Here is a 72,089-nt window from a genome sequence, read left to right as displayed (position 1 = left end):
GGGGGTTAGGGATTTAAAGGAGTTAATGATCCATTCTTTCCTGGTATATACTTTCTCTGCGGGTACAAAGCTTATTATAGATTGCCAGATCACTGGTATGGGTCCTGTTATATAAGCCTGGCCTTTCCTAAAATTTTCCATGTAGATAGCGGAACTAATGGAATTCATGAGATAGGTAAACCTTTAAGTCGTAGAAGAATAGAAAGTGTGATAGAAATATTAGGTGATATTTTTGGAGCATTGATACCAGCAGTGGGTATATCCTTTAATGCAAACAGAATTCGTAAATTGTCAACAATAGTAGATTGTTTGTCAACAGATACAGCAGGAGGTTTTCTAATGGTAAATACTGAAATGGTTGTGATAAGAGCTATGGTGATGCAAAATCGACTTGCTCTTGACATAATTCTGGCAAAAGAAGGAGGAGTCTGTGGAATTTTAAAGGTACAACACTGTTGTACATACATTCCAGATAAAAGTCAAAACATTGAAAGATATATTACAAATCCTACAGAGTTGCATAAGGAGAATAAACCACTGGAGGTTGATGGTGTTCTTGAGAAACTTGGTAGAAGTTTTTCAGCAGTTAGAAATTGGTTTCATGAAATAGGTAGATCCATAATAGGGAAGATACTAATTCCAGTAATATTAATAATAGTAGTGTTTTTGATTGTAAGATTAGGTTGTAAATTTAGAAAAAGAAGAAATCTTAAAAAGTCTATAAAAAAAGAATTAGAAGAAAGGCAAGAAAGAGAACGTGAAAAAGGTGACATTGAAATGGAGGAGTTCAAAGAAAAACTTTATCAAGATAGAAAGAAACTAGAAGAAAGTAGAGTATAACTCATACTAATTAAAAGAATTTGAAACATGTTGAGATAAAATTTACAAAATGTTGGGTGTTATTTGGTGATAAATCACCAAAGGTGGGAGTTGATGGAGCGAGGGTGAAAACAAAAATGTTTGTGTACCCCTCGTGAAATTTCTTCCCCATAACAGTAATAATTATTAATTGTGTGGTTTTGAAATTAATAAACATAGAATAGAATGCACACACAAGTACACGTGGGATACTAATTTGCTTGTGTTGCGAATTTTAATCTACTAATAAAGTGAAATTGTTGTTTTAATCTGGTACGCAAATGTCATAATCTAACGAAATTCTGTGTATATGCTTTTTGTATGTCTTATTGTGGCAGAAATTATGGAAAATGGTAAGTAAACCATGCTTATATGTGGCTAAAAACGCTAGGTAATAACTAACAGGGTTACCTTAGAATGGGGGAAGGTAAACAGAAGGGCTATACTTCAAAATCTAACATTTAATTGTGTTTGTTTCTGTAATAGTTCCCATAAAGGCCCATGAGGCCTAATGCAAAATGGACGTTTGCGAGACTCCGAGACTGTGATGATCTACACATGCACGACTGTGCATGGGAAACCAGTCTGAAATAACAATTTAAAGGACACAAATGAAAAAAAACTCTTTAAGAACAATCAAGACCGTATTTTTTTACTATAACAATGATTTGGTGGAAATATGGACAATGAGGAGATGAGGTTATGCTTATCCACCCCTTACTTCCACCAATGAGGATAAACGAGGACCCTAAAAGTTTTAAATCTTAGATAGATAAGTCAGGGTAAAAGGGTATAAAATACGACATTTGGAAGTAAGAAAAAAGCTTGCTTTCGATTTTATTTTCGCACCACGATATGCTGTCTGACTGATGAACTTTTCAATGGTGCAAAGACTTTGACATTTTCTTGACTTTAACTTTTGATGGATGTGGAGTCCGGATGGGAGGTGAACATCGAGAAAGAATAGAGAGGTGTTTTTTGGAACTATGCTGTCCTTGTTCTGATGTCCGTGTCCTAAAATCTTGGTAATATTACTTTAACCTATTTCCCCAAACTGTTATGCAAATAAATATAAATGTTTGAATTTAACTTCTCTTTCTCTCTAGGTTATTGAATGTTTAAATGTTTATTCAAATAGAGCAAATAAAGTAAGGTCATGCTAGTAGATTTAATCTCTAAATAAAAATTAATTAAATGGAGAATTAAGCTGGTCTTGTTGTCCATTAGTTAACTCTTACTAGCAGATCCATTGCAAAATAGTGGGGTGTTTTAATGTTTTCTTAGAAATAAAACCATGGTAATATTGACAAACTGCAGATGTATATAGTGTATAAAGTTTAGAATGAAATAAGACACTCCGCTAGAATCCAGCAGTTCTCCTCTGGCCGTCACTAATCTTGGGAGCAGGGTGAATGTGTGTGAAATGACTTGCGGTGTTAAGGGCCCCACTGACGAGTAATGAGTGAATAAGCTCATAGGAAGTATAATGATGGTTTGCAGGTTTTGTTTGAAGCAGCGCTGGATCAGTGGCAAACCCACCGACATCATAATGAGGCCTTTAGTTTTCTTTGTCTGGTAGCAGGAGGAAGTTGTAACAGTTAGCTACTTCTGTGACTGGTACATACACTGTGGCTATTAACTTTTTCCATAGTTAATTGTGCATTTATTGGATTTTCTACACTAGGGCCCTCATTGCAAGTTTCTCAGAGTGGGTGAGGTATTTACCACAGGTGGAAAATCCCACTTATTCTGAGTTTTGAGCAACAAAAGAAAGCATACCAGCTGGAATCTGTTTTTAACATACAGAATTTAGCATGGTTTGCCTTTTTTCCAGGCCTTTTGCACTGATAGATTTCAGCAGGTGTGAGATGCCAGATTTTATCAGGGGAAAAGTGCAAGGAGGTGATAATAATCAAAGAACTTGTAATTCCGATCCTGGTGTAAACATGTGTTTGCACAGGGATAGCAATTCAGCCCTGAACTCGTAATGAGGGCTTTAGTGCAGATTTCTGGAGGTGTTTCTAAATACTCTGTTTGAAATTATAGTAACCACCCTTTATGGTTGTGTGAGCGTAGATGTTTAATATTTTAGTTATTATTGCTTGTTTAAAATCAATGATCATTTTTGGGGGTTAGTAGTTGTTCGTTTTGGATAGGATTTAAGTTAGAAATTCATAGTGTGCAGCACTTTGCTTATTAGGAAAAAGTTAATGCACTAAAGGTATGTTTGTGTTGTGGCATTCACTATGTATGACATACATCTGTGTGAATGGTGGATGGCATGAAGTAAATGTGCCATCCGTCATCCACATCTACCTGTGTGTTTGTCTTAGTACGTTGTTCTCTGTGGCACAAATTATTAATCTCCTGCCTTTATTAGCGCTATCACACATGAGGAAGAATTATTCAATATGTTTCCTAATTACATTATGAGGAACATGTATGTCGAAAAATATTTTAGAAGCAGTTGTAGCCTTTCTGGTGCATGCATGAGTTTTTGGTTTTTATTCGGGATACCTGGAAGCTGTTCTGTAGTGTGCTCAGAAAATCTTTTTAAGATATTTTCTACCTTGTTCCTATAGCTTTTTGGGAGCCAGTACTTGCTTGTCTAAGGTCTTGCAAAACTTTCACCCTTCCATTTCTTTCACGTTTGGTGGGTGATAATGCTCTCAGATTTTATTTACTCATCTAGTAGTAGCCCTAGCATAACAGACCATTAGCATAGAACATTGTAAATTTAAAATATGTCATTTCTATTATTGTACTCTCTTGATTGTGAGTACATATCATGTGCGACGATAACAAATTTCATTTTGGGAGGTGATGCAAGAGGTTTTTTGTTTCAAATTGTACTTAAGGAAATATTAATGTTTAAACAAGCATTACATTTTTTTTTACATTTTCTACTTCCATATTTGCAGGTTTTCTTTTTTTCCTAGAATTGCGATTGGGATCCATTATTGCCAGTTAAACGTTTGATATAATAAAATGTTATAAATATCGTTTTATTTAGGTTTATGACTGCATTTATATTAGTTATTTTTGTGCAGTTTAGTGTTGTTTGATACTTACATTCATGTACTTGCTTTTTTAAGTTTGTCATTTTTCTTTTGGTGTTCTATTCTTCGTGTATGCTTTTTTTGCTGTTTGCTAAATCAGGGAAGTATAAATAGAGAGCAGTACTTTATTAGTTGCATTTTAGTTTAACCTTAGAAGTTGATATTATTTAGTTGCCAATAAAGGCATTAACTTTACTTACATTTTAAATTCTATTCTACTTTGCTTCATTGTTTTTTCTGTCTGGACTCTGCAGATTGTCAGTTTTGAGTATTTGTGTTTTTTTTGCCCACCTAGGGCACCCACCATATACAATACCGGGAGTTGTGGGGGAGCCCCAGGGCTCCCGTGACCCCTAGCCAGTTCCCCAAATACTGAGGGAGCCAGCATTGCTCTTGTCCTCCGGATGGGAGCAATATCTTCAGCATGGGCAGGGAAAAAGATCTCAAGTCTACTCCCAGAGGGATTTTTTTAAATTACTTCCGCGAGGCGGGGGTAACCCCAAGTTTACCTGCTCGCACCTGTGTGGGCAGGGAAACTGCTGTGTCCCTGCAGTAGGCAAGTTTTATACACTGACATCCAGGTGTCTATATGAGAGTAAGCTCTCTATGCCATTACTTTCTTTATCATCATGTGATTTTCTTCACAATCATTTGACCAAGGGCAGTTTTTGGCTGAAAGACATCATGAGATGCTTGAGGAATAAACACGCTTTTTGCACTGTGGACTGACTCTTAGTGAGCCTGGTTTCTGTTTTCATATCTATCTATCTATCTATCTATCTATCTATCTATCTATCTATCTATCTATATATATATATATATATATATATATATATATATATATATTTTTTTTTATTTATTTTTTTTTTCACTGAAAAAACCATAGGTTTCACACACGTTATAGTTATGAATTAGCATTTAAAAAACCTTAGAAATTCACTAAAAAAACATAGGTTTCACACATGTTATAATTAGCTGGACATTTGACTCACACAAAACCATTGAAATTCCCCCGTTATAGTTAGTTCAGATAACTATAACTCGCGCGCCCGCAATGCACTGCTGATGATCTCACATATTACATCACTCATGACATGGTCAGTGACATCAATCATGACATCACTGATGACATCTCAAATGACATCACTGATGACATCATCCAGTGAAAGTGTGTCTTTCTGAAAAATAAATATTTTTTATAAATGTATATCTAAAGGTCGACGGTAGAATAAATGGGTAAATAAGTGTCTAAATTTATGTTTTTTTTATAAAAATGATTGCATAAGTGACTTATTAAGTGTATCTTAGTGAATACATGTATTAGCGAGTAATGTTTAAATATGTAAATATCTGTATCAGTGTCTCACTTTGTGTATAAGTGGCTGCATGGGTTGGTGACTAGCTACATGAGTGTCGATATGGGTTATTAGTTGGTTTTTAGAGTATCATTATGAGTGTCTGTATGGTTTGTTGGGGGGTATTACTTACCGCATAGATGCATGAATGGGTGACTCACTTTTTGTATGTGTTTTGAAGACAGCATGTGTGCAGGACTGTATGGGTGGATGAATGTGTGTATGGGTGTGTTAGAGAGTGAATGACTGTCTCAATAGTATCTTTATGAGTAACTACATATGTTTTAAACTAGTATATGCGAGTATTGATGTATATAAGTGAGTATATGTGAGAGCAAGAGATTGTAAGAGTTCCTGTATAAATAAGTATGTGCTTCTATAAGTGATTGTTTAAGAGAGTAAGTATGTGTACGATTCTGTAGAAGTAAGTGTAGTGGTGGGTGTATAGCTGCATATGCAAGTAAATTGATGTTTGATAGTTTATTTGCATGTGTGAGTATGTGTGTGAGTAACTATAGATGAGTGTCGGTGTGTAATAAGATGTATAGGTGTATGAGTACATATGATGAGTGAGTACATTTATGAGTGCCTATATAGAACTGTTGGTGAATGAGTGGATGTGTATGTAGATTTTTGAATTACTGAATAGGTTTTTCTAACTGGTATTGGTATCTCCATTTTTTTGAAAATTTTAGTTTCTATTTTTGAATGTGTGTATCAAGGGTTATATTACGCTTAGAGGAGGTTTGCCACTCTTTCACAAGGATGATGTCATCAGTGATGGCATCAGTGATGTCATTTGAGATGTCATCAGTGATGTCATGAGTGATGTCACTGACCATATCATGAGTGATGTAATAAGTGACGTCATCAGCAGTGCATTGCGGGCGCGCCAGTTATAGTTAGCAGAACTAACTATAATGGCGGCATTTCAATGGTCTTGTATGAGTGAAATGTCCAGCTAACTATAACATGTTTAAAACCTATGGTTTTTTCAGTGAATTTCTAAGGTTTTTTAAATGCTAATTCCTAACTATAACGTGGCTGAAACCTATGGTTGTTTCAGTGAATTTCAAAGGTTTTGTAAATGATAATTTTTATATGTAATAATTGTTATATTTTTTTATACTGATTTACTACATTATTTTAAATTATTTATTTTTAGATATTTTATTTTTTAAGTTACATTACATATTTTTTATATAATTTGAAAAATATATATTTTTTAATATTGAAATTGTAATTTTTTTTGTATTTAATATTTTTTTAATTTATATATATTTTTTATATCAGGCAATGATATCCTATGGAAAGAAATTCAAGTTACTGTAAATATCGTTAGAATTACTTTTCAGTATCAGTAGTGTGCTCAAAGATGCAGCACTGACATTTCTTGTGATAACAGGTGAGTAAATCGGAATTCGTAGTTTGGCAGAATTTACAGGAATATTTTGCTCAATAGTGAAGGAAGGGGGCGAGGCCTGAGGTAACATGTGTGCAAACATGCCCTGTGGCGCGTTTTAGATTGGGGAATTATTCCTCTTCCATCCTGAGTTCCCGTGTGAGCCAACTAGCCCACCAGCTACTTTCAGTATGCGCAAGACAGCTGTGTTGCAGAGAGGTGTTCAAAGGGCACGCCCCCTTTTTACAACACTCTGCAACACAGCTCCGTGGCGCTTACTGGAGATACCTGTTGGACTAGTTGCCCCCTAGGGGACCTCTGGATTGAACAGGAATTAATTCCCCAACTTGAAACGCGCCACAGGGCATGTTTGCACTCACATCACCTCAAGCCCCGCCCCCCTACCTTCACCACTGTGCAAACGCCCCCTGTAGCGTGTTCTAAGTTGGGGGATTAAGTCCCCTTGCATACTGGGGGTTCCTGGGGCCCAACTAGCCCACCAGGAACCTCCAGTATGCACCCGGAGGCTGCGTTGCAGAGAGGTGTAATGAGGCCACGCCCCTTTTTACACCACTCTGCAAAGCAGCCCCCTGGCGAGTTTGCAGAGGGGGTACTAATTCCCCTTGCATACTGGGGGTCCCTGGGGGCCAACTAGCCCACCAGGATCCTCCAGTATGCACCAGGGGGCTGCATTGCAGAGAGGTGTAATGAGGCCAAGCCCCTTTTTACACCTCTCTGCAACGCAGCCCCCTGGCACGTTTGCAGAGGGGGAACTAATTCCCCTTGCATACTGGGGGTCCCTGGGGGCCAATTAACGCACCCGGAACCTCCAGTATGCGCCAGCGGGCTGCATTGCAGAGAGGTGTAATTATGCTACGCCCCTTTTTACACCTCTCTGCAACGCAGCCCCCTGGCACGTTTGCAGATGGGGAACTAATTCTACTTGCATACTGGGGGTCCCTGGGGGCCAACTAGCCCACCAGGAACCTCCAGTATGCGCCAGGGTGCTACGTTGCAGAGAGGTGTAATCAGGCTACACCCCTTTTTACACTTCTCTGCAATGCAGCCCCCTGGTGCTTTTTCAGAGGGGGAACTAATTCCCCTTGCATACTGGGGGTCGCTGGGGGCTAACTAACCCACCAGGAGCCTCCAGTATGCACCAGGGGGCTGCGTTGCAGAGAGGTGTAAAAAGGTGCGTGGCCTCATTACACCTCTATGCAAGGGAGTCCCCTGGCCAATACTGGAGGCTCCTGGTGGGCTAGTTGGCCCCCAAGGACCCCCAGTATGCAAGTGGAATTGGTTCCACCTCTGCAAACGCACCATGGGGGGGGCGTTTGCAGAGAGGTGCAGGGAGGGGGCGTGGCCTCCTCCTGATCCCGTTTAAAAAAATATATATACTTTTAAGAAGGGGGGCTGTGTAGCCCCCCTTCTTTTTCTTTTTTTTTTGGCACTGGGGACCCCATTCCCCAGGGCCTGCCCCCAATTCTTTTTTTTAAAAAAAATTTACGGAAAGGGGGCCGCATGGCCCCCCCATCCTGTGGACAATACCAGCCCCGGGGACCCCATCCCCCGGGACATGGGCAACATTTAAAGTTATTTTTTTGTGCAGGTGGGCTGCATACCCCCCACCTATGCCCCCTTAAGGCCCCGGGGACACCATCTCCCGGGGCCTTCCTTTTTTTGTTTTTTATATCAATGGTGGAGGGGGGCCACGTGGCCACCCTCCTGGGCAACCTATGGCCCCGGGGACCCCATCCCCTGGGGCATGCCCTGTCCGTTGGGGACCGTGGGGGTGTCCCCAAGCCCCACACGGTCCCTGCCGGCTCCCCGCATCCTGCTTTCCTGCTTGGGGAGCAGCTAACATGCTTCTCCCCATGCAGAAAAGCAATATGTTTTGATTTTTGAAAGAGAGAGCAGGTTTCCTGCTCTCTCTTTCAAAAGTCAAAGCAGTTTGCTATAGTAGGGCGGACCATAGCAAACAGCAGTGTCCCAGGGGTAGGCACCCCAGGACACTGCAGGAGCCGGACCTGGGGAGTGGCGTCCCCAGGGCCATCACACACTCCACGAGAGGGGCCGCGTGGCTCCCCTCCCACCTGTTAAAAGCCCCGGGGGTGGTGGTCCCCGGGGCTGGGGGGTCCATCACGGACCCCCCTATTTTACATATTAGAGCCCCGGGGAGGTGGTGGTCCCCGGGGCGTGTGTGGGCCTTTGAGGCCCCCAACGTACATATACAAGCCCTGGGGGTGGTGGTCCGGGGGGCCATGTGCCCCCGCTACTATAATTACTTTGCCCCCGGGGGCTGGCGGTCCCCAGGGCAGTGTGAAAAAAAGCAGACCCATTTTTTTTTTCACGGGGTACACGTATGTACGTTTAGGTACGTATATATATATATATATATATATATGTATATAAACACGAACAGGAAGCCAATTCGAGACGAGGCCACACGAATTTGATCTGCTTACATATGATTTAATTAACAGCTTGCCAGCATGCTCACAGTCTGTGGTGCATTTCCTTTGAATAAAACGCCGGACGCGTTTCAGGAGTGAAATTCCCTTCATCAGCGGCGTGGTTTCTCAAAACAGGAAAGTGCTTGAAGTTTGCGCATTGTTTATAAATAGTTCCTGCCCTAGTGGGCGTGGCCTGGTATGGCCTGTTGGGATCTGTAGTGCGCTATTTGTATAACCCAAGTGGGAGCAATTTCTCTGCTTGTAATTTTCACCAATCTTATTGTCCATGTGGATAGAAGCGCCTCACAGCAGGTGCATGCCCTGCTTTGTAGCTGTCAATTTCGGCATCACTGGAGCCCTCCTGTAGAGCGCCAGATCCTTCGTCCCATTACTGAAACCCTCGTGGTGTCAGCTTGGACCCGCACAGCAGTGGGCTACGTCTCACGACCGGGCCGGCCGTCATAATACAAACACGAACAGGAAGCCAATTCGAGACGAGGCCACACGAATTTGATCTGCTTACATATGATTTAATTAACAGCTTGCCAGCATGCTCACAGTCTGTGGTGCATTTCCTTTGAATAAAACGGCGGACGCGTTTCAGGAGTGAAATTCCCTTCATCAGCGGCGTGGTTTCTCAAAACAGGAAAGTGCTTGAAGTTTGCGCATTGCGTTTTATTCAAAGGAAATGCACCACAGACTGTGAGCATGCTGGCAAGCTGTTAATTAAATCATATGTAAGCAGATCAAATTCGTGTGGCCTCGTCTCGAATTGGCTTCCTTTTCCTGTTTATATATATGTATATATATATATATATATATATATATATATATATATATATATATATATATATATATATATATATGTATAAGTAGTATATATATGTATATATATATATATATATATGTAATATATATATATATATATATATATATATATATATATATATATATATATTCACTGAAAAAACCATAGGTTATAAACCATATATAGTTAGGAATTAGCATTTAAAAAACCTTGAAAATTCACTGAAAAAACCATAGGTTATAGACCATATATAGTTAGGAATTAGCATTTAAAAAACCTTATTTTACTCACACAAAACCAATGAAATTCCATATATAGTTAGTTGTACTAACTATATATCACACACCCGCAATCCACTGCTGATGATGTCACATATTACATCATTCATGACATGGTCAGTGACATCACTGATGACATCACTGATGACATCTCAAATGACATCACTGATGACATCACTGATGACATCTCAAATGACATCACTGATGACATCACTGATGACATCTCATTTGACATTACTGATCACATCACTGATGACATCACTCATGTGATAATACGATGAACCTCTTCAGACTCTAATATAACCTTAGATACACTCAGTGTAAACAGACACTCACAGACTGTCACTCATCCATGGAGTTACTTACACACCTAGTCAGTCATGCAAAGAATCAATCACACCTCCATTTTCACAACTATACAGTTATACACATCTTACTTATTCAAACATATACTAAAACATATTTACTCACTTATACAATTCTGGATACAAGAGCACAATGATCCATACAGCCACTCACACATTCACTGGCTCTTATGCACAGTTATTTATATATGTCAACTCTCACATGTACTGTATTTTACATATGTACTTACTTTGACATGTAGCACTGAGATATCCATTCACTCACCAATACAGTCATGCACACAGTCAACCGCCCATACAGCTGTTTCCACATGCACTTTTGAACCCATACATCTATGCACAGAGTCATACACCTCCCAGCCACCCACACACACACTCAGTCTCCCATACAAATGCTTGGGCAACCAATCAATAACCCATATAGTTACTCATATAGCTACTGATCAACACATGCAGCAGTTTACAGAACAACAGACATAATGATGCACAAATTAAGACAGTTTAGTCACTAACCCATGCACTCAGTGAGACACATTTAACCACTCACTCATACAGTCAGTCATGCACCTACTAAATCCTTCATCCAGACACTTATACATCCACTCATCTTAAATATGTAAGACATATTTTAACTTTACAGAAAAATACAGTCACTGTATGATGTCATCAATGATTTCATCAGTGATGTCATTTGAGATGTCATCAGTGATGTCATCAGTGATGTCATTTGAGATGTCATCAGTGATGTCATCAGTGATGTCACTGACCATGTCATGAATGATGTAATATGTGACATCATCAGCAGTGGATTGCGGGTGCGTGATATATAGTTAGTACAACTAACTATATATGGAATTTCATTGGTTTTGTGTGAGTAAAATAAGGTTTTTTAAATGCTAATTCCTAACTATATATGGTCTATAACCTATGGTTTTTTCAGTGAATTTTCAAGGTTTTTTAAATGCTAATTCCTAACTATATATGGTTTATAACCTATGGTTTTTTCAGTGAATTTCAATGGTTTTTTAATAGCAAATATCTATAGCTATAAAATGTATTCTTATTTAAATCCAAAAATATATTTTATATGTTTATTAATAATTTTTTTTAAATATTTTTTTTGTTTCGCTCCCGGTCCGCGAACCGGGAAGCTTCCCGTTAGCTCAATTTGATGCCGCCACCCGGTCCGCGAACCGGTAAAAAATCAACTTAGTGACGGTATCGCGTTGCCGCGTAATGCGTCTTATGACGTACTGCGTTAGCGCACCCGGAAGTGTCCCGGGGCGCGGACCGGGGCGCGAAGCTTAGCGACCCGGAAGCTAACCGGGGCGCGTTCCGCAGCGCGTAACATGAGCGTGAGAGGTCATGTGACTTGTTAATAAAACTTTTCATTGGTTCATTTCACTTTTGGTTTCATAATGATGGAAGGCTAGGTCAGGTGACTTAAAAATAACACTTTTCATTGGTTGAGAAGTATTGTTTTTTCCCAAATGATGAAAACCCCTCCTTCTTTCCTCACTCTGACTTTCATCATTGTGAGAGGAAGACCTATTTTGCTTGTTGGAAAATGGCTTCATTGGTAGCTTCAGCTGGTGGACCCCCACCACCACCACCACCTCCTCATGGGAAGAGAGGACCACCTCCCCAGGTCCTTACCAACACTGAGGAGGAAGAGGAAGAAATGGATGAGGAGGGAGAAGAACCACAATTTTTAGAAGAGTTGCCCCGGGTTTCCAGAAAGAAAGCCAGTTTCATCTGGCAGTTTTTTTCAATACCTCGTGGCCAAAAAAAAGTCAACGCGAGGTATGTCACCTGCCTGATATGCAAGGAACAATTGTCCAGAGGGACGGACAAAAAATATAGCTTTGGAAATCACACAATGCACAGGCACATGACGAGGAAACATCCCCTAAATTACAGCCGGGCGGAATTAAGGGATATGCACGACAATCCAAGACCAACTCCTGTGGCCAGACCAACAATACCGGTTTCTCTAACACCAGAAGAGGCATGGGAAACTGTGCCAAATATTCAAGAAAATTTTGGGCACATGATTCACTTATGTATGCACTGTCGTGCATTATTAGCTTGTGGCAACATGAGCATCAATGCACTCAACCTGGCGTATGAACACCATGATTGCCCTAACCGCCCCCAGTAATTTTTTTTTGCTCCTGTTGAGCCCTTTTCAACGCCTGTTTTTTGTTGTTTCCCCCCCCCCAAAAAAAACAAAAAATATATAAAATCGTTCAAAAAATACAAAAAAAACAAAAAAATTTCAAAAAATAAAAATAAAATATAAAACAACAAAAATATAAAAAAAAAAGTTCTTTTCAGAACTACCTTCCCTTTCCAAAAAAATTGCTAGAATGTTTAGCACTCTGGCAAGCTCTATTTCTTTTGGTTCGCTTCCGGGTTAGCTTCCCGGTACGCGGACCGGGAGCTAACCAAAAAAAAAAAAAAAAAAAGTGTAAGTATAAGGAAAGGAAACAGAGAGTGATGTTAAAAGAAAGACAGCTATAGGGAGTAAAGAAGAGATACTGTTTAATAGATCTATTTACCGAAGAAAAGACAGAAGAGGGTATAATTGTGAAAAACAAAATAGATAACGAAGTGAAAGAAAAAAAAAGAGAGTATAACAATAACAAAGAAGAGTTTCTTGGAGAATGTGAGTGAATGTTCAAAATAAGATTAAAACATGAGGAATAACAGAGAGAAAAAATAGAAAACAGAAAACAAAAAATAACAGAAAAAGATTAATTGAAACAGCAAAGAAATGTAATTAACATAGAGCCATATCATCAACATAGGCAATAAAAGTTTTGCAGCTTTTATTGGCAGAAATGTGTCGCTAAAGCTGCTTTTGTGGCAGAAAACTGCCACTAAAACCACTTTTGCACCAGTTTTCTGCCAATAAAAAGAGCAATAATTTTATTGGCTGTGTTCATAATATTCCCCTTAGTGTGCTTCAACTACACAGAGAAAGCATTATGAACAAGTAGTGATAGAGTGATCAGTCAAAGACACTAAGAGTAATAGAGACGCAGTGAGTGAACAAGAGTGAGGAACTATGAGAAGAGAGGGACTGAGAAAAAGAGTGGAAGGAGTTGAGTAAGTAGGTAATAGAGAAAGGAATGAGGGAAGTAGCAAAGGCAGGAAACTGAGGGTTAAAGAAATGAAGCAGTGGAACTAATAGTAGTTAAATGTGATAGAAATGTAACGAAAACAGTACAAAATATTTACCTTATAATTGTCGTTAAATTACTCACTTTTTGTTTTTATACTTTCAATCTGTGAAAGAGAGAACAAACATTTGAAAAATATTAAAAAATGTATTTAAAAATTAGAAAAGACAAGGGAAAAGATTGAAGGACAAACAGTTTTTCAACAACTTTGACACTTACAGAAGCTTCTGCTTCTCCAGGCCCCCTACACAGTCCTAAAGATATACATTTTAAACTAACAGTATCTTGATGCAGATGAAGTGAGGCCTATCTTAAAACATGGTGCATCTTTTGCATTGCTGTTGTTTCAGAAAAGTGTCGCAAGACACTAAAATTTTAAATAATTGCTTCAGGATGCCAATAAGATGTCTACTATCCAGAGGTTTGTTTCAGGTGAGGCCTACTCAGGGTTGCAGATGAGATTTGCACTTGTTGAAGAGTACAGAGGAGATAATACATGTGAAGGTCTACCAATGAAGTGAGTCATGTCCACTGCACTCTTCAACAAAGTCCAAATCTCCTATGTTTCCCTGGACAGACCTAAACTTGATCTGCACAATGTGATTCGTAATGATAGGAAACACAGGTGATGTAATTGAAATACGTGCAATTTATTTTGCTCATTTCACAATCACATCACTTGTGTTTCCTTTGCTTAGGTATCTCATTGTGCAGATGTAGTCTAGCATATGAAAGAATACGCAGAAGTGCAGCACTGCATGCAACAACTTTGACACTTACAGAAGCCTCACCTTCTCCATGCCTCCTACACAGTTCTACATATACATCATAAATGCAAACAGTACAGAATTAATTATACATGTTAAATGGTTTATTTTTGCTGTTCTCAGAATGTATCAAATTTCACTAAAAACAGTGACTTGAAGGTATTCATCATGTAACAGCGGGGAAAAAAAACACAATCAAAATGATTGTGTTTAAAAAACCCATACAACATCAGAAATCAAAATTCAGAACTCCTTAAAGTTAACTTACTTTCCATGACGTCCAAGGATGTCCTATGAACAGCTTACACTCTTTTGTGCTGTTATTACTTTCAGCCCGCCACTTTCTGAAAGAAAATCTCCATCGTTTTTAAAAACACGTTACATGCAATAAATGACTTCTTGCTCTCTACCACAATTTTCCACAAGGCCAAATCTGGTCAGAGCCATTTATAACTCTTGGATTTCTTGTAAGCCAATCCCGTCATTTGGCATTTCCGCAACTTTCAGAATTAAAATGTTGAAGATCATTTTCACAATCCTGGAATAGTAATATCTTCCCCTTCTTGCTCAGTCATGTTCTACATTTCCTATGACACTGATACTGCTTACTATGAAGCAGACTTACACTACCTCTATGACTACTACAATTATTTAATTCTCTACATCACTTTTAATCACAAAGCAATGTAAAACAGTAGACAGCATTGCAGACTTACATTCCCTCTACTCTATGTTTTGATTGGCTGCTTCAATTAGCTTATAAAAAGAAACAGTTTTTCTGAACTCATTGAAAGTGCACGTATTTCTCCATGACGTCCAGTCCTATGGTTAGAAGTTATGTCTCTGAACTACACTTATCCTCAAGGCCAAATTGTGTAGGAGCCATTAGAACTTCTTGAAATTCCACAGAGCACATCCCGAGATTATTTCCCTAAAATTTTGGTTTTAAAAACACCAGGTAAGAGTTTTTAAGGTCATACGGCAATTTTTTTTTTGAAAATTAAAACAGAATCATTGCAGAATGACCAGCCATTTCTAGACTTTAAATAAGCTGTGTAATGTCCTGATGTTATTGAAGGGCCGTCATGATATATAATTGCTGCAGTTACAAAAGTCCTTCCTGATATTGACAACTGCGAAGCTACAAAATTTTTAATTAAAGTTGTCAATTTTGTTCCATCAGGCCTACATCGTTGGAACATTAAAATGACATACTGGCCATATGTTCGTAAATAATGTGGACATCATTTCAGATTTACATTGGCTACACTCCATGTTGTGATCAGCTGCTTTTACTAGCTTATTAAAGGAGACTGATTTACTGTCTGGCAAAGTTAAATATATAAATCTTTCTGAGTCTACACTAGTAGTACTTGATACCATACAGTTCTCGCAGTCATGCTGCCATTGATAAGAAAGCCCAAACAGCTGATCTACATCTACACCTTCAGCATGTAATACATCAAGCATATACATTAAAAACTCCTGACAATCTTGCTGAATATTTTGAGAGAATTGTGTTTGGCCTGAACATCTGTCTAACAGATTTCGAATTTCAGACACACTTTCTATGTTTCTTCTATCAGTGCTACATTTCTCTAACACAGAATTTAACAAACTGCAAAATCTTTGATCAGAATTGACCACAATCTCTTCTTTTACATTTTTTAGAGAAAACAAAACATTAACCACTACATTAGCATAGCAGTTGACACCAGAACTGTTTTCAAACTGAAAACCAACAACATCTTCAACAGAATCCTTTTTGTTTCTGCTTGTAATTTTAGGTTCATTGACTTTTTGTCTTTTTGCTACAACCTCCCCAGTATTGTTCTCATTTCTTCGTTTCCGGCCTACCACACGTTTCTCAAACAAAGGATACTGAGGCAAATGTGGCGCATACTCTCTTCTTAACCTATTGTATTCCTTAACACAATCTAGATCCGCACAAATGTTTGTGACATCACACTCAATCAAGTACAATCCCGATAAAGTTCTAACTCGTGACAATGCCACATATGCCATACCCTCCTTGAACACAGAACTGCCAATATTCACCAATGCACTGTCTACACTTAAACCTTGCGATTTATGAATTGTCACCGCATATGCCAAGCAAACAGGAAACTGCTTACGGCGAACATATAAGTCTTTTACAAGCAAAAATCTAGCAGAACAACGAGCAATTAGCTGTACTTCCTCAATGCCATCAAATTTAATTTTTAAAAATTCAATTCCATCTCTATTTCTGTATTTCACAAAATCAACAACATTACCCATTGATCCATTTACCAGACCTCTTTCAACATGTAAATTCCTTCTTAAAATTATACGGCAGTTCAAGCACACATTCAGAGTCTTTTCAAAACCTGCAGTTTTAGATATACTCTTCTCTAATGAATCCAATTTTGTTTTCAGATTCTCAGACAAAATAATTGTTGATCCCATATGCTCTACTCTATCAATAGCTTCCAGTTTCACAATCTCTTGCTTTTCTAAATGCAACATTTTGTTGTTAAATTTGGCACATTCTGCAAGAGTTGGCATCAAACATATTCCAGATTTCTTCTCAGTAATTTTCTGTAAAATATTCTCAGGCACAACATCTTGTTCTGGATATAAATTTGACAGTAATCGTGCATGTAAAGCTTCTTTCCCATGCTCGGTCACTTTTCCAATTCTAACATCTTGTAGAATAGTCTTGTAAACTTCATCCTTCGCCTGACGCATATTTTCATGCAGTTCAGCATAATTGAAGTTTAACCATATATTGACGTTGCCAATGCTGCCTAGGCACTTCCTGGTATCTTCATGCGTGAGCATTTTGAACACAGGTTGCCCTTTCACTGGTGTCAGCTGCAGAAGATCTCCGAAAACAATGATGTGTTTGCCACCAAATAACACATCATACTCTGTTTTGAGAACTTCTTGCATCCTCAAATGCACAAAGGCAAGCATGACATTGGAAACCATGCTTACTTCGTCAATGATAAGAAGTTTCATTTTCCTCAAGATTCTTGAAACTTCAAAACAAGCATCTCCAGATAGCTTGTGATATTGTAATTTGTTGTCATGCTCCACTGGCAGCATCAGTAAACGATGTAAAGTAATCCCTTTAATATTATGTGCTGCCAGTCCAGTTGGAGCAGTGACAACACAAGACAGCGATGACTCTGTCCTTTCCTGCAAATAGCATGAAATTGCTTTAATGAGGAAACTTTTTCCAGTTCCCGCTTCTCCACTCACGTACAGTCGGACAGGCTTCAACGACGTACATGAGCACTCTTTCTTATCATGACTTAATCCATGATCAATTTGCATGGTAACTTCGTCATATATTTTCCTCTGCTCAACGTTGAGTTGTCTTTCCAACTCTTCTAAGTTAACCGCATCCTCTTGAGCATGTGCCATGGCTCTTTCCACTTCATTCATAGCAGTGGCAGCTTCATTTTCAATAACAGGTCCTCCTAGTGGATCCTGACTCAATGAAGCAGAACTCTGACTGTCCTGAGAACTGTCTCTGGCAATCTCGGCTGCAATCGTTGCTTCCTGCTCAATTTCCGCATTCAACATTTCTACATATTTGGGAAAAGCAGGACATTCTATGGTCTCCTTGGCGGCATTGAAAGAGTCTTCATAACAGAGGAAATCTCCAAGCAGTTCCTCTTCTGCACGCCAAGGCTTGAAAAGTTGCAAAAGTGCTAAATAGAAAAACTCCTTTTTTTCAGGAGATTCGCCACTCAATTTTCGATGGTTTACCAAGTGGCATTTTCTTTGCTTGACCAGACATCCCTCACTTCCTATTACAGCATACACTCCTTTCTCAGTATCTTCTTTGATGTTCCTCTTGAATATGTAATTTTGCAGAACCTCATACAGACAAACATTCTCGAGGTGACTGCTTCGATTTGGATAATATGTATCCAACATGTTTGTCTTCAAAATGTCGGTACTGTTTGGCTCCTTTTCCGCCAAATACTCAATTTCCCGCACAGGTTTGAGAACTCGATTACGCGTTGCTGCAAGACCAAGACTCGCCCAAACGATACTCCTGGACTTGGCATAGAGACTTGCTGAAGACAACCGGTCAGAACATTCGTACGCTCCGATTTCTCGATGCGACAACATCTTCAGACTGAAACTATACAACTTCTTGCTGAGGCTCTTTTCATGGGAAATGTCCTCCCACATATCCTTCAATTCTGTCTTCTCTTTTTTGGTGATGTAAGACGTCACATACTGAGCCACAGCCATACAGTTATCAGCCACAAACTGTATATCCATGTTAGCATTCCACATGGACAAAATCACCGGGTTGTAGTCGTTGATGTACTTGGACTCTTCGTTCCTCTTCAAATTGTAAGTGTTTTTAGGTGATTTCTTCATGACATTGTGTCGCAGCGAAGACATCAAACTGTTTACTCTTCCTTTAGAAATCACCGGTCGTGGAAAGCCGAAACGACATTTAGTGTAGAACTTGTCCTTGTTTCGGAATTTACGACGGCAGTACTTTCCACATCGATGGCTTTGGAAACGCAGAACTTTTTCTCTTAGGCTTTTCTTCTCCTTTGCGTTTGGAACAGCACACGTAGAATACTGTTGGATGAAACTCATCACTGAGTCTTCTGGATCCGTTCCAAATTTAGGTGCATCCTTGATCCACAGCAATATATGTATATGAGGAGCACCTCTTGCTTGGTACTCCTTTCTCCAGAAGAAATCCAACACCTCTCCAAGAGGTGGATTCTTCTTATTCATGATGAAAGACATCATAGCTTCAAATCTATGATTGAAGTACCTACATACATTGACTGGATCCAAAGAGCACAGTTCTGCGGGTGTCTTGAATTCGATGTTATCTACGTTAGCATTTGCCTCTCGTAGAAATTCAAGTAAGTCTTCCCAGCCATACTCGGCACAGCTCAGAGTGAGGAACCATGTGGGAGTACCTAAGTTCCTCAACATACATTTTAAATCATGACGACGGTACCAGTACTCATTAGTACCACGCTGACACGCCATGAGATTAATCAGGTGAGAATCCAAAATACTGTCTTGGACATTGACTTTATCCATAAAGTCACTTGCCGAGATGTTTTGCATGTGTATACCACTTTTCAAGATGTGGTTCACTGCATATGACAGTCCAGACAGATCGCTTTCAAACAGGAGATGAAACAAATAAGGAATGCATTGTCGAAACCTAGCATCTCCTGCATACAATCGCAAAGTCCGGTATTCAGAAGCAGGAATTTGATGAGGTCGCTCATCATATCTTCCTCCCTGACCTGTTGGAAAAAGCTGTGGGAAACACCGAGCTTCCAAACTTTCCTCCCAAACACTAAAGGGACTCCCTTTGGCTTGTTTCATTTGAAACAACTCAATAGCATTCCCCATGACTTCCTTGGAATGCAAAGGATGAACACTATAATGTTCATATATTTCTTCACTAGTAGAGGGTTCTACTTTCTCAATTTGACCAGCACACAAATCGCTATCCTCTTCCTCACTTACTTCCTCTTCTGCAACATATACATTCTTATAGTATTTATTATTTTTTTTCAAATACAATGTTGCCTTTTTAACTTTCCTAACATCTACTAAATCTTGCCATATTTTCTTATTCTTTGTCGGAACCCCATTAACTAAGATAACCAGAGCTTCCTCTTCCACTTTTTCTACTCCAATTGTGTTAATGTTTTTCTTCAAATCTAGAGGCAAATAAACAACTCTTCCCTTTAATCCTCTCTGTAAATCTGATGGAGGCAATTTCCCTGTCTTTGGCTCCATTCTTACAATAGCCTGAAAGGGATGGATACTTTGAATCAAAATAGATTCATAAGTATTTAAATCCTTCAATTCAGAAGGAATCTCAACCAATTCCAGATTATTATGAACTGCTCTAGCAGGCATCTGGTTTTGATTTAATTTGCAACAACAATAACTACACACACGTGGATCCAATCCCAAATCAAAACAATTTTCTACCATCAAGTATGTTGCGAAATCCTTCCATTCACTATTATTTTCCCTTTCACTTTTTGCATATAAATCCACTAACTTAGTCTGATTCTTATAATAAGTGCGTCGACAACACACACAAGTGAAATTAGGCCTCTCACTTGATTTCACCTCAAACGTCGCAATTTCCCTCTGGAAATTATCTGTACTGGAAACCTGTACACTATCTTCCACATGACCCTCTTCTTCTTGCTCAATTTCAACATTCTCCTCTTTACTTCCAAAGTAACAAAACTCAATTTCTTCACATATATTCTTCACATCTATTTCAGAACCATGCAAAAGAGCAGCGCATAATTGTTTAAGCATAATTGCTGGACTCTTAGCATAATACAACATTCTAACTAATTTCCTCACTTTATTATGATGCACTGCTAGCATCCTGAAATGATGAAAAACACTCTGGCATACTCTCCTGGAAAGACAAGCCAGTGAATGACCATGCAAACCTGTCACTTCTCTTACTCTGCAAGGATCTAATTCTTGCAACAACCTTATTTTCTGCTTCAAACTTTTCTTATTAAATGACCGTACAAAATCACAAAGCAAATTGATGGAATCCTGTCGCACACTGCAAATACTACTACACTTCCAGGTAGCACGTCTTCCTAAAACCTCATTACCTAACACCTCTTCTGCCTCTGTTGTCACAAGTTTTTCTTTTTCAACTGGACAACCATCTTTCACTTCATAAGCATGACCACTGGTGTCAACTGCATGCACCAAATCATTATCCTGGAAATAACTCTCCTCATTAAAAAATGCCTCACAGCTTGAACTATGCATCCATTCTCCAGAAAAAACTTCACAAAAATTACTACGATTAACTATTCTCTTCCATCTACTATTTCTTTTGAAATCATAAATTGCCTTGTTTAGCTTCCTAATTCTATTGATTATCAAAATAAATAACTTACGTTTAATTTCAAATGCCTGATCAATAACTTTCTCAACTTTTTTTTTTCTCTTATAAAAAACCAGTTTCTGTTGACCTTTCTTAATATTTTTTAACAAATTGCCAATTATCCTGTTGCGGAACATTCGTTTACGAATCTCCCTAAACTGTTGTTTCCTTCTACTATCATGCACAGAGTTATCTCTTGCTCTAGCAGTAACATTTTTCATTGGCCTTTCCTTTCCATTTGAATTCCTTCTCGTTTTATGGACTGAAACATTTTCTGTAGTAATATTTTTTTTACTACACATATTTCTTATGAAATATTTTGTGCTCTTACCCGGTGCTTTCTTCGTGACTTGACAAATCTTTTTGTTAGAGGACTGCTGCTTATTTTCTTTCACCTGCTGTCTTTGACGTTTTGCAGCCTTTCTCTGTCTTTCTATTGTTGGCATGGTGAAATCTTGAAATGATCTGCAGTTGAATCTGTGGTAAAATATAATAAAAAATGTTATTAACCATTATTACCAAACAGTAAAACAATAACAGTGATCAAAAACTTAACACACTACTTGACATTTTAAATAGAAGATTTTTTAGTCCTTGCAAATTTACAATACAGAAATAGCAGAAAAGAAATGACATTTATATTTATGTTACCTGTGCTATTTTATATGTGAATCTGATCTAATTTTATGAGCATATTTTAATATTTTATTGAAGACACTACACATAACCTGCTTTTGAAGGTGTCTTTATTTTTAAATTAAACGGTTTACCTTTTTACTTTTTATTAATTATAAATTTTAAAAATAAATGTTTATATTTCCATAGGCTCAAGCAGGTCAGCTTCCCATCCTATGTCATATAATTCGGACAAATCTGCATCCTCATCACGCTCTTCTTCATCCTCAGGATTTAAATCATCCAAGGGATCAACATCCACTGATGTTTCAATTACAAGTTCAATGATGAGGTCAAAATCAACTGATTGCAGATTGTCGCTCATGTTGAGGTTGTCTTTATCTTTAAAGAAAGATAACAACAATGAGATGTTGCAGAGTAAGAGACAAATCTCAGAGATTATAATAGTAAAATTGTTTAACAAGAGTAATATTTTGCAGCTATTATTTAGCCATGTCCATCAATGCTGAGCAGGTGAAGACTATGTCTAAATTTTCAGTGAACAGGACTCATCTCTTCTTAACCTTGGATAAGCCTCACCGACTCTGTGTGTCCTGCACATACTTAAATGTAAAGGGGCAGATTTATGTTAAATGGCACATCCCCAGGCATGCACCAGTTAACGTGCACCACTACTCTGCCACCCATGGTGTGCCGTATTTACAATCAGATAGGAGAAAGCTTCGTCAAAACCCTGCGCCTGCTTTAAGCAGGCATAGGTCTTGACGCAACATTGTGGAGATGGGGCACCCCTGAGCCTTGCTTGAGCTGCATCGCACTTGCGATACAACTCCAGCAATCACTACCTTTACAGCACAGATACGTCACGCATCTGTGCCATTTTTGCCCCATGATGCCCCGCATTCTAAATGCAGCACACCATGGGTGGCGGAACAGCGGCGCAGGATGACTGACACATCCCTGGTGATGCACCAGTCATCATAAATCTATCCCTAAGCTTCTTATCTTGTTACAGATGAACCGCCATATGTAGCATGAAACTATTTTGCATTTCCTAAATAGCGAATTTTAAGGAATAAATAGCAATTCTTTACCATTCCTAATTTGCAATGAGCAAATTGCTAATTGCAAGTTACCCATTCATTTCCATGGGCTAGGAGGCTCATAGGAATGAAGGTTTAATTTGCGATTAGCAATTTGCTCATCACAAATTAGGAATTTTTCCAAGGGTGCAGGGGTGTCTCAAGAACACCCTGCTGCACCCCTGAAAAAGAAATTTGGGGGCATATGGCACACATACATGCCCTAAGGGCATGTGTTGGCGTCATATGGCACCTTTTGTTTTTTTTAAAAAAAGCTTTTTGAAAAGAATTCACAAATTACCACCAATTTACCACAATAGTTTCCAAATCCTTAATGTCATTTTTTACATATTTTTTGTTTGATACATTGCATTTAAGTAGTCACAAAATTTGCAAATCCTTCAGTGCAATTGCAAAATAAGGAATAGCAAATTTTGCTACTCCTTATTTTGCATCAAACTTGTTTGATACATACCATTTGTCTAATTAACATTCGCAAAGGCCGAAATTCGTAGAATTTTGATCTTTGCGAATGCTAATTAGCTTGATATATATGGCCCCAAGTGAGGCCTGTCTTGCGACATGGTGCATCTTTTGCATCACTGCTGCATCGGTTTCATGTGGTACGTTTTTTTTACACCATGACATATCTGCCTAAATGCATCAATTTGTAATGTTGTCGCCTCATAGCAAATCTTTTGCACCGCCGCTGCATCATAAAAGTGACGCACAGTGGCGCAAAAGAGGCATACACCTATCATAAATCTGTCTCTACCATTTTAAATGATTAATTCAGGATGACGATAAGGTGTGGCCTATCCAGAGGTTTGTTTAAGGTGAGGCCTACTCAGTATTGCAGATTAAAGTTACGCTTGATGAAGAATACAGAGGACATAATACATGTAAAGCTCTACCAATGAAGTAAGTGATGTCCACCTCATTGCGCCAGTCATCATAAATGTATCCCTAAGCTTCTTATCTTGTTACAGATGAACCACCATATGTACCATCAAACTATTTTGCATTTCCTAAATAGCAAATTTTAAGGAATAAATAGCAATTCTTTACCATTCCTAATTTGCAATGAGCAAATTGCTAATTGCAAATTAGCACCGCCGCTGCATCATAAAAGTGACGCACAGTGGCACAAAAGAGGCATACACCTATCATAAATCTGTCCCTAGCATTTTAAATGATTAATCCAGGATGACGATAAGGTGTGGCCTATCCAGAGGTTTGTTTAAGGTGAGGCCTACTCAGGATTGCAGATTAAAGTTACGCTTGATGAAGAATACAGAGGAGATAATACATGTAAAGGCCTACCAATGAAGTAAGTAATGTCCACTTTATTGCGCCAGTCATCATAAATGTATCCCTAAGCTTCTTATCTTGTTACAGATGAACCACCATATGTACCATCAAACTATTTTGCATTTCCTAAATAGCAAATTTTAAGGAATAAATAGCAATTCTTTACCATTCCTAATTTGCAATGGTCAAATTGCTAATTGCAAGTTACCCATTCATTTCCATGGGCTAGGAGGCTCATAGGAATGAAGGTTGCAATTTGCGATTAGCAATTAGCTCATCACAAAATAGGAAATTTTTCAAGCGTGCAGGGGTATCTCAAGAACACCCTGCTACACCCCTGAAAAAGAAATTTGGGGGCATATGGCACACATACATGCCCTAAGGACATGTATAGGCGTCATATGGCACCTTTTGTTTTTTGGAAAAAAATGCTTTTTGAAAAGAATTCGCAAATTACCACAAACTAGAAGTTGGTGGTAGTTTCCAAATCCTTAATATCATTTTTTACATATTTTTTGTTTGATACATTGCATTTAAGGAATCGCAAAATTTGCAAATCCTTCAGTGCAATCGCAAAATAAGGAATAGCAAATTTTGAATTAAGGACATTTTAAGTAATTTCCACATGTGCAGTGTTTTCAAATTATGATTTGAAAATCGTTTTTGGGGAAAAGTAATGGTTAAAAATTTATGACAAGGACATAATGGTGTATGCTTCTCTATAAGGCATTTCAGTGTCTCTGATGTCATTTTTCCCATATTACATTATAAGACCTTTCCCCATAGAGCACATTCCTTGTAAATATGCTCCCACCTGTGCATGGTGAATTTAGATTTTGACTGTTTGAGTCACATAGCCATGTTAAAAGTCACCCCAAAAAATTGCAAACGCTTTAAAAAAACACATTCATGTGTCTTAAGGACATTTTAAGTCATTTCCCCGTGGACAGTGTTTTGTAAGTGGCACAAAAGAGGCATACACCTATCATAAATCTGTCCCTAGCATTTTAAATGATTAATTCAGGATGACGATAAGGTGTGGCCTATCCAGAGGTTTGTTTAAGGTGAGGCCTACTCAGGATTGCAGATTAAAGTTACACTTGATGAAGAATACAGAGGACATAATACATGTAAAGCTCTACCAATGAAGTAAGTGATGTCCACTTCATTGCGCCAGTCATCATAAATGTATCCCTAAGCTTCTTATCTTGTTAGACATTAACCGCCATATGTATCATATAACTATTTTGCATTTCCAAAATAGCGAATTTTAAGGAATAAATAGCGATTCTTTACCATTCCTAATTTGCGATGAGCAAATTGCTAATTGCAAATTACCCATTCATTTCCATGGAGCAGGAGGCCCATAGGAATGAAGGTGCAATTTGCGATTAGCAATTAGCTCATCGCAAATTAGGAATTTTTCCAAAGGTGCAGGGGTGTCTCAAGAACACCCTGCTGCACCCCTGAAAACGAAATTTGTGGGCACATGGTGCACATAAATTTTAACAACATTCCTTTACCTCAAAAACGATTTTCAATTCATAATTTGAAAACACTGCCCACAGGGAAATTACTTAAAATGTCCTTAAGACACATGAAAGTGTTTTTTTATTGCCTTTCCAGCATGGTTGGGTCACTTTTAACATGGCTATGTAACACAAACATTTAAAATCTAAATTTCCCATGCACAGGTCGGAGCATATTTACAAGCAACTTGCGCCACAGAGAAAGGTCTTACATTAAAATGGGAAAAATAACATCAGGGACAGTCAATTGCCGTATAAAGAAGCATACACCATTATGTCCTTGTCATAAATTTAAAAACAATTCCTTTTCCCCAAAAACGATTTTCAAATCATAATTTCAAAACACTGCACATGGGAAAATTACTTAAAATGTCCTTAAGACACATAAAAGCGTTTTTTGATTGCCTTTGCAGCATGTTTGTATCACTTTTAACATGGCTATGTAACACAAACATTCAAAATCTAAATTTTCCATGCACATGTGGGATCATATTTACAAGCAATTTGCGCCACATAATTCATAATTTTCTCCTTAAAGCACACTATTCTCTATCTAAATTAAAGAAATATTTTCTCACCTTAGCAAATACTTTGAGTTTGAAAACAGTCTCAGAAACACACCAATTTGTCTTCAGCAGAGCAAAAGGTATGCACTCCAGAGTCTGCAGCTATCAAAAGCACAGAAATGCTGTAAATCTTCACACATATCTCTCATGTCACCCAATCAAAACTCTTCCCTCACTTTTTTTCAAATGAAAACCCTTCCCCCCTCTGCCATTTCATGCCTTTTCTGCATGGCAACCACCTCATTGGAAGACTTCTGGTGTTTGCAAGTTCACACAACTTTGTTGCAATTGAACTCTGAACTCTCAGTGCACCTGCATATCCAGTGCATTCTTTCATTTAATGATTTTTTATTGACCATTCAAAATACATCTTTCAAAGAACACATCCGTGCACCCTAACTTTCTGTTTTCAGCAATCAAAATCCACCAATCACTGTTACTGCTTCATGAACACAGAAACTCCACAGTTTTTTTCATTTTAAACTCTCATTTTTTCAACTGCCATTTCATTGCCACACTTCATCTGACTGCAGGAGAACCTTCTCTCACCATGTTTTCTGTCTGGATTGTTGGACATAGTTATATTCACTGGGCTCAAAGGTACGTTGAAAACAGGAATTTACCTAACCTCAATTTACAAGATGTGGAAATTAAGTGGTTTGGCCACAGAGGATTAAAATGTCACCAATTGATACCATTGGTGAAAACCTTTATGCATTTGCCCAAACCTGACCTGTTAATTGTGCACTGTGGAGGTAATGACTTGGGCACTTTGACTGGGGTAGGTCTGGAAATGCTTTTAAAGGACACCTTTGAGCAATTGATGGCACTTTTTCCTCAGACTGCCTTGGTATATTCAAATATATGCCAAAGACAGAAATGGAGGTGGTCAAACCAATTTTGTCCACAAATTGAGAAGTCGAGGAAGCATGTAAACAAATCTGTTTCAGCTTACATGAGAGACCATGGAATGGGCTCCCTGTACAACAATAACTTGCGTTACTACATGCAAGATATCTACAGAGGAGATGGAGTTCACTTCTCAGATGAGGGCAACAGAGTTTTCACTCTGAATTTAAGAATGTGCATTGGTACCTACTTATAAGTACCTAAATGTACCATAAACCCAAAAGCTCTTCTCAGAACTACCCTACATCTAATCACTCACAATTATTATTTTACTCTAACATTTTTCACTAATTTTCAACAAAGTACGCTCCCCGGGGCGCTACCCGGTACGCGAACCGGGAGCTAACCTCGCGAAATTTTTTAAAAAAATGTTTTTTTTCCGCACATATAAGCCTCCTCAGCCACCCTCACAAAACCTAGGGTGTCAAGATAAGTCTACCGTGCCCCCTTCTACCCATTCTGAACATTATTTGCCCTCCATTTTGTATCTTAATTCGACCGAAACACAAAATGGTGGACTCCCGTAACGCTTAAGATTCGCGTACCGGGGCGCTCACCGGTTCGCGTACCGGGTCGCTCCCTGGGAAGCGCACCATCAAAAAAGGTGGGAAACTAGTTCACAGAAAAGCCACTGGAGACAATTTCACCAAATATAGATTAGCTCATACTACATACCAATCCCTACCATTTTCACAAATTTGATTGGAATTCCATTTAGTCATTTAGCCTGTAGACCTCTCTAAATACCCTGAGGTAAATTACTTCACAAAACACATCTGAAGTGTTGGAATTGACAACCAATGAAAATGTTACTTTCATTTTCTACTTTTTTTACCTGACATTTCATTGGTTATATACCTGAATATATATAAAGGAAGAGAAGAAAACACAGCCATTTTGACTACTACTTCTTGCTGTACATTTCAATAGTATTTTCACTAATTCCTTCAACTTCTTTCTAAAGGTAAGTTTTTATTTTTAAAACTGAAGTATATTGTGCACTATAAGTTAATATGGTAAACTTTTTCTGATAGATATATACTATCCCTCTGTAGTAGTTATAGATTTAGAGAGACTTCTCTGTTATAGTTATGGATGGAGTTAGGCTTCTCTTGTATAATTATGAATTTACTTACGTTAAATCACATACACTTTTTTAAATTCCTACTTCCACTCTGATACTATACACTGCCCAAAGATAAATTCACTGATAAAAAATGCCTATCTAAAATTATTCCCAACATTGCCCTATCTCTACTAATATATATTTTTTTAATCCAAATTTCAGGCAAAATGGAAGGCGAAAACCAAGTTTCTTTTGAAATGGACCTGCAAGAGAGCAGCCAAGAATTGATTGATACAATTGATCAAATTGACATTGAATTTTTCGATGAAACTTGGGACAATGAACTACTGCAATGTGTACAAGCAGTAGATAACCTCCTTGCAAATGAGGACATTTTACACCCTCAGAGACTACAATGTATATTCCATGATAATTATGAAATTTCTGACAATGAAATGTTAGAAAGTTTAATAAATTATGAAACACAATCACAATAAAAAAAAATGCTTAAAAAATAAAGAAAATAAAAAATAATCAACAAAACCAACAATCAATTAACATACTGCATTTGAAAAGTCTCTCATTCTTTTTTCATTGTAGTACGCTGCCCAGAACGCTTCCCGGTTCGCGTACCGGGCGCTACCCACGCAAAAAAAACAAAATTTTTTTTTTATTTTTTTGCCCCGCGGGGCCCTTTTAAAGCCTCCACATTAAACCTAGGGGGTCAGGGAGGATCTATTATGCCCCCTTATGGTCATTTCCTCTTTGTTTTGGCCTCCTCTTGTCTCTCAATCCTACCGAGAGACAAGATGGCGGCCACTACGGACTGTTTAGAATGTTGACAGACACCGGAGAGCCAATCAGCTTCGCTACGCGAAGTTCCGGTACGCGCCCCGGTCCGCGAACCGGGGCGCGGACCGGAGCGCGCTTATAGATATATATCTTTTTTTAAACGTTAATTTCTCAAAATCCACTGGAGCACATATATTGAGACCTACAAAAGGCACATCGGGCTACCAGTCCCTACAATTTTGCCAAGTTTCCTGCAAATCCATTCAGCCGTTCGGGCTAAAAGTGAGGCCAACTCAATGGAAAACTCAATGTTAAAAACACGTTTTGGGACCCCCCTTTTTTCTCGGCCCCCCCTTGACGAACACCCCCCAAATTTTCAAGGGCTGCTCAGAAACAAAATGTTCCATTTTCCAGAAAATTTCAGCCAATTCCGTCCACAAACACCAACGTTATTAGACATAGAATTTTCAAAAATCCCATAGGGAAAAAATCCTAACTATATATACCTACTGGCGACCGCCAGTAGGTAATATATATATATATATATATATATATATATTCACTGAAAAAACCATAGGTTATAGACCATATATAGTTAGGAATTAGCATTTACAAAACCTTGAAAATTCACTGAAAAAACCATAGGTTATAGACCATATATAGTTAGGAATTAGCATTTAAAAAACCTTATTTTACTCACACAAAACCATTGAAATTCCATATATAGTTAGTTGCACTAACTATATATCGCGCACCCGCAATCCACTGCTGATCATGTCACATATTACATCATTCATGACATGGTCAGTGACATCACTGATGACATCACTGATGACAACATCCAGTGACTGTATGTTTCTGTAAAGTTAAAATATGTCTTACATATTGAAGAATGAGTGGATGTATAAGTGTCTGGATGAAGGATTTAGTAGGTGCGTGACTGACTGTATGAGTGAGTGATTAAATGTGTCTCACTGAATGCATGGGTTAGTGACTAAACTGTCTTAATTTGTGCATCATTATGTCTGTTGTTCTGTAAACTGCTGCATGTGTTGATCATTAGCTATACGAGAGGCTATATGTGTTATTAATTGGTTGCCCAAGTATTTCTATGGGAAATTGAGTTTGTGTGGGGGTGGCTGGAAGGTGTGTGACTCTATGCATAGATGTGTGAGCAGTTTATTCACTAGGTGTATGAGTTCAAGAGTGCATGTGGAAACAGCTACATGGGCAGTTGACTGTGTGCATGAGTGTATTGATGAGTGAATGGATATCTCAATGCTACATGTCATAGTAAGTACATATGTAAAACACAGTACATGTGAGAGTTGGCATATATAAATAACTGTGCATGAGAGCCACTGAATGAGTGAGTGGTTGTATCGATCATTGTGAACTTGTATCAGGGATTGTATAAGAGAGTAAATATGTGTTAGTATATGTTTCAATAAGTAAGGTGTGTTTAACTGTATAGTTGAAGAAATGGAGGTGAGATTGTTTCTTTGCATGACTGACTGGGTGTGTGAGTAACTCCATGAATGAGTGGCAGTGTGTGAGTGTCTGTATACACTGAGTGTATCTAAGGTTATATTAGAGTCTGAAGAGGTTTATCGTATTAGCACAAGAATGATGTCAAATGAGATGTCATCAGTGATGTCATCAGTGATGTCATTTGAGATGTCATCAGTGATGTCATCAGTGATGTCACTGACCATGTCATGAATGATGTAATATGTGACATGATCAGCAGTGGATTGCGGGTGCGCGATATATAGTTAGTGCAACTAACTATATATGGAATTTCAATGGTTTTGTGTGAGTAAAATAAGGTTTTTTAAATGCTAATTCCTAACTATATATGGTCTATAACCTATGGTTTTTTCAGTGAATTTTCAAGGTTTTGTAAATGCTAATTCCTAACTATATATGGTCTATAACCTATGGTTTTTTCAGTGAATTTCAATGGTTTTTTAATAGCAAATATCATAAGCTGTCGAATGTCAAGTACGTGGTAAGTGAAAACATTTTCGTGTTTATGCACACTGATCTGCTTTGAATGGTGCCCCCCCCCCTCATTTCTATTAGGAGTACTCTCTCTTTGCAGATAGTGAAAGGTAGTTAACGCAGGCGTTTGCCCCCGTTGTAATCCGTCGTGCCTGCTTCTCTCTCCATTTGATTGATTGTTATCCAAGTATTTACTGTTTTAGAATTAGTTCTCTTTGGTTCATTCTCTATTTACAAACAAACACAGAGTCGCAATACTCTGTTTAGTCTTTCCAGATAACGAAAAATCGTGTAAAAAAAAAGAAAAGGAATCGAGCAAAATCAGTAGGCCACTAATGGGATCTCTTTTTGACCTCGCTAAAATAGAAACATTAGGAACAACCCCTCATGACAAATACAAAACTAGTGAGATGAACTGAACTCCACACAATGATGGCTGCAAAACAGCTCGGCTCCGCCACCCACCCCGCCCAAAATAACGATAAAGAACGGCTGCCATGATTGGTTGCGGAATGACCACGACGGAGCTACGAAATGGTGCTGCTCTCATGCTAACCCCAGCTTCAGTCTGAAACATCCAGAAACACTGTAGACTACCAATTCGATCAGTTCCGGTAGCGCCCCAATGTAACCCGGTAGAGAAGAACTAGCCCTCCCCTCTTTGACTGATGGTTCTTGTTGCCTGTCCCTTCTGTTGCCATTTAACAGAACTATTTAGCCTGCTGAAAGGGGTTGTGTTCCGACCGCTGGTTGGTGGAGACATTTTGACTATATTCTGTACCTGCGTTGTCGCGTAATGCGTCATATGACGCACCGCGTTAGCGCATCCGGAAGTCATCCGGGGCGCGCAGCGCGTAACGTAAGCATAACAAGTCATGTGACTTGTTAATAAAACTTTTCATTGGTTCATTTTACTTTTCTTATTGTAATGATGAAAGGCTTGGTCATATGACCTAAAAATTACGCTTTTCATTACTTCCGAACATTATTTTTTCTTAAATATATGTTATAATGTTCCAGGCTAATGTACTTTCCCGGAAATTTTACAACTGTCCTGCAAGTAAAATATATTCTTTTTTCGAAAAAAAGAGCTTTTCTTCGTCCCATGACGGAGCCGTTGAGCAAAAGAGGGTCGACCTGCTGTCTTAGTCGCCGATACGCCTGAATATGAGATTCTTATCGATCACTTTATGTTACAGGAATAGAAAACACAACAGCCCTTGACCATTTATCTTTACTGCGTTCCTTCGTATTATACCTTTTACCCTTCATGTAATTGGTCTGCTTTATTTCACTTGCCTTTTAATGATTCTAAAACAGTCACTATTATTAAAAACTTTACCAATGTATATACTACTACCATGTTTTCTTTTAAAAACCTTTATTGTGGAAATGTCATTATACAAATACGAGCCTATAACCACGTGGGCCTGCCACAGAGCAAACTGTAATCGTATATGATGAATAGACATTTACACTGTAGAGGAACGTAACGGGCGGGCCATTAGGTTGCAAGAACTAAGGTGTCTAACAGTTACGGAATCGGTGGACGTACATTTTATAATTAAAATACGACAGGGCCAGTTACAATAAAATTATCTAGATATACATTTGCGGGCAAGTACCATGGGTGACGTTAATTCGAACTTTCAACAGTACAGTAATCAATAACACATCAGAACTTAATATCAATAGGGATGTCAAAATAGTCAATCAATTCTCGTCCCCGCCCGCCATCTGCTTCAAAACTGCATACGTATCTCGTGATTTCAAGGTTCTGCAACCAGTACACAACAAGGAGTTACGAGTCCCATTTATTCCGGCGCTATTTTGGGCGAGGACGGGCAGGTCCAGGATATAGTCAAAATGTCTCTACCAACCATCGACTATGATGATGTTCATATGCTGTATTTATTAGAGTAACACTCATCTGTCCACATGAAATTAATTTGCCACAATCTAAACATGTCATTTTAATCTTTCCAAAGTTCTTCTAAATATTTGGGACCGTTTCCCTTGCCTCTGAAGCTCTCAGTGCCACTTCTTTGATGAAGGTACTAGCAGGTCAGGGGTTCTCCTCCAAATCTCTCCTTTATGCAGCACTATAATTAATTGGTGCCACCTCTCCATATGACGATGCATGGTATAGTTACCACAACTATATTTTTTTTCGGTTCCTCTGGAGAGTTCATCGTGGCAGATGAAGCGTGTAACGTACCGGGCATTTACCTTTTTTTGCATGTACAGGAAAGGAAAAAAAAATCGAGCGTCCGAGTTCTAAGGTGTCCCAGGGCCATTTTAGTGGACCAGGCCCAAATCCAAAGAACAGGCCGCCATTTTGAGAGTCCTCTTGCAGCCGCCTGTCGCTGTAGCATCAAGAGCAGCCGAAACTCAGCTGAATGGCAACTGAAACGGTAAAGGGGCGCCCCACTACAGCAGACGAGCCTCCACCTAGGAAGGCCCATTCACGCCGGCTCCCCACCCCTTCGGGCACCCCACGCCGTTATTCGGAGCAGTATTGTAGGATGGCCACACCAGTGCAGCAACTTGCTAGACATCACCTCGGTGGTAACCGAATCTCAACGCCTTGTGGTGTCTTCTATTCAAAAAACATTGTTATGCTGCCTTCGACCTATTCGCCGCAAGTGCGCACACAACTCAACTGCATAGCTTGCTAGACACCACCTCGGTGCCATCCGGATCTTGGAATGTCAGCACCTTTTGGTGTCTTCTCTTCAGAAAATATTGTTGCGCTGCCTTTGGCCCCATTCGCACATCAGTCCGCTACTGACGCCATCTCACAGGCTAATGGGGCGCCCCACGCCGACTTTCAGCATTGTAGAATGACCACTGCAGATGAAGTGCCTCTCAACTATGAAACCACCACGGTGACATCCGGATCTTGGCGCGTTGTGCTGCCTTCGGCCTATTCGCACATCGGTCCGCTACTGACGCCATCTCACAGGCTAATGGGGCGACCCACGCCGAGTTTCAGCATTGTAGGATGACCACACCAGTACAGCAACTTGCTAGACATCATCTCGGTGCCATCCGAATCTTGGCATCTCAACGCCTAGTGGTATCTTCCATACAAAAAATATTGTTACGCTGCCTTTGGCCCCATTCGCACATCAGTCCGCAACTTAGACATCACCTCGGTGCCATCCGGATCTTGGCATCTCAGCGCCTTGTGGTGTCAGTCAGAAAATATTGTTGCGCTGCCTTTGGCCCCATTCGCACATCGGTCCTCTACTGACGCCATCTCACAGGCCAACGGGGCACCCCACGCCGACTTTCAACATTGTAGGATGGCCACAGAAGTGCGACAACTTACTAGACACCACCTCGGTGCCATCCGGATCTTGGCGCGTTGTGCTGCCTTCGGCCTATTTGCACATCGGTCCGCTACTGACGCCATCTCACAGGCCAACGGGGCGCCCCACGCCGACTTTCAGCATTGTTGGATGGCCACACCAGTGCGGCAACTTACTAGACACCACCTCGGTGCCATCCGGATCTTGGCGCGTTGTGCTGCCTTCGGCCTATTCGCACATCGGTCCGCTACTGACGCAAACTCACAGGCCAACGGGGCGCCCCACGCCGACTTTCAGCATTGTAGGATGGCCACACCAGTGCTGCAACTTGCTGGACACCACCTCGGTGCCATCCGGATCTTGGCGCGTTGTATTGCCTTCGGCCTATTCGCACATCGGTCCGCTACTGACGCCGCCTCACGTGCCAACGTATTTTCTACGCATTTTATACCCTATGCCGCATAACAGGTCATGTGACTTGTTTATAAAACTTTTCATTGGTTCATTTTACTTTTGGTTTCCTAATGATGGAAGGCTTGATCATATGACCTAAAAACAACACTTTTCATTGGATGAAAACTTATTTTTTTTTCCCAAACGATGAAAGCCCCACCTTGTTTCTGGATGTTTCAGACTAAACTGGCGTCAGCATGAGAGCACCACCATCTCGTAGCTCCGTCGTGGTCATTCCGCGAGCAATCATGGCAGCCGCTCCCCACCAGAAGCCTGCAGGAGTCGGGGCCCCCAAAACTTTTGATGAATTCTCAAGGCGGAGGGGACGCTTTCGAGAATGGGGTCCAAGACCTAGCAGACAAGCGTCCGATTTCCAAGGTGTCCCAGGGCCATTTCAGTGGACCAGGCCCAAAAAGGAAAGAGCCTGCCGCCATTTTGAGAGTCCTGTGACAGCCGCCTATCGCTGCACCGCAAGAGTGGGCGCAACTCAGCTGAATTGCGGCTTTTGACACAGTGGACCAAAAACGGACGGAATGGCAACTGAAACGGTAAAGGGGCGCCCCACTACAACAGATGACACTCCACCTGGAGAGGCCCGTTCACGCCGCCTCCCCCGGGGCGCCCCACGCCGTTATTCGGAGCAGCATTGTAGGATACCAAAACCAGTGCGGCAACTTACTGGACATCACCTTGGTGCCATCGTTCTGCTGCCTTGGAACTATTCGCACAACAGTTTGCTACTGATGACCCACCCCCCGCGACGCCCCACGCCGGAAATCTGGACGTTGTGCTGCGTTGGGACTATTCGCACAGCCGACCGCTACTTCGTTGTTTTTCCCTAAAAATGTTTATATGTTATTACTATTTTTGTTTTCTTGTATATATTTATAAATTATTAAAGTTTTATAATCTTACTACTTTGTCGGAGTGCTATATATTTTTAATGTGACACATAATTGTAAAAACTTTGATGTACAAAGAGTCATCCCTGAAATCTTCCGCTTCACGCTCGGTCCCCTCCCCAATCACAATACAGGATGGTTTTCAGATAATAGCAACGCTTCTGCTGTGACGGATCTCATCGAGTGTGGGCCTTGATCTACTATAACTCCTTTGAAGAGGGGTGATTCTTTACAGCTGTGGCCATAAACTACATCTGCAGGGCTAGCTGATAGCCTAGGACCGGCCTGGACAATCGGACACAGAGGAAAAGAAGTGTCAGAGGGTGCGGTAGTGAATAGGGCGAAAGGGAGGTGTCGGGCGGGCACAGGGTGTGATTCTCAGGGAAGAGCAGCGCAGATGGGGGGAGGTTTATTACCCATGCATAAGACAGAGAGCGGGGGTGACCACTGCCTGGGTGAGATGCTTGCGAGGGTGGGGAGCCATGCTAAGGATCGACAGCGTGCACAGAGTGGGTCTGGTCAAGGCATCTAAAATGGCTGCCGTGCACGACAAAAGTGTGGCATTTGAAAAAAGACAAGATGGCGCAGACAATGTTTTTCAACACTTCCTGATTTCCTTCGAATCGAACGTTAACAGACGTTGGGGCATATTACCAAAGTTAAGCGATATTTATCCCAAACGATGCATTGCAAAGAATTTTTTTACCGTCAGAAATTATCGCAGATAAACCTTGCTATTATCAAGGTTTATCGCAAATACGATAAAAAACGACCGCAATGCATTAATATCGCTGAAAACTCAGCGATATTCATGCATTACCGAGCTAATGCTCTTAGCCATGTTATCCACCTCCCATTGGATAACATGGCTAAGAACTGCTCAGGGCAGCTGTTACTTTTTGGAGATATTCGCGCTTATCTCGAATATTTCCAAAAGTTGATAATAGGAGATAGCGATGTTAGCGACTGTTTCCAGTCGCTAACATCTTGGCATGCCCACTTTGCATGTCATTAGTGATAAATATCACTCACATGCAAAGTGGGGCCCAAGATGGTCGCTATCTCCTACTAGCCGTCGCTAACTGGTGTTAGCAACAGCTAGGTAATACAGATATAATTTTATCTCCGCGAAGCGGAGCGCTGTTACAGATATATATCTTGTTTTTGAACGTTAATTTCTCAAAATGCACTGAAGCACATATATTGAGACCTAGCAAAGGCACATCGGGCTACCAGTCCCTAATATTTTACCAAGTTTCGTGCAAATCCATTCAGCCGTTCGATTATTATTATTATTTTTTTTTTTTGCCCCGCGGGGCCCTTTTAAAACCTCCACATCAAACCTAGGGGGTCAGCGAGGATCTACTATGCCCCCTTATGGTCATTTGCCCCTTCGCTTTGGCCTCCTCTTGTCTCTCGATCCTACCGAGAGACAAGATGGCGGCCGCTACGTACTGTTTGGAATGTTTACAGACACCGGAGAGCCAATCAGCTTCGCTTCGCAAAGCTCCGTAACGCGAAAAGTACGCGAAGCGGTGCGCTGTTACAGATATATATCTTTTTTTGAACGTTAATTTCTCAAAATCCACTGAAGCACATATATTGAGACCTAGCAAAGGCACATCGGGCTACCAGTCCCTACAATTTTGCCAAGTTTCGTGCAAATCCATTCAGCCGTTCGATTATTATTATTATTTGTTTTTTTTTGCCCCGCGGGGCCCTTTTAAAACCTCCACATCAAACCTAGGGGGTCAGCGAGGATCTACTATTCCCCCTTATGGTCATTTGCCCCTTCGCTTTGGCCTCCTCTTGTCTCTCAATCCTACCGAGAGACAAGATGGCGGCCACTACGGACTGTTTGGAATGTTGACAGACGCCGGAGAACCAATCAGCTTCGCTTCACAAAGCTCCGTTGCGCGAAAAGTACGCGTCCTGGAGCGCTGCCCGGTCCGCTGTTACAGATATATATCTTTTTTTAAACGTTAATTTCTCAAAATCCACTGTAGCACATATATTGAGACCTACAAAAGGCACATCGGGCTACCAGTCCCTACAATTTTGCCAAGTTTCGTGCAAATCCATTCAGCCGTTCGGGCTAAAAGTGAGGCCAACCGCCCTATGGAAAACTCAATGTTAAAAACACGTTTTGGGACCCCCCTTTTTTCTCGACCCCCCCTGGACGAACCCCCCCCCAATTTTCAGGGCCTGCTCAGAAACAAAATGTGCCATTTTCCTGAAAATTTCAGCCAATTCCGTCCACAAACGCCAAAGTTATTAGACATAGAATTTTCAAAAAACCCATAGAGAAAAAATCCTAACTATATATACCTACTGGCGACCGCCAGTAGGTAATATATATATATATATATATATATATATGGAAAACAACTCCTGAAGCAGAAAAAGCGAACTCCTTCACCAGGAACGGACCACCACAAAGGTTTTCAAATTTCAGTGCGTTTTATTCAGCCTTCTCACAACATAAATATATATATATTTGCAGTCCAGTGAAGACCTGGCTTGGCAGTTCGGGCTGGACTGATCCCATGAGGAACAAGGTCAAGCCTGACTTGCATATGGCTGGGTCTCAACTGGGGTGGTGAACTGAGCTAAAGAACGGTTATGGATTCAACCCAGATCTGTGACTGGTGGTGAGTGTCTGAAAAGTTTCAGCGCTCTATCCATCATCACCTTGGGTTTGCTTCAAGAGATAACCAATCAATCAATCAAGGCATTTATATAGCGCACTACTCACCCAGAGGGTCTCAAGGCGCTGGGGAAGGGGGGTCCGCTACTGCTCGAACAGCCAGGTCTTGAGTTGCTTCCTGAAGGCGAGGTGGTCCTGGGTCAGATGGAGGTGGGTCGGGAGGGAGTTCCATGTCTTGGTGGCGAGGTAGGAGAAGGACCGTCCCCCTGTGGTGGCTCTTCGGATATGGGGGATGGTGGCGAGGGCGTGGCCGGTCGATCGAAGCTGGCGTTTGGGAGCGTAGAAGTTGAGGCGGCTGTTGAGGTATCCTGGGCCTTGGTTGTGTAGGGCTTTGTGTGCGTGGGTGAGGAGTCGGAAGGTGATTCTCTTGTTGACCGGGAGCCAGTGCAGGTCTCTCAGGTGTCCGGAGATGTGGCTGCGGCGGGGGATGTCCAGGATGAGACGTGCTGAGGCGTTCTGGATCCGCTGGAGTTTCTTCTGGAGCTTGGCGGTGGTTCCGGAAGGTCGGAAGGTGATTCTCTTGTTGACCGGGAGCCAGTGCAGGTCTCTCAGGTGTCCGGAGATGTGGCTGCGGCGGGGGATGTCCAGGATGAGACGTGCTGAGGCGTTCTGGATCCGCTGGAGTTTCTTCTGGAGCTTGGCGGTGGTTCCGGCGTAGAGGGAGTTGCCGTAGTCCAGGCGGCTGGTGACGAGGGCCTGGGTGACCGTCTTCCTGGTCTCGGTGGGGATCCACCGGAAGATCTTACGTAGTATGCGCAGGATGTTGAAGCACGACGAGGAGACGGCGTTGACTTGTCTGGTCATGGAGAGGGAGGAGTCCAGGATGAAGCCTAGGTTGCGTGCATGGTCTGTTGGTTTGGGTGCGCTGCCTAGGGCGGGGGGCCACCAGGAGTCGTCCCAGGCGGAGGGTAAGGATCCCAGGATGAGGACTTCCGTCTTGTCTGAGTTCAGTTTCAGGCGGCTGTTCTTCATCCATTCGGATACCTCTTTCATCCCTTCGTGAAGGTTGGCTCTGGCGGTGGCGGGGTCGTTGGTGAGGGAGAGAATCAGCTGGGTGTTGTCGGCGTAGGAGATGATGTTGAGGTTGTGCTGGCGTGCGACGTCTGCGAGGGGGCTCATGTAGACGTTGAAGAGGGTTGGACTGAGCGAGGAGCCTTGAGGAACTCCGCAGATGAATTCGGTGGCTTCAGATCTGAACGGGGGAGGCGGACTCTCTGTGTCCTTCCGGCGAGGAAGGAGATGATCCACTCCAGTGCCTTCTCCTGGATTCCGATGTTGCTGAGGCGCTGTACTAGTGTACGGTGGCAGACCGTGTCGAAGGCCGCGGAGAGGTCTAGGAGGATGAGGGCTGCTGTTTCTCCGTTGTCAAGCAGTGCTCGGATGTCATCGGTGGCTGCGATCAGGGCGGTCTCGGTGCTGTGGTTGGCCCGGAAGCCGGACTGCGAAAGGTCAAGGGATCCGTTCATCTCGAGGAAGGCGGCCAGCTGCTTGTTGACGGTCTTCTCGACGACTTTAGCAGGGAACGGGAGCAGCGAGATGGGGCGGTAGTTCTTGAGGTCGGTGGGGTCCGCTGATGGTTTCTTTAGTAGAGCGCTGAGTTCGGCGTGCTTCCAGCTCTCCGGGAAGGTAGCGGTGTCAAAGGAGGTGTTGATGATGTCCCGCAGGTGGGGTGCGATGACAGCTTCGGCCTTGTTGAAGATGTGGTGAGGGCAGGGGTCGGTAGGAGATCCGGAGTGGATGGAGTTCATCGTGCGGACGGTGTCTTCGGTGCTGATCGGGGTCCAGGTGCGGAGGGTGGTGGTGGGGGGCGGTGGTTCATTCGTGGCGTGCGTTGGTTGAGTGCTGAAGCTGTTGTGTATGTCTGCGATCTTGTTGTGGAAGTAGGAGGCGAGGGAGTTGCAGAGGTCTTGCGAAGGGGTGATGTCGTTGTTTCCGGCGTTGGGGTTGGAGAGCTCTTTAACGATGTTGAAGAGTTCCTTGCTGTTGTGTGCGTTGTTGTCCAGTCGTTCCTTGAATGCGGTTTTCCTGGTGGCGTGGATGAGTTGGTGGTGTTTTCGGGTGGCGAGCTTGAGGGCACTCATGTTGTTCGGTGTTGGGTCTCTGCGCCATGTTCTCTCGAGGGCTCGGCAGTTCTTCTTGGAGCTCTTGAGTTCGTCGGTGAACCATGGGGCTTTCTTGCTACCGGGTCTGCTAGGCGGGGTCTTCAGAGGGGCAAGGTCGTCTGCGCAGTTGCTGATCCACTTCGCGAGGTTGGTGGCCGCCTGGCTTGGGTTCGTTGCGCTGGTGGGTGGGTTCTTGCTCAGGGAAGTCGCGAGCTGGTCGGCTGTGATCTTGTTCCAGCTTCTGCGTGCAGCCTGTTGCTGGTGGTGGTGGATCGTGGTCCTTCTGAAGCTGAAGTGGACGCAGCTGTGGTCCGTCCAGTTGAGTCCGGTGGCGTGGCTGAAGGCGATGTCCTTGCAGGATGAGAAGACGGGGTCGAGTGTGTGTCCGGCGTAGTGGGTGGGGGTGGTCACCAGCTGCTTGAGTCCGAGGTTTGCGAGGTTGTCCAGCAGGGTGGTGGTGTTGCGGTCGTTGTTGTTCTCCAGGTGGAAGTTGAGGTCCCCGAGGAGGATGTAGTCGGCGGAGAGGAGGGCGTGCGGGCTGATGAAGTCAGCGATGTCTTCGCTGAATTGTGTGCGTGGTCCTGGGGGTCTGTAGATGAGGGTGCCTCTGAGGGTGGTCTTGGGGTTGATGTGGACCTGGAAGTGCAGGTGCTCGGCGGGTGCGAGGGTGTCGTTGGTGTTGGTCGTGATGCGGATGGTGTTCCTGTGGATGATGGCGATGCCTCCTCCGGTCTGGTTGCTGCGGTCCCTTCGGATGATCTTGTAGCCGTCTGGGATGGCGATGGCGATGTCGGGTGCTGAAGAGGCGTTCATCCAGGTTTCCGTGAGGAAGGCGACGTCAGGGGCTGTGGTATCGAGCAGGTTCCAGAGCTCGATGGCGTGTCTGTGGATGGAGCGGGTGTTGAGCAGGATGCATTTCAGGTGGCTGCTGCTGTTGCTCGTCTTGGTCTTGGTTGGTGCAGGAGTATTGCTGGTCCGGATGCAGGTGAACTTGCAGACGTTACAGCAGAAGGGTCCGTGGGAGCGTCTCGGGGTGGCTCGGTAGCATCCTGGGATTCGTCCGGCATTGAGTGCGTTGAGGGTGGCGTCGTCGTACATCCGGCGGGTGGGCAGGGGTCTGCGGGGGCCAGGGGTCCTGGCGCTGGGCGCGGTCCAGGCGCAGACGGGCGTAGACGGGCTTACCTTTGGCGCACCTTCGGCGCTCAATCGGTGCTCCCGCTGCGCACGTCCGCTGCGCAGTCGCTCTGAGGGCGTCATAAGAAGGGGGACGAGAGGGCGGGTCAGCTGGGTGGCGGGAGCGATTCGGCCAATGGGCCGGTGGTGGGCAGGGCCTGTGGCGAGCTGCGGCGGGAAAGTGGCGAGCGGGCGGCTCTGCTGAGGCTGGGCCGCTCGGGGGGACTGGGGGGCGTCTGCGGCGAAAAAGGCGGCAAGGCTGGCAAGGCTGGCAGGCAGGAGCAGGCAGGAGGCGGCAGGAGGAGCAAGGGGGTGACCAGGCCTGGTGAGAGGCGCAGTGGTCACTCCCGAGCACTCCTTGCCATCCCCTTAAGAAGGGGGACGAGAGGGCGGGTCAGCTGGGCGGCGGGAGCGGCTCAGCCAATGGGCCGGTGGTGGGCGGGGCCTGTGGCAAGCTGCGGCGGGAAAGTGGCGAGCGGGCGGCTCTGCTGAGGCTGGGCCGCTCGGGGGGACTGGGGGGCGTCTGCGGCGAAAAAAGGCGGCAAGGCTGGCAAGGCTGGCAGGCAGGTGCAGGCAGGAGCAGGAGGCGGCAGGAGGAGCAAGGGGATGACCAGGCCTGGTGAGAGGCGCAGTGGTCACTCTAATGCCAACTTCAGCACTGTGTCGTTGTTTAATTTTGAGAATCATAAAAACAACTAAGGGGTCCATTAGGATGTCGGGCGGTGGCACTACCGCGGTGCTGGCGGGGCGGAAAAATGCCTTTTACCGCCCACGAGCAGCGGTACTCAAGTCCGCCATATTAGTATAGCAAAACATAGGTCATTTCCCATCCATCGCAGTGCGCCGTGCACCGCCATCAATATGTGCTCGCCATCGCGGCGGTAGGAGCCAATGGAGACTCTCCGCCATACGGAATGACGTCTGCCCCGCTCCACAAATTAGGATGGCCCAAACAGGCAGACACACCGCAGCAGAGACACCGCCCAACCAGAGACGGCGGAAACTCGACAGCCGAGTGCGATAGCACAGACCCGGTCCACATCACTCGGTCACGGCCGCCAGGGACCCAGCTCTACATGTGTTGCCGGTGCTGTACCTGCTACATTACTATGATGAAATGGGTCGCCGTGGACGACGCCGCAGGTATGCAACTACAAAAATACAACACACAACACACAGGCTGACACAGGGTGGAATTCCACCACAGACACCCTGCTGGGAGTAACAACACATCCACAAGAGCACCCACACATAACCCACCTGTCACCATGTCACCCCACTGCATCCTGGACACACATCGACCGCGAACCAGCAGCAACGTACTGGTCCCGGTCACGTCACCGCAACGGTTAGCGCATGCGTGCAATGAAGAAGGCAGGGCCACTCCAAGGCATGGGCAGGGCACAAATACCACAGGGACACACCACCCCAAACACGCATCAACACACCCCATCAAGTCACAGGCCATGTGCCCATCCTGTGCACCCCCATGCACAGCAACAAGCAACAAGCACAGCAACAAGCAAGCACAATACACATCCTGCACCACACAACAAACAACCAAGGAGACAGCCACTGCAGCAGTGGCTGACAAGGAACACACAACACCAGTGCCACACACACAGAAGGCTGACAATCCTTACCAGCACATACACACACAAACAAACACACACCCTGGGTGTAGCTACAAACATAACACACATACAGGGAAGCCTGGACAGATGCCTTCCTCCAAACAACACACAAACACCACAGGAACACACACAGAACCCCAACAGAAACAGACATACCCTGTCAGCCAAACTGTGGAAAGGCAATGGGAGCACAAACACAAGATGAGTGCACAACATCATCACTCAGGAACAAAACACCCAAAACATACCACAAATCACACAAGAAGTGCACCTGCACAGAACTACACTGCCACATCAAACCAACCACAGATGTACATGAAAATACAAATCAACAAACACCACAGGACATCAGGGGATGCATATCAGGCAATGCCAAGGCCACACTGTATGCACAACAAGCAGTGTGTGCACACCAAGCAAACAGCCACACACAGACATGACTGACACAACCTCAACACACACACCACAAATCAGCACAGCACAAATACAACAGCACACCCAAGAAGTGAAGCAATACCACAGCCAACACACATACATCCAACACAACAACAACAGGGTTCACCACTCTGGGATACAAGAGCAGAACCATTTCACCAGAGCACTGGGCAGCACACACAGCTGAAGTGCACATGAGCAATCCTCGCTGATTAATTGTACAAGAACACCACACATAAACTATTGGGGCAATGTCCAGAGTTGAAGATCGCTCGACTGGGCACGGCCCCTGCCTTCATTTCCTCGGATATTGTCCCTTACCTCCCAGCCAGGGAGCTCCGATCCTCTTCCAAATTCCTCCTGACAGTTCCCCGGTTTCGTCGGAAAAAGTGGGGGGGGGTCAAAATTTGCGACCCTTGCCCCAGCTCTCTGGAATTCATTACCCTTGGAGCTCAGATCCCTTACCTCATATTCCCAGTTTCGCAAGAAACTTAAAGCTTATTTTTTTAGCAACATTTTTATGTAGCTCCTTTTTTCCCTGTCCTCCACCCCTCGTCCCTTGTGGAGATCTGCCAGTTACAGCGCCATGAAACCGCTGGTGAAAGAGCGCTATATAAAAAATTTTAAAACTCAAACTCAATCAAATTCAACTGACTTGCATGTCAGTAGTAGACATGCAAGGGGTGCACCACAATGGCTAGGCACAAGTGGCACACATAGGGGATTGCATTACACCACACACACCATGCCACACACACCATGCCATACAAAAGGAGAAAAGGCACCATGTGCCTGCAATGTATGAGAAATACAAACACAATGCCAGTGAGGAGCAGCAGAGCCACACAGTCTACACAAACACACTCAAGACACATTGATGATCAAACAAACACAACACTGATGTACAAGTCACACACATTGCACACACATAAGTGAGCGAAACAACAAGGAGGAGTCAGACAGAACTGCATGGACACACCAACACACTGCACAGTGCACAACAGACAACTCACACAAGTGCATACAATCATTTACACAGGGCAGGACAATCCAAACAACAGGCACACAAGTCCTGGGTGACACATGTGTGTCTGTCACAATCCAGGGGCACACACACATCCACACCCACTACAAAGTCACACCATTCACACTACACACCTCTTGACCACCCAAGAGCACACATCTCATGTAGGCCAGGGGACCTGGACTAAGGGCCAACACAAAACGACCACACACATACACAGCCAGGCACATATACAGGAATAACACACATACATCATGACATTGCCCAGCCTGCATGCAAACCTGTGCACAGCATCACACCCTGTGCTGGCAGTGTCCCCCCAACCTGACATGGCAACAATGTAGCCAGCAATAGCAAACCATCTAAAAGAGGACTACATGACAGGTAAAAGAGCCATCACAGATAACACTAGTATCAGTGTCTGAATGGACTGAAGAACCTATCACCCCTGTCTACAAATGTGATGCTGGCTAAGAGCCTGGCAATGTTGAAGTGACACATATGGCATGGGGCACAGGCAACCAAATGCACACACCAAAAGAACTTTAATCAGCAAGGACACTGACAAAACACACAACAGGAGTAACTGTCTTTATTCACGTATTGCACAGATGTGACACTAAAACAACAGTAGACAAGAGCAAGGCACAACATGCTGATCATATGCAAGATAATATGCACAGGCAAACTTCAAACAGGAAGGCCAGTGTCCATGGCACAGGGGAGAGTCCAACACAGCAGAGCAGCAGGGCCAGTGTCCATGGCAGGTGGCACAGCAATTACATGAGAGGCTGTATAGGGGATAGTCCAACACAGCAGAGCAACAGGGCCAGTGTCCATGGCACAGGGGAGAGCCCAATACAGCGGAGCAACAGGGCCAGTGTCCATGGCAGGTGGCACAGCAAGTACATGAGAGGCTGCACAGGGGAGAGTCCAACACAACAGAGCAACAGGGCCAGTGTCCATGGCAGGTGGCACAGCAAGTAAATGAGAGGCTGTACAGGGGAGAGTACAACACAGCAGAGCAACAGAGCCAGTGTCCATGGCAGGTGGCACAGCAAGTACATGAGAGGGTGCACAGGGGAGAGTCCGACACAGCAGGGCAACAGGGCCAGTGTCCATGGCAGGTGGCACAGCAAGTACATGAGAGGGTGCACAGGAGAGAGTACAATACAGCAGAGCAACAGGGCCAGTGTACATGGCACAGGGGAGAGCCCAACACAGCAGAGCAACAGGGCCAGTGTCCATGGCAGGTGGCACAGCAAGTACCCCCTCCTAGCAGTATCGCTTAGTATCGCTAAGCTGGCACTACACCTCATTGAGTTTCTCCAACTGCTGCAAAGATCTATGTGGACGCTGAAGGAAAATGGACAATGGACTTACGAAATAAGGATTCCTACTGGGACAAGGCTGTAAAAGGCAGTTGGGGTTGGGAATGCGTCATACTGCAGGACTGTCTCTCAGGTCTCCAGTAACAGTACCAAACCTATCCAGCGTGTCAGACGTGTTCCGAGGCAACTGTGGCCGTCCATTGGCTACATACATAGCAGCAATGGGACGGCCCAGGTTGGTTCCCATAGCAGATGTTTTTCCTAGATTCCTACTTCAGCCACACCCCTCCCGCCCAAAACCTCTCAACTCCCTAACACCATCCCGTACACCAACACAACGCAGACCTGCTCGAACACCAGCCCACTCTCCCACTTGCACACAAATTCCCTGGTCAGCCATTCACCTCTGTCCGCCACCCCCACATCCAACACCTACCCCACGATGGACAACATCATGGCCACCCTCACTCAGATCAAAGAAGACATACACATCATCAAAGAACTACTCTCCACACACCCCCTACACCCCTCACCCACCCCCACCTCCCCTCCCAACTTGTCCCCTACCCCTCCGGCTGACTCCGTCACTCAACAAGCCCTACAACGGGCGTCAATCCCTGGTCATAGGCGCAGTAACTGCCCTCGTCCCCCTCATCGCCCCTGCAACCCCTCACACAAATACACCTCCCCGCACAACTTGTCCCCCACCCTGCCGATTAACTCTCTCACTCAACTCTCCCCCAACCTGACCTCAATTTATTTATTTATTTATTTATTTATTTATTTATAGTGTTTTATATAGCGCGGACATGACCCGTGGGTATCAGAGCGCTTAACATATGGAAAACAGATTGACATTATAGTAACATTTATAGCAGCAAAACATATATAGAGGTAGCGGCAGTATGCTATCTAGGGAGGTTAGAAAGGGGAATTACCTAAAGACATAGAAGATTAAACAGTTGACATTATAGTAACAATTATAGCAGCAAAAGCAAATCTGGGGTGGGAGGTAATGTGCTATCTACGGTGATTAAGGTAAAATATATTCCTAACGCCTGAGTAGTTAGCGTTAGGGTGTGCATATGTTTAGGTAGTGTCATAGTCATGCAGTCAAGTTCTATGAGGTAGGATTGTATATTATTAACAAGTCAATATCGGCGTAATTAGCCATAAGAGTAGTATGGGTATAGCTGGATGCATCGATCATAAATATTAACAGGTTCAGGTATGGGTAATATCTTCAGGTGAAAGGTATAGAGTAAATATCACCTAATAGTGAGGTAGCAATAGATTGTAAAGCCGAGGCTTGAGTGGCATCAGTCGTTTGTCTTATTGGTCTTCCCAGAGTTCGTGGTGACTCCAGTCCTTTTTGGCAGAAATGTTCGTATCACTAGTCTGTGGGCATCTCTATATAGGGTATTTACTCATCATGTGGCTTTTCAGTTCCCTTTTAAATGCTGCGATATTTTGAATCCTCCTGATGTGAGGAGGGAGTGAATTCCAGACTCTGGGGGCCGCTCCTGAAAAAGCTCGGTCATAAGTCTTTTTTTTCTGGAAGGCCGGCCTCAATAGCAGCTCTTTAGAGCTTCTTGTTGCTCTGTTGCCTCCCGATATCTTAATTTTCTTGGCGAGATATCTCGGCATGATGTAGTGGACCGCTTTATGTGTGATGCAGGCCATCTTCATTTTAATTCTAGCATCATAAGGTAACCAATTTAGTGCCTTCAGGTGCGGAGATATGTGGTCGAATTTCCTCGTTCCTGTGATGAGTCTTGCCGCTGCGTTGAGACAGGCTTTTAGTGGTGCAGTGGATGTTTTCGGTAGGCCAGCTAATGTGGTACAGCCATATTCGATCCTCGAGATAACTAACGATTGGATGGCAAGTTTTAGGTCTGCTTCAGAGATAAAGGGCTTCAGTTTCCTTAGATAGTTTAAATGGAAGCGGGCGCCCTTGGCCATCAAGTTGATGTGTTCTTTCATGTCTAGATTCTTGTCTAGTGTAATTCCTAATGATTTGGCTGAATTAACTAGGGTCGGGGTGCAGTTCAGCGCAGTCACCAATTTCGCCCATTCCTTTGCCTCTGTGTAACTCCTTGTCGGTGAGATTAACAGGAATTCGGTTTTATTGGCATTCAGTTTCAGGTGATTGGCTGTTAGCCACTGCAATGCTCTCTTTAGAGTTTCATTCATAAGGTCAATGTCTTCACTGCAGGCAATCTTCATGTATATTTGGGTGTCGTCTGCGTACATGTGGTAAGATATCTGTGAGATCCGAAGAATCTCTGTGAGAGGTTCAACATACAAGTTGAATAGATCTGGGGATAGCGTTGAGCCTTGAGGGACCCCTATTGTGTTAGGGCAAGGAGAAGAGGTTGCTTCGTTGACCAGGAATAGCTGAGTCCTGTTCTGCAGGAAGGAGTTAAACCACTTCAGTACGTTACCAGATAAACCCATCCTGTCTTGTAGTCTGGTCATCAGTATCGCATGATTTACCGTGTCGAATGCCGATGACAAGTCCAGTAGAATCAGTAGGCACGCTTGATTTTGGTCAAGGGCTTGTAAAGCGTCATCAACAATATGTAATATCGCAGTTTCAGTGCTGTGTCCTGTTCTGAAACCTGATTGGCAGTCGTCTAGTAGTGAGAACTTGGCGATATGTTGACTCAGTTGGCCTTGTACGCATTTCTCAAGAAGTTTGGCCAGTAGCGGGATGTTGGTCACTGGTCGATAGTTGTTCGGGTCTGTTGCATCGGCTGTCGGTTTTTTGATAATGGGAGCTACCTGCCCCGTTTTTAGGCAGTCAGGAAGGGTACCTTGTGCTAGTGAGGCATTTATTATCTCAGTCCAGATTGGAACTATAGTGTGGCTGATTTCTCTTACACATTTTGCGGGTAGCGGGTCTTGGTAGTGGTTGTTAGGTTTAAGTTTCGCTAGCGTTTTGGCGATCATTTCCTGGTTGTATAGTTCAAATGTGTCCCAGCTTGCCTTATTTTTTGTGAAAAAATCCATCGATGGCGCATTCGTCTCCTTTTTTGAAGGGGGAAGGGTCGTGATGTTAGCCGCTAATTTTGTGAGCTCAGCTTCTAGCAATTTAGTTTTGTCCGTGAAAAATGAGGAGAATTTCTCACAGCTTATGGGATTTTTTGGGTTCTCTTGGGCCGTTTTAGTTAGTTTGTTTGACTGTTGTTTTAGGATCTCGAAGAGTTTTCGAGGTCTGTTTGTGGCATTGTCCAGTTCAGCCCTTATAAATTCTTTTTTGGCGTTGGTTATCTTTAAGTTATATTGTTTCCTCGTTTTTCTGAGGTCCTTCAGTTCGGGGGAGGAGGGATGTTGTCTCCATTTCCTTTCAGCCATTCTCAATTTTCGCCTGTCCTCGTTCAAAGCCTCATTAAACCAAGGATTTTTGGGTTTTTCCGAGACTCTTTTCAGTTTTTGAGGCAAGGTGTCATTGACAATATTACCGATTGAGGTTATGTAGTGATCAGTCAGCTCATTCACATTCTGCCAGTTGTTAGGAGGCTTGAGGTCTTTCTCACATCTTTCAACCAACATTTCAATATTAGCTTCTTTTGTATCTCGTATCAGTTTTTTGACCCTGCGCGGTTGCATGTTCCTGCCCTTTTTCATTGTAGGTATCATGAAAATTATAGCGTGATGATCAGACCAGTCACATGGGTCTATAGCGGTAATTAGGATTTCTTTGTTTCTAGAAATTATCCAATCTAAAGTCGCTCCTTGTGAGTGAGTGGGCTGGGTGCATATTTGAGTGAGGTTTAGCTCATTGAGGAAGTCTTTGATCGATTTAACCATTTTGTCATTGCCATCGTTCCAGTGGAGGTTAAAGTCACCTAGGAATATGTTGTTAGCGTCTGGGTTAGAATTAGCAGTTATGATCTCCATGAGATGCTCTGTGAACTTTGCATTATCTCCAGGTGGGTGGTAGAACGCATGTAGGTTGTAATTTTGATTATTTGGTGATCTTATGTTAAGGCCAAGGTATTCACATGATTCTATAGGGTCTGATTGGAATTGGTTAACCTTTATCTCTGAGCGGTGAATGCACGCTATACCTCCTCCCACTTTCCTTGGTCTGTCTAACCTGACAATGTTATATTGTGGTGGTACTAGAAGATCCATGGTTGGGGAAGATGATTCATTGAGCCATGTTTCCGTGAGGATGGCCAGGTCGATTTCTTTGTTGAGTATTAGGGCGGCTATGTCGGATGCATGTTTATTAGCCGATCGACAGTTAAGTAGTAGGCACTTCAATGTTTTCTGTGAGTTGATGTTGTTTCCGTTTTCAATTTCTGTTGTATTTATCTGGATGGGTTGTAAGTTGTGGAGGATTGCTTTCCTATCATTCGTTGAGGCCGTTCTATTAGGGTCAATAGGTACAACTTCGATAATCTCTCCCTTTTTCGAGGCCTGTTGTTCGTAAGATCGAAGTAGGGTATGAGCTTCTTCGTTTGGAATGGGGTTGGTCCTGTTTGGTCGGTTGGGTCGGAGTATTATATTCTGGATGTGTGTGATCTTGGAGTTCGTGTTTATCGTCATCTCCCAGATTTTCTCAATTGTCTGTGAGACTTTTATCGAGTCTTGTGCCATGTTGCTTATTAGTTTTCTAAGCTCCTTCATTTCTTTCTGTGTTCGGGGTAGCTTCTTAAGTGAGATAGATCTGGCAGTTTGCGTTCTGCATTTAGCTCTTCTCCGTGATCGGTCTGTTCTCAATGCCCCATAATTTATCGTTGTATCCTTAATTTGGTTATGATTCCGGATTCTATTAAGGGTGACATCATTATTTCCTATATTGTTAAGTTTGGGGGGTGTTTTTGTGGGTGAGGATCCGTGGGCCTCTAGTCTCGTATTCAAAGGGTGTAGGGGAAGGTGTATATTCTCTACTATGTTCCTTTCATAGTTCTCATCATAGGGGGGCTCGCTCTGATCTGAGTTGACCTCTGCCGTTGGAGTGGCCACGTGTGATGGTAGCAGCGGTTCTTCTAGTACTGTCAGGTTCTTCTCTTCATTTCCAATGATATTATCTACCGCTATCCTTTCATTCTCATTCTCTGGTATTGTCATCGCAATTACAGGTAGATCTCCGGAGTTAGATGTTTGATTGTCAGTTAAATTGACATCTCTAATGACTGGGTAGTTGTTGTCGGGTGTGGTCTCAGGTGGGGTCAAGTTTTTCAATCCCAGCTCGCAATCGCAACAGTCGCCCTCGTCGCACCCACAACTCAACTTCTGACCTCGACACACTCACCCTTCTCTGCTCCTATGACCCTGCCCCCCAAAATCACACAGCCCCCCAAAATCACACAACAACCCCACACCTCAACATTCCCACGATACACCCAAACCCCCTTAGACCCCCCACACTAAACAGCAGATTCTCCATCCCCAATAACCTTAGAAAAGTCCCTCTCTCTCTAGAACCATCTACCACCCTCAATACACCCCGTCTCAAATGCACTCTCCTCAACTGCAGATCGGCCACGAAACACTCCGCCGCCATTGCTGATCTCCTCTTATCGCTGGACCTTGACCTAATCATCCTGACTGAAACGTGGCTAACTGAATCTTCGACACCTATAATGGACATTCTGGTTCCCCCCCAACTACCACATTATCAGGCTCGACAGAGTAGGCAAAATAGGGGGTGGAATTGCGTGCATCTACAGGAACAACATCTCTGTTCAGAGAGTCAATTCCACCTCCCTACCATCCCCAACATCCTGGGAATACATCTGCCTTGACATTATTAGTGAGGGCAAACCGATATGCTCGCTTCACAGCATTTACCACCCACCCAAGGAAAACTTCACCTTTTCCCAACAAATCATGGATATGATCTCAACCAATTCCGGAAGGCAGCTCACCCAAATATATCTTGGTGACTTCAACCTCCACTGGAACGATCGCAATGACGCGGTGGTAAATAGTCTTAAAAACTTCCTCGATGCCCTTAACCTCACCCAAATATGCAACAGCCCGACCCACGAGAAAGGTTCTATCCTCGACCTGATCATCTCCAAAGAGGACTCTATCCAACTCGAGTCCATCCAACCCTGTGACTGGTCAGACCATCATATTGTCACATTCTTTATCAATGAAAAAGTTAAAGTTAACCCGGCTCAACTCTCCAAGCCCAAAGTCTGGAAAAGAGACTTGAAAAAACTCAAAGCAGGAAGTTTGCCCCCTAATAGTTGCAACCTCCTACACCCACCGACAGGCGCTACGGACGTTCAAACCCTGACTGACCATTATCTCAACGCTATGACCTCAATAATTAATGAGGCTGCATCTATGCAGCTAAAAAGAGCTTCTACTAAAATCTCCAATCCATGGTACGACAGGAGTCTCAATGAGGATAGACGAGACATGCGACTGGCAGAGCGTACCTGGAGATCAGCTCCCTCTGCAATGCACCTAAAAGATCTGAAGAAAAAGAGAAACGCCTACTTCAGGAAAATAAAACGCTCAAAATCAGACTTCTTGAGCCACAGCTCGACCAAGCAAAAAACCGCCCGAGAAAACTGTTTGAGCTAATTAGAACACAATCCAAGGATCAACCCCAACCACTCAACACTGGGCGTGAGGCACCCTCCTGTGAAGACTTCACTGCTTTCTTTATCCAAAAAACTGACAACATAAAGAGCGATCTCCTCATTGATGCAAGCCTCTACTCCAAACCCCAGTGCCTAGCACCCACTGAACCAAAAAACAATGCTACTTGGTCAACCTTTGGCACATACTCGGAAGAAGAAATTGGCAAACTGCTCAGCACCCTGAAACCATCCAATCACCTTACGGACCCCCTTCCTGCTAACGCAGTAAAAGACTTTACCCCTTTGCTGCTCCCTCTCTGGACTACAATTATCAACAGTTCTCTCCAACAAGGAAGCATACCTGATTCCCTCAAAGTTGGCCAGGTCACACCTCTTCTAAAGAAACCTACAGCCGACCCCTCTGATCTCAACAATTACCGTCCCATTACCAATATTCCCACTCTCGCCAAACTGCTGGAAAAATGTGCGCAACTACAATTGACTAAACACATTGAACAATTTGATCTCCTTAACCCTCACCAGTCAGGCTTCCGAGCAGGACACAGTACAGAAACTGCTATGACCCACATAATTGACGACGCACTTCAAATGCTAGACCAAAACGAGACCTGCCTCCTCATCCTCCTTGATCTCTCTTCAGCATTTGACACCGTTAAACATGAGAACTTACTAGAACTACTAAACGCTAGAATGTGTCTATCTGGAACTGTTCTAAAGTGGTTCACTTCCTTTCTTCACAACAGGTCGCAGAAATTCAAGAGCAACAACCTGATGTCCTCGCCAATACCCGTAACGCTAGGCGTCCCCCAAGGATCGTCTCTATCCCCAACTCTGTTCAACCTAGTCATGGAACCGCTCACCACCTTGCTACAAGCATCCAATGTACACTTTCACATGTACGCCGATGACACCCAACTTTATCTCAAATTACAGTCCCCCAAAGACATCTTGCTCCTGAACTCAACGATCAGATGCACCCAATCCTGGCTTGCCGATAATCATCTCAAACTCAATGCCCTGAAAACAGAGTTCCTTCTGATTTCACCTCCAGCGAAGATCTCCACCACTCAAACTTGGCTTAAACACCTAACCGCACTCAATGTCCAACCGACCATCGTGGACTCAGCAAAATCTTTAGGCATAACACTCGACACCAATCTCAACATGCAGTAACATATCAGCAAGGCAACAAAGGGAGCGAACTTCCAGATCAATACTCTGAGGAAACTTAAACCCTTCCTCCCAGCCAAAGACTTCCAAACCGCAGTACAAGCACTAGTCATCCCTCGAATTGAATACGGCAGCATCGCCCTCTGCGGACTCCCACTAACTACAACCGCACCCCTGGGAGCTACTCTAAACGCTGCAGCGAGACTCATCACTGGGTCAAAAAAGCACTCCCATATTACCCCTGACTTGAAATCCCTGAACTGGCTGCCTTTTGAAGCCAGAATACACCTGAAAATCGCCTGCATGACACACAAGGCGGTACACCTAAACTCACCCGGATACCTCGCTCAGAAACTGACAATCTCTGGCGGAGTTAGAAACACTAGAGGCACAAACAATCTTCTGCTGAAACCTCGTAGATTCCGGAAGGAAAAAACATATAAGCGCTCCTTCTCAGGAATGGCGCCTAGGATCTGGAACTCACTCCCGCCCGAAATCAGGCTTATCTCTTCCACTACACTCTTTAAAAATGAAGTAAAAGCTATCCTCATGGCAAAATACACTTGAGCTTTTATCTCAGACACTGTTAATACTCTGCATCGATTTGTACTACATGTTTCACCCCTTTGATTATTTGTATTAGCTGTTTTATTACTCACATGACTGGCTTTGTAGCCACCCAGTTGTACTGTTTTGACCTATTGATTTATCTGTCTGACTATACTCCCTCATGTACTACTCTTTGTAAAGCGCTCTGATATCTGCGAAGATCTTGTCCGCGCTATATAAAACTTTCAAAATAAATAAATAAATAAAATAAAAGTACATGAGAGGCTGCACAGAGGAGAGTACAACACTGCAGAGCAACAGGGCCAGTGTCCATGGCACAGGGGAGAGCCCAATACAGAAGAGCAGCAGGGCCAGTGTCCATGGCAGGTGGCACAGCAAGTACATGAGAGGCTGCACAGGGAAGAGTCCAACACAGCAGAGCAACAGGGCCAGTGTCCATGGTAGGTGGCACAGCAAGTACATGAGAGGCTGCAAATGGGAGAGTACAACACAGCAGAGCAACAGGGCCAGTGTCCATGACACAGGGGAGAGTCCAACGTAGCAGAGAAACAGGGCCAGTGTCCATGGCACGTGGCACAGCAAGTACATGAGAGGCTGCACAGAGGAGAGCCCAACACAGCAGTGAATGACAATTTCAGTGGACTGGGAGATATGCGGAGTCAGGACATGAGAAGCTGCACAGCGAGTGTGTTTGACTGTACCATTCTATAACCAGCAACACACCCAGGTGGCAAACAATGGGCAGGACTAGCGGACTTGGAGCTGGCTGTGTGTCGGGGACAGCAGGAACACTTGACTGGGGAGACAGAGGCCCAGGTGATGTAGGGCTATCAGTGGTTTGGCAAGCTGGAGGGCTATTTGGACCAGGCGGTATAGTGGCACGTGGAGGTGGAGTCATGCAGACTTGTGACAGAGTGTGGGTGGGAGAGGTTAGAGGGGTGCCCTTCCACTTCTTGGGAATACGAAATGGCTTCCCTGTCTTGGGGTTAATGGGTACTGGTGATGACACAACAGGCACACACACCAACTGTCTCATCTCAGGTGCAGACACTGGCACTCCCTCTGGTGATGTGCTGGATCCTGCAGAACGCTTTGTCTGGCTGCGCCTCTGGACCACCTTCCCCTGCTTGCCAGGTGTCCCACTTACAGTGCCCTCCTTTGCCTCTTTGCCAGGGGTGGCCCCGACAGTGCCCTCCTTTGCCTGTTTGCCAGGGCTAGCCCCAACAGTGCCCTCCTCCACCTGCTTCACTGGGCTTGGAATTGGAGTTGATGTGGTGGGGGGATGTAGCCCTGTGCCCTTCCTAGGTGTACCCTTGCCATACAACACCTCCTCAGTGGGCACAGACCCTGCACGCCTAGCTCTGCGTCAAGTTTTAGGGACAGTAGGGTCCTTTGCTGGTGATGCTTTGAGGCATGTGAGCCTGATGTCAGCCTCATTGCTTTTTCCGCCTTGCTCTTCCATGGTCACTGTCATCTGATGTGGCTACTGACTGGGGGTGGACAAAGGCACCTGAGCAGGAATGGGAGCATGTGCCTGTTTAAGGGCAGACATAACTGCGGATGACAAAGCCTGACTGTACGGTGTAGCCCACCCACGTCAGAGTGTATACCCTCCATGTAGGCAACCACCTGGCCTAATTTCTTGTCATGGTCACTGAAGGCATTGAGCAGGGCGGTCTGGCCCACACAAAGCTGGCGCAGGAGCTCTACAGACTCAGCACTGAGGACAGCAGGGGTGACAGGTGCAGGCTCAGCGGTGCCAGGTGTGAATGTAACTCGTCCCCTCTTACTGACACGGGCAGCACCAGATGAAGTGGATGGGAGGCTGGGCACTGGCCGCTGTGTGGTAGATGATGTTGCAGACTCCCCATCCCCTCTGCCTGATAACTTGGATGCATCACCGCTGGCATCAGAGGATCTAGTACTCTGTGTCTCAGCCACGGATTCCTCCTGCATACAACGGTCCCCCTCAGATGCGCTGTGAGGTCTGTGTCACTGGCCTCCGGTGCAGCTGTGGTGCTACTCTCGCCAACACTGGTTTCCAACTCCCGTTCCTCCGTGTCCACTGGCGATTCTGCATGAGAGACAGATGCAGGGTTGTGTTAGTGTCATCATCAGGACAAATCAATCCAATCAATGCAATACAGGAGATGCCCAAATCAACATGGATACCACCACACCCTGCAATCACATTGCAGCAACACACTACATAGACCACAATAGTGCCTGTAACCCTGAATATCTGCCATTACTGAGCCATGTTGAGGCCACACAGCACAACACCCTGCCCGTGGATGAAGTGTACCAGACACACAACTTGCCCTGTCCACATCTAGGGATATGATATGGGGACAACACTCATTGCCACCGACAGACCTTCAGGGAACAGGAGGGGACAACACACACACCTATTAGGACATGACAGTCCACAATGCCAAGTAGGCAATACCAAGCACCATGTGGTACTCTGGGGCACCTTGTTGTCAGATGTGTGGGCCTCACGGATCATGGTGCATGCAAAGCAGGTATACATGGAGTCACAGTTAGATAGTGGACCCTGCTGTTCACCCCGTAATAGTTTTCACACACTATCCCAATGTTGAATGACCATGTAGATCCTAACACATCTGGCTATGAGAAAGCACAGCAGGGAGGAGCAGCTTTGTAAGGCCAGTTTGGCCCAATGCCTGACACTAGCACACATCCCAACAGCCACTCACATGACACAGCACAGCACCACCCCACGAACATCACATGGGCCAACGCTGCCACAGGCCAGTACACATGCATCCACTCCCAGCCAAAGTGACCCTCTCCAAATACTCACCCCTGCCTTGCTGGTGATGCTCCTTCAGACGTGCATCCAGCTCCGGATGAGTCACTGCCAATATGCGGCCCATCAGTGGTGTTATGTTGCACCTTGCCAAACGCCCAGTGCGTGGTAGTAGCCCCAATGTCATCTCTGCCGTGTTCTTTGCCAGCCTGCTGATGTCGTCCCACCTCTTGAGGCAGTGGGTGCGTTGTCGGTTGGATACCTTGAGCTGCAGGTATGGGAGAAAAGAAGGGTAAATGACCTGTGACACAGTGTCATGTACCAACATCCATCAGTACAGTAGCAAGACACAGACTCATGACCTATTGTAATCTCTCTCCATCTCAAACTGAGGGACACCTCACAAGGGCACTCTGCATGGGCCAAACAGATGTGATTGCATGCATAGAGGGTCCCTGATTATCTCACACACATGCAGGATGACTGCACTGTACCCCCTCAGTGGCTTGCAGACATCACCAGTACCATGCATATCTGCCCACTACATACACATATATCTACCTGTGTCTGTGTCTAGAAGCACTGTGTGCATGACTGGCCAGCATTCAATGAGCATGTCCTGTGAACATATGTGTTTGTAATGTGTATGGCCTCGGGGCACATGGACTCACCAACAAAATAGGCATCTACAGAAGTGTGTTTTCGTGTGCAATTATACAGGGTTGAGATGGTGCATATCTTCTTTTCAGTGTGAATGAACAGGAGCAAGGACCATGTAAGTTTGGTGATGTGTTCTCGTGTGGGTGGGCAGGCACTGGGCCTAGTCTCTGGGTTCACACTGAGTCGGACAACAGGGACACACAGAAACAACACCGGAGCAATTACTGTCCTGGCACCTACATGTCCAACATCCTGTAGCTCTGTATGGCTGACAATGTAACACACTCCACACACACATAAAACTGCAGGCATGGAAAACAGTGACATTGGGACACACACACTCCCTAGCCCTGGAGACAGCTTGTTTGTCAGTGTATGACACAACCCCACACCCACAGGCATATACTGCAGCAGCACAACTACATGTCTGACACCCCCCTGCCCTACAGCTCCCTTCATGATGACTTACCACTACATTGGGGCCACCATACAGCCTTGGGTACTGTGCCAGCACCTTGTCCACTAGGATCTCCAGCTCCTTGCTTGTGAATGGACTGGCATGGATCTTTTCTGTCCTTGCCATCCCTGTGGACATGGAACACCTGTGGTTGAAGTGAGTGGTGAGGGGTCCCAGGCAACAGGCACTTGAGGCAGCAGCAGGAGAGGGTCCCAGGGAGCAGGCACTTGAGTTAGCAGCAGGAGAGGGTCCCAGACGGCAGGCACTTGAGGCAGCAGCAGGAGAGGGTCCCAGGCATCAGGCTCTGTGAGCATTGGAAATGTGAGGCTCACTCCCACAGATTTATACCCCCTGGGGTTGTTTGTAAGGTGCAAAGCTGCAACAATTGGTTGTCCAGGTCTACCTCATTCAAAAGCATCCAATGACCGCCTCCGCGGTGGCTGAGCACGCCTTCCGTGATTTTCAAAACTGCATCATGTCACCGCAAACATCGCTCCCATTGGCTGTAGGCAATGCTCCATGGCGGTGATGCACCGCAGGGGCCCAGGGTGTGCTACCGCGATGGTGCATCTTTCAAACGCATCCATGGACCGCCACCGCGGTGGCGGAGCACTTCCGCGATTTTCAAAACTGCATCATGCCACCGCAATCATCGCTCCCATTGGCTGTAGGCAATGCTCCATGGCGGTGATGCACCACAGGGGCCCGGGGTACGCTCCGCAATGGTGCATCTTTCAAAGGCATCCAATGACCCCCACCGCGGTGACGGAGCACGCCTTTTGTGATTTTCAAAACTGCATTATGCCACCGCAATCATCGCTCCCATTGGCTGTAGGCAATGCCCCATGGCGGTGTCACACAGCCGTGGCAAGGCAGTAGCTACCGCGATTTGGGTGGCGGATCATGCCCACTGCCATCTACCCATGTCTCCATACCTATGGCTACCGCACTTGTGAAGGGGGTGGTGCTGATGTCACACCTCTGTGGCCAGGCGATAGCTACTGGGATTTGGGGCACATGCAATGTCCATCGTGAACACTGCATCAGTACACAGCAGCAACTTGGTTAAGGGCACATCATTGTGCACACAATGCCATAATTCCATATAATCCACAGCTGGACGCACGTTATGTGTGACACACATTGGTCTGTGGTCCCTGCCATGTCACTTATGTATTTGATGGTTGATGATGCTTGACAGTGTTAAGCTGGTGTCAATGATGTGTAACCAATCAATGTGTTGAGGGTCAGTGCTGACCTTGACAAGGCTTGTCTCACTGTATGGTGTTGTTGCTTACGTGTGCTTTCTCATCAGCTCATGCACACAAGTGACAGTTTTCCAGCTACTCTGATCATTGGGTTGTAGATGTGTGCCAAATTCACATGATGCATTGAGGTGTGACTGGTACAGCAGATGGGTATGAGACAGTCATGGTCATTTTACACACATTGGTGGATGGTACGGTACGAGGCGTGCACATGTGAAATGTGGGGTTCAGTATGTGTGCATTCACATTGAACTATGTGTTGTTTGCGACACTTGTGTATTGTAAATGGAGAGGTGTGCCCTTCGTGTGTCTCAAATGTCCACCCATGTAACCTGGTGTGCCACGCATCTCTCATGGCAGTGTTTGTTTTTCCATCACATCCTTAACGGGATGTGCTGTGGCCATCTCATGAGGGTTGTCATTGACATGTGTCTATTTATATCTCAACTAGGAGGAGGCCTAATCTCATATGTCACCTGACAGTGCTGGAGGACATGGAGGATTTTGTGATCATTCGAAAATTCCGCCTAGACAGACCGACCCTGAAGACCCTTTGTGATCTGTTGGAGCCCCACCTACAGCCTCGTCGCCACTACCCAACAGCATTCACACCCACATACAAAGTGATGGCAGCCCTCCACTTTTTTGCAACTGGTTCCTTCCAGGAGACCATGGCCAGCGCTGCAGGGATGTTGCAACCCATGTTCAGCCTGGTGCTGACGGATGTTCTTGCAGCCATGATGATATATAAGGATCGATACATACATTTCCACAGGGGAGCTGAATTGGCCCGTGTGAAGGGTGAATTCTATCCCCCTGGGGACATCCCCCATGTTGTTGGTGCCATCGATTGCACTCATGTCGGTCTAGTGCCACCACATGCGAGTTAGCACATTTTTAGAAATCGTAAACATTATCATTCAATCAATGTGCAGGTTGTGTGCCTTGCGGACATGACCATGTCACATGTGTGTGCAAGATTCCCCAGCTCAGCCCATGGCTCGCACATCCTGAGGAACAGCATGGTGCCCCAGATGATGGCAAATCTACTTCCCGAGCGTGCTTGGATTGTGGGTGAGTATGCATAGTGATACGGCATGCTGTGTGTGTGACCTGCTGCCCTCTGCATGTGCAACATTGCAATGTGTGTTTGTCATTCACAGGTGACTCTGCATATCCCAGCTGTCCATGGCTGCTGAGCCCTCTACGGAATCCCAGGACCCCGGCTGACGTCAGGTACAATGAGGCCCATGGCAGGACCCGACGTGTCATTGAGCGGACTTTTGACCTTCTCAAGTCAAGGTTCCCCTGCCTTGACAGGACTGGAGGTGCACTGTCAAACTCGCCTGGGAAGGTCTGCAAGATCCTTGTGGCATGCTGTATGCTCCTCAACATGGCCATTCACGAGGGGATTCCCCTGCTCCTGGATGATGGTGAGGAGCCAAGGCCACCGACTGTTCAGGGCCCTGAGTCCAGTGATGAGGAAAGTGGAGAGGAGGAAGGAGTTGACATGCGTCAACAGCTCATCACCCGCTACTTCACTTGAAGGTGGGTGATGAGGTACAACTTGTACATTGACTGGTGTGATTGCTGTTGTTGTGAAGGGCTATGTGTGGATGGTACAGACAGGCACATGTTGAGTCACCTGTGTGTGGAAATGTGGCAGTGACATTTCACATATGAACGTATACAGAACTCTGTTGACATTTGTTGCACATTGCGCTGTCTGCCTGTAGACTTATGTGGATGTTTGGTGTAGTGTTATGTCTGTGATGCCACACTAATGCCAGTGACTGTTGTTCTGTTGTGTCTCCCTAGGTGCCTCAAAATTATCCAGCCCTACATACTGTACATCTTTTGGATACATCATGGACATTCTGAACACTGTAAATATTGCACTAAAGACAAAGCTGCACCAATTGAAGTGTGTAAGGTATTTTATTTACATGTGAGGGGTGTGGGCATATTTACCTGAAGGTGGTGATGGAGCAGTGAGTTGACAGTCATGGTAAATGAGATGCAAGAGTAGACACCACATGGATGTGGTGACCCACTCCAACAGACAGTTGACATTCACAAGGCAGTGTGGAGAAGGACAGTCCAAACAGTCAATGCAGTGAGGAAGAGGGTTGCCATCAGGGCTGGTTCTGTGACTGGGGTGTGGCAGGTGCTTTGCCTCCAGAGACTCCCAGGCTCTTCTTTGGATGCCCCTTTGATCGCTTTGGTGGGGGGGCCTGCTGCATGGCCAGCGGCGTCTGAGGACTCATCCCTCTCTGTGGCCGCAGGGGAGGATGGTGCACTGTCATCCTGTAGCACAACAGAGGGGGTCGGAGGTGTTGTGTGGGACTCAGGCCTATCCCTCAGTATCGCCACTTGGTGGCCCATGAGGTCCACCATTTATCCAATGCGTGTGTCGATGGACCTCATCAGCAGGATGAGCTCACGTAATAGTTTGTCAGACCGGCCACTTTGTCCCAGGACCTGTTAATAGGCCCCGATGACTCTGATGAAGTGGTCCAGGGATGGTGTTCCAAACTCCTGAGGTCTGGGGGTGACCCTGGCCCTCCCACCTGCCCTGCTGCCACGGACCTGTTGCCTCACCACGGTGGGTCCCCGCACACTCTCCCTACCCTCCACAGTTGTTGGTGTGGCCTGGTCATACCCTGGGACAGGGAGGGTGCTGCAGGTGGTACTGGTGGCGGTGGCTGAGGTGGCAGCGGTGGAGGCACAGGCCGTGACTGCAAGGGTCTGCTGTGCTGTTGTTGTTGCAGCAGACGTGGTGGTGGGGAGGATGGGGGCCTGGGACCTGTTGGTTCCTGGCACACCAGATGGGCTGGCCTGGAGCTCATCGTCCAAACTATCCTGGAAGTCAATATCTGAGAGTTCATGTACCGGGGTGGAGACTGGCTCTGTTGGTCGTTGTTGTCCTCAGCAGTGAGTCTTTCATCATCTGTGGATTAGATGGGGAATGGTCAGTGTTAGGCACATTGCAAGTATTCTGTTAGCTGCGTGTCATCGACTATCTGTACACTACACAATTGAGAGATCTTCAGTCATATTATTAAGTGAAATACTGGGCGTAATTACATGGTGCGGAGGAACATCAATTACTCGTACATGTCAGGTATCAATGCATTGCACGCAATGGGTGCCTTGTGTAGCGATGCAGGTCTCCCACCCACAAACAGCCAGCCCAGTGAAGATGACTACCTACCTGTAAGTTTCTTTGGTGTACTGCAATGGCTTCCAAATGCTTATGGGTGGTGTGGGGGGAGGGCTCCATCCTGCTCAGGCTTGGGACAGGGGGCATGGTGGGAGTCATGGTACCGGCCTCCCTCCTCCAAACATCCCTCACTGTGAAGATGGCTACCTACCTGTAAGTTTTTTTGGTGAACAGTGCAATGGCTGACACATGCTCCTGGGTAGGGGAGGGCTCTATGCTGCTGGGGTGTGGTGGGACAGGGGGCATGGTGGGAGTAGGAGTACAGGTCTCCCTCCCCCAAACACCCTCACTGTGAAGATGGCTACCTACCTGTAAGTTTGTTTGGTGAACATTGCAATGGCTGACACATGCTCCTGGGTGGGGGAGTGCTCCATGCTGCTGGGGTATGTGACAGGGGGCATGGTGGGAGTAGGGGTGCAGGCCTCCCTCCCTCAAACACCCTCACTGTGAAGATGGCTACCTACCTGTAAGGTGAGGGTGAAGAATGCAATGGCTTCCAAGTGCTCCTGGGAGGGGGAGGGCTCTATCCTGCTGGGGTGTGGGACAGAGGGCATGGTGGGAGTAGAGGTACAGGCCTCCCTCCCCCAAACAGGCCTCCCAAGCAAGATGGCTACTTACCTGTAAGGTGAGGGTAAAGAATGCTATGGCTTCCAAGTGCTCCTGGGAGGGGGTGGCTCTATCCTGCTGGGGTGTGGGTCAGATGGCATGGTGGGAGTCGTGGTACAGGCCTCCCACCCCCAAACAAGCCTCCCAAGCAAGTTGGCAACTTACCTGTTAGGTGAGGATGAACAATGCAATGACTGAAACATGCTTCTGGGTGGGAGGGAGTGCTCCATGCTGCTAGGGTGTGGGACAGGGTGCATGGTGGGAGTCGTGGTACAGGCCTCCCACCCCCAAACAAGCCTCCCAAGCAAAATGGCTACCTACCTGTTAGGTGAGGGTGAACAATGCAATGGCTGACACATGCTCCTGGGTGGGGGAGGGCTCTATCCTGCTCAGGTGTGGGACAGGGGGCATGGTGGGAGTTGTGGTACTGGCTTCCCCCCCAAACAAGCCTCCCAAGCAAGATGGCTACCTACCTGTTAGGTGAGGATGAACAATGCAATGGGTGACATATGCTCCTGGGTGGGGCAGGGCTCTATCCTGATCAGGTGTGGGACAAGGGCATAGTGGGAGTCGTGGTACAGGCCTCTATCCCCAAACAACCCTCACTGTGAAGATGGCTACCTACCTGTAAGTTTGTTTGGTGAACAGTGCAATGGTTGACACATGCTCCTGGGTGGGGGAGGGCTATATGCTACTGGGGTGTGGGACAGTGAGCATGGTGGGAGTAGGAGTGCAGGCCTCCCTCCCCCAAACACCCTCTCTGTGAAGATGGCTACCTACCTGTAAGTTTGTTTGGTGAACAGCACAATGGCTTACACATGCTCCTGGGTGGGGGAGGGCTCCATGCTGCTCAGGTGTGGGATAGGGGGCATGGTGGGAGTTGTGGTTCTGGCCTCCCACCCCCAAACAAGCCTCCTAAGCAAGATGGCTACCTACCTGTTAGGTGAAGGTGAACAATGCAATGGCTGACACATGCTCCTGGGTGGGGGAGGGCTCTATCCTATTCCGGTTTTGACAGTGGGCATGGTGGGAGTCGTGGTACTGGCCTCCCACCCCCAAACAAGCCTCCCAAGCAAGATGGCTACCTACCTGTTAGGTGAGGGTGAACACAGCAATGGTGTTTGGGTTGTGCAAGGAAGTACTTATCAGTGAGTTGGTGGCCATTTGTTTGTACTTACCAGCCTCCATTCCCCCGGATACTCCAGTGAGACTTTCAGGATACAGAATGACAAGCACCTTCTCATCCCATGGTGTGAATGTTTTCTGTGGGATGGGTGGGACCACTGCGAGTCCGGTTAGCCAGCTCCCAGTTCTTGCTCCTCCTCTCATTGACAACCCTCTTCAGATCATGCCACCACTTCATGATCTCCTTCTTGGATTGCGGGGTGGTCCCTACTGCATTGAACCTTTGAACTATCCTTTCCCACATTGGTGTCCTTGTGGCTAATGGTGTCTGTTGGACCAGGCTACCAAACAGTTGTGGTTCCACTACCTCATTCACCATGACTGTCAACTCACTCTCTGTGAATTTGGGCATTTTCTGTGCTGCCATGGTGCATGGTGTTTGAAGTGTTTGTGTGTGCAGGGGTGTGTGTGGTGGGTGTGGTGTTGATGTGTGAGGTGTGTTGTGTGAAGGGGGATTGTTGGTGCTGGTATGATGGTGGTGGGGATGGTGGTAGTGGTGGTGGTGGTGGTGGTGGTTGTGCTGTGTTTTTTTGCCTCTCCTGTCAGATCTGGTGTATGCCCTTCTCTTCTGGAGTGTTGCAAAGGATTGTGATCAGTAAAGGGGCTGGTTTTATACTTAGCTGTGCGGGTGTGTCCAAATGGGATTTTGCTGTCAGGTGTGTTGTGGGTGTTGTCCTGGGAATTGTATTTTTTGGGCATTTGTTTTTTCATTGGTATGTGTTTTGTATATTTGGATGGCATGGCTACTTTGATTTGTCCAAAGTTTGGTATTGTTGCGGTGTTTTAGCATCGTCCGCCATGTTTTTCATGTACCGTCCGCTGCGGTGGCTGTGCTGCAGCTCTTCCGCTGTCTCTCCCATTCACTCCTGTGTGCGACCGCGGCGGTTGGAAACAGCGGATCGTAACGCTGGACCATCGGGGATATACTAATTTGCCGTGCGGTGTCTCTGCTTTGCTTGCGGCGGGTTGTAGCTTTTCCGCAGTGTTTCCAACCACCGCGGTCGGTTTTTGGACGTCACCGCCCGCGTCAGGCGGTTTTGGTTTGCCGGCTACCACTACGGTCGGTCTTTTTTGGCGGTTGTTCCTAATTTGGTTTATCCGTGGGCCTGGCGGGCGGTTGCTTCCCACCTCCATGGCGGTCGGAGTGGTTTTCCGACCGCTATCCTAATGGGGCCCTAAGTCTCATGCTACAAAATTGACCAGTGTGACCTGCTCTGCCTATTCCATCCATTCTCCTTTGCGGTGGCCTTCAAATCACACCTATGTACTTGTCAATGGCAAACATTTACTTTCAATTGGTACTTTGTTATTTCTTGCCACTTTTGCCTGTCAAATTTTAAAATGTATATGACTTGTTGCCCTATGTACGGATTTGAAAATTGTGTGTATTTTTTGCTAATTTTTTAATGTTTCTATATTGGTTCGGGAACGTTAAACGTTTTTTTAAAGTTGTTTGGTAATGCTCAACTTAACACACCTGTCTACTCCCAAATTAATAGCCTAGCTTCTGACAGGGAATACCTAGGGCACCAATATGTGTGGTTTTATTTCAGTGGGACTATCATTGGCCTTTTGGTGGATATGTACATCTGGAGCTGTAGGAGGCATAAGACCTTGGAAAGGCATGTAACAAGAGAGTTGCCAGTGTGTTAGCATTTGGCATGGCGGTGTACGTGGAGTAAATGTATTTGCTTAGAATATGTACAGGGCATGTATTTAGTAGTGATGCAGTGCAAATAATGTGTTTATTTTATTTATGAGAAGGATGGGTGAGACTTGTGATATTTTACATAAACAGTTTCTACCTAGCCTTTGAGATTGGCAACAGGAGGTGTTGATTTTATTGAAGTACGTGAATCAATTTTTCCCAGTGTAGACTCCATCTAATATGTGTTGATATTTTCAGCTCCGGAGCACAAGACATTTCTCCTCATCGCCACTTTTGCTAAGAGATTTGAATTGTGCACTAATTAACACACTAATTTCTCCTCGCAGATTTCACCTGCAAAAGACCAAAGAAATCTATCAGGATAAAATGGTACAAAATAAAATTTAAAAATGCAATCAACTCAACTATACTAATATTTTGCATGCCTATATTTTCAATATATCTAGTAGGTGCCATTAGGCACTTGCAGCCTGATTCATCATTCTCCCGTTTTGCGAGCCCCTAATAGCGATTCATAACGAATCGCTATTAAGGACTTGCAAAACGGGATTCATGTAGGAATTGCAATAAATATTGCGATTCCTACATGTTCCTTATTTGCGATTAGCTAATTGCTAATCGCAAATAAGGAATAACTCCCCATGCATTCCTATGGGCCAACAGGCCCATAGGAATGCATGGGGAGTTATTCCTTATTTGCGATTAGCAATTAGCGAATCGCAAATAAGGATGCGATTTCAAGGGTGCAGGGGTGTCCAAAGGACACCCTGTAGCACCCCTGAAATATAATCTACATTGGTGTTGCGCACACACATGTCCAAAGGACATGTGTGTGTGTAACATGCAACTTAGAAAAATGCATTTAAATGCATTTTTCTAAGTTTTTGCTATATACCGAGAGGTCTGACCTCTCGGTAAATAGCAGCCCAAAATTGCAATTTCGCAATTTTAAAATGCTTCATGAATTGCATTTAAGGAATCTCAAATAGAGATTCCTTAAATTCAATTCTTCGCAAATGTGCGAATTCTTAAATAGCGAATTTTGCATTTGGGATGATGAATCCCAAATGCAAAAATTGCACTCGCAAAAGGCAAGATTCTGAGAATCTTGCCCTTTGCGAGTGCAATTTAGCTTGATGAATCAGGCGGTAAATGCATGGCCAGTGGAAAATGTATACTAAAATGAGAATAGTTACTGTGTTGTGGCTCTTGACTCTTTTTTAGAAGGAGCGTTGCCACTTGAAAGGTAGCTCCTGTGTCTGGTGTCTGGCCTATGGATAAAGGGAGATATAGCTCAGCTATGTAAAGCCTGATCAAAAATATATGTCTTACCAGAGGCATACCTCTGCCTCCAAAGCCATACACTTCTATGATCAGTTTCCTAGAGTGTATTGTACATCACACTAGTGTAGTTTGACAGCAAAATGCTTTTGATACCCCACTCTGCTGTCAAATTAAACCTAGGTATGTTAAAAGCAGCATAACTCTGATGTAGTGTGTAGCCCATAACCAATGCAAAGGCACTGAACAATGAAATCATTACTTTGTGCACTAATTGTTCCAGTGTTAGAAAAACAAACTAGTAACCATATGTTCTGCCTGGTGTCTCTCTAGTGCTCTATTAAAGGTCCCTCCTTGCTCTAGCAAGGTGAGGTTATTTGGTAAAATTAGTATACATTTTTAGTAACAGCCAATAAAGCGAATATGGCCATTCTTCTCCAAGGACCCTTTACAGACATTCATGAGAGATGTTGAATTGTATAATGCTCATTACCCTGCAGGATTTGAAAACAATATTGATACTTTAGTGGGTATGACATTTTACATTCTGGGGCCTTCAGAAAAGAATTAAACTCATGGTTGTTGTTGTTTGTATAAACGCTGCTATTATGAGCCTCAAGTTCTCTTTCTGTTGATGTGACCTCTTTGTGGGATCTTAACCCATCAGCCACACAGGCTATGTATTCTGGAGCTTGAAAGAATACTTGTACCCCTTGCTTCCCCGTGTTGCAAAATCATTTCAAAGCCACTATCTTTTTAGGTCAAGCCTAGCAGCGCATGCACTGCGAGACATGGTGTAATCTGTGTATTGGCTTTGATCACTCCCAATAGGTTACTTTGTGTGACTGTCTAAATTCCCTTCATTTCTGTGGCCAGTTTTCACATGTGTCCCTCCTTTGAGTGAGTGGTTCCCGTCCCTGGCGACTGGCCCTGTTACATAGATCCGTTCCCTTCTGACCATGAAAGTCGGTTTGCTGCACTATTTATTCATTTGTCTTGGCTTGTGTTTCCTATACATATACAGAACACAATTTCTGTTTAAAGATGAATACCTGGACGAGAGAGAGCTCCATCCCTCAGCCACCTTTCTCCTTATCAATCAGGCTATGCTCACGACGGCTGCCATTTCTGATGTTATTCACCCCGGCTGAGCAATCAGCACCCAGTCTTGCCATTACCCAGTGTATCCCTCTATGCTGTCCATTTTACGCTCAATTTGCAGTACTCACTTCCCTGTCTGGTGCTTTATGTGGAGTCATGTCTCAGTAGCAATCTTGCTCCTCTTTTGCCGTCACAGTGCCTCACTTGCAGTTTCCTTTGTTGCCAAAATTCTAGCTCAAAATTAAAAAAAGGTTTCACATATTGTCTTAACTACACACAAACAACTGACTGCAAGAAATGAACATGTCTCCTTTTCACCACAACTCTTTTCATCATTTGTGAAAAGCGGTGTTTTAGTGCATTTGCATAGTGCAGGTTTTAATTAGCATTTTGCAGGTGCATGAATGTTACCACATCTGGTTAGTTTCAGGCGTGTCTAGTTTAAACCTTCTCCGTCCTCCACTTTTCGCCCTTAAACACCATGCCGCCCTCCCCCAACAGAGGATGTATGACATTACAACGCATGCTTTTACCACGCATGCTTTTACTTTGCAGTTTTTACAACGCATACCATTACAACGCATAGCGCTTTGGGGTGCTGGATAGTGAATAGTTTAATTTACTATTCCAACTCCAGTCGCGTGGACACTAGGGAAGGTGTTGGATAGTAAATTAAATCTATTCTCTATCCTAGAGCGCCCCACAGCGCAATGCGTTGTAAAGGTTTGCGTTGTAAAAGTTGCGATGTAAAAGCACTGGGTGGTAAAAGTTGCGTTGTAAAGGATGTTTCCCCCCAACAGAACCCATGGTGAAACTTCAGAGTGGTGATACATCCAACCGCCTGAATCAGATTGAGCAGCAAGCACAGGGCGACAAATGAAGATTCGTTCTTCCTGCGTCTTTGTGGAGCGAAAAACCTTTCATTCACGGGTACTAATGAGAGACCAGGGGGCACGAGAGAGTAACACATGAGTCTGCTGAATGCAAGCAGAATGTACTTACATTGTGAAAGACAACAATTGTAATTGTTCCTAAATAGAAAACATAGACTCTGCTTCAAAATGCGATTTTAATTAGCACTAGAAAAAGCTCTTCTGTGCGAAGATACAATCTCAAAAACACGTTAGTTTATAGTTGGGGTGCTATGACTTAGATTACTCACTTTAAAAATTAAACAGAACGATCATTTCAAAATTGCACCAAAACGAGTTCACTTGAAACTGCAACTAAAATACTTTACATTCTAGCAGTTGCAGTTCTGCTTAGACCTTTATAACTGCACAAACAAGAATGCAAAGAAACGCAATGACTAGAGTACTTGTGACTTAAAAATGTGGTGGGGCGACTTGGGCACTTTGCAACTGGGAATGTTGTGCCATTAAGTATAACGAAGTTTGAATTATGCAGATAGACTCCAAGTCCTATTCCTTGGGAATATTGTTTTAAAGAAAGTTGTCATATCCGCACCTGCAAAATTCTTACTGGCAGATCATCATTCTGTAGTTACTGGGATACCGGGGTTACAGCTGGGCTTAGGGGGGACGTGTCTGTTGAAGACGGCAGGTTTAGAAAAGAGTTCGACTTATATTGACATGTCTTGAGCATCTCATTCAGTTTGTGTGTGTGAAACATTGAGAGCTTGCATAGTGCCAAGTGTCCCATGTTGTGTATGATACGTTCAACTGTAAAAGTGAAAAATCAAGCCCCAGAATGCAACCTACTGTAAAACAAAATTTCTGGAATAGCTGAAGATGTTCTATCTTCAGAAAAGTAACAGTTAGCAAATAAATATCAGATTTGTTATTTTTCAGATGCTACTGAAAATGATAGGATGTCTGTAAGAAATGCTGTATAATAGTACCTCAAAATATAAATCTGTATTTTAATACCACTAAAAAGGATTGCAAGCTCTTGTTTCTTAATGTGTAGCTCTTTTTAATAGCTTAACTCCACCCCTTCCTTTATTTTTACTCTCCTGCACATTTTATTCATAAACTCTTTGAACACCCTCTCTGGACTCACTCTTAGAAGCTTCAGGGTGTTTGGTTTTCTGATGTAACCCACTGAGTTTCCACTCCAACTGGATTTTAAGGTCTCTTTTCACAGACCACCTCTGCAACAACAGAGCACTACCTCCGCATCAGTGCACCAGCACAGCACCAGGTCTGCATCAGCACAGCCCCACCACAGCATCAGCGCAGCACAACCTCAGCACCAGCACAGCACCACCTCAGCACCAATACAGCACCACTTCGGCATCAGCTCAGCATCACCTCAGCACCAACTCAGTATCACTCAGCATCACCTGAGCATCAGCTCAGCACCAGCACAGCACCACCACCTCAGCACCACTCAGCACTAGCTCAGTATCACCCAGCGTTGCCTGAGGATCACCTATGCACCAGCACACCATCACCTTAGCATCACCTCATCACTCAGCTCCACCTCAGTCTGCCCTCGGAATGTGGCATCTGTTAATTCTTCCCTATTGTCCTTTCACTGCTCATGTCGTTATTCAGGTACTAGTCCCCAACCTTCACCCTCTCATTGTTTATGTCCCCCACCCCTGCATAACAAAAAAAGTTATAACAAACAAACATTAGATCAGGCAGGAATAAGTCACCAGCATTGCAAGCAGAAAAAAATTAGAAAATATATTGTATGTTCATTCTTATTTTTAATAGAGTTGTTCAATTGCACAAAATGTCTTCTTCATTACATATATATAAGTTAACAAAAATGCTTATGATACTTTTTTATTGTAACTTTTCAACATGCTGCACAGCAGCCACCCTGCTCTGCAACACAGACTTTGGCAAAGCCATTAGCTCTGCGTAAATACTTATAAGGTCTTAAAGGCGAGAGCTATTGGCTATGCCAGTGCTTGTTTGCTAGTTCTTTCAGCCTGGAGGTTACCAGCATGGATGGAGCTCAGTCACCTCACCTGAGAACTGCTCATTGTGCTAACAACAGCTATTTTATTTTGGTTTAGTATAGAGGAGTTCCTGGCTGAGAATTTCACAGCTCATATTTCAAACTGCTTGATACCACTTATTCAATCTGAGAACTAATTAAAGATGCTTTAAGAATCAAACCTGTGACTTGCCTGTGATAAATTCCAAAACTTCT

The sequence above is a fragment of the Lissotriton helveticus genome, chromosome 2_1 (genome assembly GCF_964261635.1).
Source record: "Lissotriton helveticus chromosome 2_1, aLisHel1.1, whole genome shotgun sequence".
Classification (NCBI taxonomy): Eukaryota; Metazoa; Chordata; class Amphibia; order Caudata; family Salamandridae; genus Lissotriton; species Lissotriton helveticus.
Note: the sequence above shows the minus strand (reverse complement) of the source record.